The 72089-nt window shown below is 38.5% G+C and overlaps 3 protein-coding genes across 3 annotated transcripts; 2 read left to right on the top strand and 1 right to left on the bottom strand.

Annotated features, from left to right (window-relative positions):
• Positions 1 to 26907: 26907 nt before the first annotated feature.
• Positions 26908 to 28621, bottom strand: LOC102711555 (alkane hydroxylase MAH1-like). Its single transcript, XM_040527199.1, has one exon. It carries the CDS (start codon positions 28612 to 28614, stop codon positions 27022 to 27024), a length of 1593 nt encoding a protein of 530 aa, XP_040383133.1. The 5' UTR covers positions 28615 to 28621; the 3' UTR covers positions 26908 to 27021.
• Positions 28622 to 53057: 24436 nt separating this feature from the next.
• Positions 53058 to 54257, top strand: LOC102711285 (BTB/POZ and MATH domain-containing protein 2-like). The gene has a single exon (XM_006659889.1). The coding sequence runs from the start codon at positions 53058 to 53060 to the stop codon at positions 54255 to 54257; it is 1200 nt and encodes a 399-aa protein (XP_006659952.1).
• Positions 54258 to 61239: 6982 nt separating this feature from the next.
• On the top strand, positions 61240 to 65732 carry LOC121055145 (disease resistance protein RPP13-like). The gene is made up of 2 exons (XM_040526735.1): positions 61240 to 61343; positions 63083 to 65732. Exons 1-2 carry the CDS (start codon positions 61240 to 61242, stop codon positions 65730 to 65732), a joined length of 2754 nt encoding a protein of 917 aa, XP_040382669.1.
• Positions 65733 to 72089: the final 6357 nt, after the last annotated feature.

Genomic DNA, 72089 nt, shown 5'->3' with positions numbered 1-72089 from the left:
AAATAAGGTGAAAGTACTAATATGACCTTGTATTACTTAGTTTGATTCGCCGACTAAGTTTAGTTGGAACCAAACACAGGCTAATCTAGAGAGGGGATCGGGAGAGTGAGACCGGTATGGGACCAATTCGTACCAGAGCCAATCAAATTGAAATGAGTTGGTATTGGGGCAATATGGTCTTTAAAGAAATAGTCCCTCTCCATTTTTAGTGGATATTATAAATTAATGTCGTTGGTGTCAACAACTAATTATCAATTTTTTCGGTGCCTCCTAGCAAAAATGTGTTCTTATGATGTTCTGCAGTAAAAAGCGTGAACTTTTGATGACTGTAGCAATTTTTTATTTTTATATAACATATGTTTACTTTGATTATTCATCTTACTCAAAAAATTATATAATTATTAATTATTTTATTATAATTTGATTTATTATTATGGGAACTTTAAGTATAACTTATAATTTTGTATATTTGATAAAATTTTTAAATAAGATGAATGTCTAAACGTAAATATAAAATTCTATGACATCATATAAAAAACATGGAGGGAGTATTAAAAATAAATACAAAGAATGTATTATAGTTTTTCTTTTATATTGGGATGTGTGTAATGGATAAAAAAATAAATCATTTTGGAATAAATTGTCTGACAGTATTCTCTGGTAAAAAAAGGTGTGATGGTTGATTTGTTTTTACATTACATTCTTTTGCATGGTGCTAAATATAACGTCGTTTGGAATGATATAATTTTAGGTTTGTTGGTGTTCATTTATTAGTATTGTTTTACAGGATGGTTAATTTGTTACTCCTGCTTTCTAGAATAAATCAACTTCTAACATTTAAAATTGTCTAAAAATTTAATTTCTCCATCTACGTTCTCCACTTAACCGATCATTAACTATCCAATCTCTCCCCCTACTTTTATCTCACAACCAATTACAATCTTACCTCATTAAGTTTGACATATTTCCTTATATCCATTTCCAACTATAAGACCCATTCATTTTCGATGGGGATTTTGATTGTTTTATGCATGCATACTTCTAAAGCTTCTAAATGATGTATTTCATCCAACATATTTCTATATAAAGTTTTTGTTCCAATATTTGTAAAGTAAGGTTTTCACTATAGAGTAGCTAGTTCAATTATTTATACCCACAAATAACTATCACAAAAATTAGACAATCCTTTAATTCTTTAATATCAGTTGGCGCTCAAATAGCACATAAAACTACTTACATTACAAATTTGGCTAGTTGAAGCCCAATATGACAATACATATTTAGAATCTCTTTATGATACAAAACTGTCCAATTAGTTATGTGACATAATTCCCCTCATTATCATACTCCCTTCGTAATTGTACGATACGGTTCGCTCTTTGGCGTGACGCTTGACCATTTTATTTTATTGAAAGTTTATATAAACATCACTTATTTCAATGTCAGTGGTTTTATTATTAAAATTCTTTAAACATAACTTATACTTTTATATATGTGCACTTAAGTTTTAAAAAGACCAACGGTCAATTGTCATACCAAAACTCAACACCATCCTTCATGAAAAACAGTGTTTTTTTTTGCAACTATTGCTCTACTTAAACTCACGTTACACTTTTGACACTTTTAAACATTTATGTATGAATAGACTAAACATTTATTAACATTAAATTTTTAAGCGGAGGGAGCATCAGCCATGTCAAACAATGTTCCAGAAATCCGACCTTCGAAATTAAATTCCCTTACGTTCAAAAATGATAAACATTTCTAGAGCGGAGATTAAGGTGTAGGGAAAAACAATTTAATGCACCTGCGATAAAATAAGGGACTGCTACGGTGAGGTGGTTGGGGGCATACGGCGAAGATGCCAAGACATTTTAATGGTTTACCATATTATCGGTGGTTTGCAATGAGATTTTATTGAATAGAGTTATCACTAAAATGTTAGTAATATTATTTTCTGCATATATCATATTTTAATTATTATATGTACTAGCACAATGACTGTGCTTCGCCACGGAAGAAAAAAATCTTTGTAAAATTCCATTGAAATACATTGCATATATATGTGTTACGTGAAAATAATCTAATTGACCAGCACGAGCTATGTGCAGCTGATCCGAATGAAAGACGCACGTGATGATGACCTTAGTTAACCCGTCTAACTTTAGATTAGTTCTACTTAGACTCGGGTCACAATGTAGTGACAGATAATATACGAAGACATAATCTTGAGCTCGAAGCCCTTTATGGATGTTACAATTAACCAGACACAAATTAATCATGCATGCATGAACGAGCGCATCTTGTTAATCTTTTCTTCATCTACGATAGATTTAACTGAAGCTACTAAGCTAATACAACACATATATTCAGTATTAGTCGACTGTGCAACACTGTGAATTTCAGAAGATAGAATTAGGTACATATTAAAATTAATTATTTACTGAATATAAAGAACGAAATACTACTCCCTCTGTTCATAATGTAAGATTTTTTGGCCTTGCGTAGATTCATATGAATGCTAATGAATATTGACATACGTATAAATTATATATATTTATCAATGGATAAATTAAGACAAGATTAAAAAGTCTTACAATATATAAATATGAAACTGAGGTAGTACTTAAGTTCTGTTAGTTGCAATGGATGGTAGCGTACCAGCTTTGCAAATATTCTGAATTCGAATTTCTCTAAATTCTCTGCATGCACCATGGCCGTGCCCGTGTGTCATGGACCAGTGATGGAGGGCCAAACCACCAAGGAGCGGACCAACGGAAAGGGGCTGTTTAGTTCTAAAAAATTATAAAAAAACATCACATTGAATTTTGGACATCTAAATAGAGTATTAAACATAGATGAAACGATAAACTAATTGTATAATTATGTGAGAAATCGTGAGACGAATCTTTTAAGCCTAATTAGTACGTGATTAGCTATAAGTGCTACTTAACACATGCGTTAATGACAGATTAATTAGGCTCAAAGAATTCGTCTCGCGGTTTAAGGTCAGCCGTGAAATTCGTATTTTTATTCGTGGCTGAAAACCCCTACCGACATCCGATGAAACGTCTGATTTGACATACAAAAATTTTTATTTCACCACCAAAACACCCCCAAATCATGAGCCACAATCCTGCCAATGTGTGGGCCCACCTGTCACGCGTGACCCATGACGCAACGCACCAGCTGGCCCATGGGCCTCCAGCACGCGAGCAGTGGTGCGCCGAGCTAGGGAACGACGAGCGCACGCACAGATCGTGCGACCCAGGCGGTGCGCAGGCTGACGGCCCGTGCGGAGGCCTATGACGTATTAAGACAGAAATATCCTTTTTTTTTTTCTCAAGTAGTAAAGATTTGTTACTAATACGGTGGGTCAACTGAGTTTTTTAAAAATGGATTAAAATCTAGCCTTGGCTTCAAAGAAAATACATACACACACTTATTATAAAGTTTAAAGATACCAAACAATCCAACTTGGCCCATACATAAATGCAAAAAATCCACTAAGCAAGAGAGAAACAACATGCATTTATTCAATTCTATTGAACCAAAGTGCCCAAACACTTGCATAGCCAAAATCTCCAGGTTCTGACGGGCAATAGAGATAACTTACTTGTTCTCATCATGTTTTTTAAGATCGCCCAAAACCGCAGCCAATACGTTACACTGAAAAGAACCTGTAAATATGATTTTGGATAGCATTTGTCAAACACCATCTCATTCCTACTCAAAGAGCCCAGCAAATTGCAGATGCTCCTATTAATATCAGATTTTTTAATCTTCGTCCTCTTTGCATCTAGCCAGCTTCCTCCTAAATCATCAAAACTATATAGTGCTCTCACCTCCAAAGATTTGAAAACACATCTCCGGGTATAAATTTAGCATAATTACAATAAAAGAACAGATGTTGTAGAGTAGATGGGTGATAAATTCACCGCCTACAATCACAGCTTATTTTCGTATGAGTATAGACAATGATATGTGAAAAAGGTAAGTTATAAATATTTATATTGGAGAATAATTTTTGAAAAATGTCTGTAACTCTGTACTCCGTATAATGGAGGAACCGAAGGATTAAAAAAAAAAGAAAATGGAAATACGGGCCCAAATGCCCTCGCACCACCTCCTCTCTCGGACAGTCGGACTCGGACATGCCTTCCTTGATTCCTTCTCCTGCCTCCCATCACCGCTGCGGCGCCGGCGTCGGGAGCACCGCCGCCGCACCGCCTGCCGGCTGCCGTAGCTTGATACCATGGCCCGCCACCCCTCCCGGCGCCAATCTCCCTTTCCCAGCCGCCACCCTTCGCTGGCCCAGGTCGCTCGCTGGAATCTAGCCGCCGCCGTCTCGAGTAGCGGCTCGCATCGATGTGAATCTATCCGGGATCTAAACCCCAGAGCGCGTCAAGGCCACGGAGGTTGATCAAAGGGCCACCAAATGGGCGTCAACAAGTTCAGGAGCAGACTAGATGCTTGTGCACGTGAGGTAATTTCTTTTTTGTTTCCAGATAAACGAATTACCACCATTAAATTCCGTGAAACTATGGGAATTTTGAAATTTCTCTCGCTATGATTGATATATGATGATTTTCTGAGACCCCAAATATCCTGTTGGAAATCAGGTTAATGTGTGATGCATAATGCGTTTGACTTGAGGGTACGTACTAACAGGAAAAAGAAAACTAATTTGATTGCTAGGAATAAGAGAAGTGTCAATTTAGTTTTTTTTTTGTTGCCGCAACAGATACAGAAACAATGGCAACAAACATGATTTCTTTGATGTTTCTTTATCTCTTTATTATTAATCTTAGACAATTATATCAAGAGTATACAATTACTCTAAAAGAATTACTTAGCGCAATCACAATCAGCCATGAACATCACTACCTTCAACATTCTATAGACACGATACCTTAAGAAGATAATGTTGCGAAAAGCAAAGAAGGCACATGCCCAAAATCCATAGGGTCGATCTAAAGAAGGATGAGGTGTCGATGTAAGCGATACATTGAATCGAAGACAAGCTAACATTGGTGTACAAGCAGATCTAGACATCCCTGTCTTACGATGAAGAAAATGTCATTGCGAGAAGTACCCGCTAGAGAAACAGTGGGATGAGAAGAAGGTCCTTGTCGACAGATGGTTGGAATGAAACCCACCTTACCAGTAGCTCACACCACCAAGGCATCGCCCATCACCGGCTAATTCACCCAGCCTTGGCACCGGCATAGCCCCAAGTAGGAAACTTGGCACTGCCATCACAAGGTCACAGTGAACTAGCCACCGAGATTTAGAGGCTGAAGGCGGTAGAAGAGGCACTAGCTTCTATAAAGATGAGATCGGCTTTGACCATGGGGGCAATATATCGCCTTCCCTGCCACCAGCTGGTGATGAAAGCTCTCCACTTCAACATAGCCGAGGGGGGATGCCTGAGGAAGAAGTCCGGCAAGACTGCCAACCACCAAGATCGGTTGCCACCGGCAAGTGGCCTACACCACCTGAGTCATGCCCGCTCGCCGGTGGCTTTTGGCAGATCACTGATGGTTTCCCGCAAATCACCGATGGCAGTAGGCCAGAGCCACCAGCCTCTTCCCATCTCTGACCGAAGAACGGATATGGCCAAGGTGGAGCCGGATCCAGCATTGCCCCTGTCGCGTCACTGCTCTCCATCATGCCAGACACCATGCCTAGTGACAGTCGATGCTGGTCATGACCTCGTTAGGGAGCTGCCAAAAGAGATGAAAGAGGAGGAAACCCTGCACCGTCATCTTTGCTGCCGCGTGGTTTCCGGCAGCCGACTCCAACGACGGTGAGGGGAGTTGCCTAGCTGTAGCGGTGTTTGCCACCTGAGTCGCCGCTGAGGGTGACCGCGCGTGGGGGTGGGGGGGGGGGATCAACATCAAACATGATATCATTCATGTTTCACTATTTCTTACAGTAACAAGATGTGCCTAGTTTTCTTGTTGTTTCCATGTCGACATTAGGATCGTTAGATTTTTTTTATTTAAGATTGAAAGAGCAAAAAGTACCACATGCCGTTTTCATTGGAAATGAAGCCAATGAATGTTTATAGGCAACCGAGACGAGTCAATGAAACTCAAAAACACTATATGCAGCTCAACAAAATGCAAAGAACACTTCAAGAAAAGGAAACAGAACCCCACCAAAAAGCCTGGCTATTTACCTGTCCTCAGGGTCAAAACATCAACTGACTCTTGAAACCTCAAAAAACACTAGATGGGGTACTGTATTTTGGTACCAGCGGATCATTAGAGAATCAAAGAGCATTATCCTTGTCAGCTAAACCTATTTAACACCATCATCAAGATCAGCACTCTGGAATTCAAGGTTGCTTCTGCCTTTTAATCTCAACGTGCAACATCTGATGGCTAAATGTTGGAGATGGGGCACAGCTTCTTCTGTAAATATCACCGTTTTCAACTTGGGTAGCCCTACAATCTCCAGGGTCCTGAGCTCTCTGAAGGCTTTTGCATAAAAAACCAATGTCTTGCTGATATATGAATTTTCTCGGAGAGCAAGCACGGCCAGGCAGGGTAGTCTCTCAAGGAATGTTATATCACTCTGTTGGAGATTGGTCCTGTAAAATTTAATCACTTCAAGTCTTATTGAGTTAGAGATCCAGTGTGGCATTTTTCCAATATGGCCATCAAGTTTTATTCTTTGGAGGCATGGAAACTCCAGTGACCACTTCCCTTTCTTTTCTGAGATGGGCAGGCAAGAAAGTACCCCATCATTTCGGCATGCTCCAAGATACAAATACTTCAGTGAAGAAGAAAGCTTTTCTAGGGTTCTAGAGACTTTTGTATTGTTCTCCATTGTAATGCCTGTCAATCCCAGGTGCTTTAAACTAGCAAGCTTCCCCAAAGCTTCGATTTTTGAGCCACTGTTGTCCTTGATTTCCATGATATCCAGCCATTCTATGTCCTGCAGGTTGTCTATTCCTTGTGGCAGAGTTACACCTGAATCACAGCAGAATGGGTTCCTTCTATTGTGACAGGAATGTTCTGTTCTTCTGCTAGCACGAAGGAACTGTAGCCTGCTGAGTTGAGTGACCTCACTTGGAAGTTTTGTGACCCAAGTCTTCCTCACATTTAGTAGTTGCAGGAATGGAAGCATGCCAATAGATGAAGGAAGCTCACTAATATTTGATTTGTAAAGATTCAGGTACCTCAAGTGACACAGTTCTCCGACACGCTGTATATCTCTTTGAGTAATTTGAAAGGTGGCACTTGACAAATCCAAAACTCGTAGCGCTCTAAGTTGAGAAGAGCAAATAAGTGCATCAATGGATTCTGATGGTTCACTGAACACTGTTACTGACCTGATGCCAGAAAGTTCCACACATCTAGATAGCTTCCTGTCACTCTGACCATCAAGTGCCAGATGGCGCACCCGCTTTACTAGCAATCTTGAGCTCTTTCTTGGACCAACAGTTATGGAGACTCTCTCCTCTTGTGAAATCATGACAAGGATATCTCGCATCATGGGATGGATCTGAAGTGTCTTACAATATCTGTTGTTGCTCAGTATGGATGGCACAACCATGTTCCGATCAAAGAGCTCCAACAAATATCTTTCCGCAACATCCCTGGGATTCATTCCGGTTCTGTCCCTCACAAGTCCTTCGGCTAACCATCTGCATACAATAGTTTCCAAATTTATGTCGGAGTCCTCCGGGAAAATGCTCAGGTATAAGAAGCATGGCCTGAGATAAGGTGGTAGTCTTCTGTAGCTCTGAATCATTGCTTCCCTAATTTTGTTGAGGCTAGGGTCATTATAGAGCAATGAAGGAAGATCATCACATAGTTTTCCCCATTTGTGAGGAGACTTGGAGGCAAGTAACTTGCCCACAGTTTCTATAGCCAACTCTAGACCACTGCATTTTCTTAGTATTTGGTCAATTGAATTGAAGGGTGGCTCAGGTACCTCAAGGCTGTCTAGGTCCAGTTCTTCAAAGTCCTCTATGTCTTCATAAGTCATTTCTGAGTTTTTTGATGCAAGAATCGAATCCTTTAGACGGTTAAGTGACTCCTGTTTTGATAACAGTGACATCCTATGAACATGACCATTTGATTCAGTGCAGTCTTTCGCAACATGAACAATATCTGTTGTCACAATGACCAGGCTGCCACTTTTGCTAACTTTAGGGAGTGCCCTTTTGATTCTATGCCATTCTTTTGTTGTCCACAGATCGTCAAACACAAGCAAGAACCTTTTTTCTTGTAATATTCCTTGAATATGTTGGGCTAGCTTGTCTTCTTCCCCATTTTGGTTATCTTGGCTTGAAGAAGCACCAGAGAGCTGTGCAATCATATCCATGAACACCTTTGTGACATTCACATCTTGTGAGACCGTGATCCACACACAACATTCATATTTTTCAGCATTTTTCTTATCTTCATATATATCGTTAGCCCAAGTAGTCTTTCCTGAGCCCCGCATGCCAACTATTGCGACCACTTTGGGTGTCCTGGTTTCTTTGTTTGATGTTGATGCTTTGGAAGCTTCACCCCATGGAACCACCCCTTTCTTCCAGACACCATAGGTATCTTTTTCAGTACTGCTTTCTTGATATCCAGGCTCAACTTTGCCAAAGAACACCATTATGTGATTGTAGATGGGTTGGTCGGCAGTGACGAGATGATAACGCATATTTCGATCACTCACCTCAACAATCCTTGATCTGAGATCACATAACTTGGCAGCAAAAGGACGGAGAGTTCTGTAATTGGTTATATATTGAGACCAACTTGAACTTTGAGTACTGAGGGCAGCGATCTGTTCCTCAATGCAATCTTCCATATCATAAGCCAAATCTTTCACTTGCTCTGCCCAAATTCTGGCCATTTGATACTTCGAGTTTGAGGAATCCTCCTTCATATTTTCAACAACACAAAGAAATGCTCCAATTGTTTCAAGCTCATCCTTGACGAACCTGCTAGTTGGAAACAACTAAGGTTCCTCAGTGTCTGCCTTTTTTGCAGTATAAACATAAAAAAAAATTACACTACCTATAATTTCCTTATGAGGAATTTTATCGATTCAATTGTTCTTATTCTAAGTTTGGTTGCATGTAGTTTTCCTAATTTTATTAATTGATGTTTCAGTGAGCACTGGTCCCTGTGATAGAGCAAGCAACTTTGCTTCCTTTCCCTCTATCATCCTGATCCCTAGAAGACGAAGAGACTCATAGCCAGCAAGCTGAATCGAGCCTCATCTCCCTGCTTTGCTATTTTCTCAGTATCACGGACCAGCATGCCTCAATTTTTAGCTTTTTTCATTTATGCCAATGGAGGTAAATAACTATTAAACCATCGTTAGTTTCTATTCAGCCCTTTTTTAAAATATTGAGTCATTGACACGTGGAACCCACTGTTAAGGACAGTTAACAAGTTGGCTCTATTCGACTCAGCTCGCTAACACTTGATAGGATAACAAGCCTATAACCAAACTGAAAGTAGAGACCAGTTCTGCTCGCTTAAAAGCTCAAGCCAACTTGTTATTATGATACCATTAATGTTTACTGACAAACTTAAATCTGTTTCCAGTTATTATTCAGTCCTGTGTAATGTAACATATTCAAATCTAGAAAACTGATGACTTATTCTTCTACTAGCACAATACCCGTGCTAACGCAATTGCTCAATTTAATAATGTAAATAAGATATTATAAATTCTTTTAAATGCAATCATATATAAACAAAACATTTGTTAATCTGATTATTTAACAAACTTTGACAATATAGCAGCGAACTACAAGTTAATAGTGAGTATTGTAGATTTGCATAATTATTTCTATGTCGGACTACAAGTTTGAACGCTAATAGCAAAACTTGCAAAGCCAAGTTTATATGCTAATTTTAGAAATATTACAACTACAAATTGATACACTAATTTCAGAATCACTACAATATCAAGTTCACATATTGCAAGGATATTTTTTATTAAATAATTTATTTATATTATCTAATATTAACATAAAAGTCAAAATCTATAAAGCTAAATTTAATGAAAACCATTTTATACAAACATGAGTTACATCACATACAACTTTCTAACTTATAATATATGAAATTTTGTTGATGTTTGTGTACATCAAAGTCTAGATTTATTATGAGTTGAAAATGAATTTAATCATGTCTTCTTATATTACATAAAATGATATTTAAATCAAATATTAAGTGATCATATAATACCTAGCAACTATTTATCGCACGAGTTATCTGTAGTTTAAAAAGTATGTATCAAAGTATTAACAAAGTGAAATTAATAATGATATTTTTCATTAGTTGTGTTTCTATTTCGTTATTATCAGGAGATGCCAATATCTTTCAATGATTTAAAAAATATTGTACAGTGATGCTTCATTTGACAAATCAAGATATTTATTTATTTAACATAAAAACATGGTGCTAACAGAACATTTCTAGAACCCTAGATACTCATTCCTATTTACTAGAGATTTATCTCTGATATTATTGTTAGTGATTTGATTATTTGGACGTCCAACAATAGTGATCTAGAGCTTTGATCGAGATTTTATGATTAGCACAACTATGACATGGTGTTGAACACGAACTTCATTGCCTTGGTATCAATGGCCGTGTTCTAAAGGTGTGATTAAAAAATTGTGATTAAATATTGATAGGTATACATGGTATATTTTTAGAAACTTTATGATTAAAAATATATATGTTTATCTTTATATAAAGTCTAATATATAGAAAATGTTTGTTTTATTTCTAATTGGGAAGGCAATTTCTAACATATTAAACTCTATAATTGGGAAGACAATTTATAATTTAGAAAATCTGATATATGGAAAGTGTACATATTTGTCTTGTTTCGTATTTGAAGAATGATGAATAAATGACGTAGGATGAGTAAAACACATTTGTGTACTATAGGGTAGATAAATTGAAGTGTTTACATCACTAATCGGTGCATGCCCTTATTGCTCACAATAAACAAGCTAATAGGTCAAAATATCCAATTTTAGAGTTTAAGGATTGTTTAAGAACCATCTGCATATTCTGTTCTATTTAATACATCTGTCTACTTTGAGCCTAACGTTAATCTTAGCTCATGTAGTTACTGAGCCTGGCCAAGCTGAGCCAGCTCATATATCTCAAGCTTTCTTCAAGACCCACCTATTTTTTACACAAAAAAAATCTATGTAAACACCATCCACATTAGACCTGACCCTACCTATCAAGACTCCGGAAAAAGAAAAAAAAGGATTTTCTTAAAAAAAGATAGGTAGAAAATAAATTAAAGATTATGCACAGTAAATAAGATTATCCCTTGTGTTTTAGGATATAACCTCTTGGCAAAACTTAAATTGCTCCATGAGACTCCAATTAGGTTGACTTTCATGTACTAAATTCATTTAAGTCTGTGATCTACCATAATATGCAGGAATATTTGGAGTTGTCTGTGGTTTAATGTGCTTAGAAATTAGAGCTTTCTAGTGTAGTTCTGTAGGTTCTAGGAACTTTTGGAGACGATCCAACAGAGTAGTGGTTTGTGAACAACACACTCCTTGAATATCTTGTCTATGTTTTACCAATGTATTTTATTTTCTATTTCAAATGTGCTATTTCCATAGAAATGTTAGTTAATAGAACATTCCCCATTTCTGCATTGTACATGCCTTAATATTTGGCCAATCTTTATCCTTTTATCCCTAGTGACGATTGATGACTATACAAATTTCCTGAAGTGGCTAGTTTAGGGATATAATAGAACAGAACATAATAAAGGAAAATATGTAAATTTGCAATTAGCACATGATCTAGTAATCAAACTATCATGGAAAGAGCTAATTGTTCTCATGCCAGTAGGAATGCAGAAAGGAAGAAACGCCATCAAATGTTTTGTCCGGTCAACTGAGGTATAGTGTATACTGTATACATTGAACCATGCCAAGATGCCCTTCCACTATTTCTTTTCTTTTCTTTCTCTATCCTGTGTATTTACATGGCCATCTCATATCTTGAAACTGGTTAAACTCTGTCTACCCAATGTCGTAGTGACTTTTATTTTTTTGACTGCAAAGTAAGACTAGTGACATGAGAGCAAATTGACAAAAAATCTGAGTACCAGACTGACATCAGGCCCCCAAACGCTGTAGTCATACATGTGACATTCCCTAAGACTTATGGGAATCCAGCGCCTAAGTAGCATGCATCTACATGTGTACACACCACCATTGCAATGTGTAGATTTTGCTGGAACAGGAGAATGTCTAATGTGCGTTGCCTTCTCCACTTACGAGTTCTATTGGCACATTTCAGGACCCAAGTGAGTTCATGACTTCATCAAGAACACGATCGAGGAGCTCCATTCGAAAGTGATAAAGATTTTGAATTGTTGGAATATCTAATCTTTATGATTGCTATTTGTGGATATAAACAACTGAATTAATCAATTACAAGTAAAAAACTTGTTTTAGAAAGATCAGACGAGGAAATTTTATATAGAAATGTTTTGCAGGAAACGCTGGATGAGGTGATGATGGAGAACGGCGCATGCGTTAAATTACCTGGTATTCTCAGGCACGCTTCGCATCAAGGTTGCCTCCTTCTCCACTACCGACGAGATGGTTTCGACCAAACGCCCCACCAAACTCACCGCGATTTCTGCCATCTCTCGGCTTCAGCTTTTATCCAAGAAGATGATGATGGAGAGGAGAATTAAGGTAAAACTGCAACCCAAACCCCCTAATATAGGTTGATGAGGTTCATATATAGTTGGCAATGAAGCTTAAGTTCCCTACACTGTCAGGATGTGTGTGTATATATATGCAAGTATGCGACTGTTGTTGCAGGACCAGAAAAGCCAGGACCTGCACGCTCTGCCCTTGTTGGGCATGTACATATTTCGGTCCTAGCAACATTTTCTTGCAAACGAACGTTTCATGTATATTACATTATCAATGCCAGCCTTTCCTATAATGATCTTGAGTGCTTTGGTTATGACTGACAGCACATCTCTTGGATGAAATTGAACATGATAACGCATTTTGTTTATAGTGTCAACGGGCATCGAGAGAATAATAATGATCATGAAAGATGCCTAATATTTCTTTTGTTTGTAATGCGTGATTCTAGAATTGTACCTTACTCTCTTCTCTTCATTGTACGGTTGTACCTGATGCCATCACATGGTCCAACAAGGCACATAATGCATCAGCGACCACAGGTCGCATCTTTTCTCCTTTGCTTTCTTTGCTTTTTTTATATGCCAGATTTTAAATTTTCAATCTTAAATTTAAATTTAAAGTTGATTTTCTGGTTTTTTCCTCAAGTTATTTTTTAACCGATTTTTATATCACTAATAACAAGTACTACCTCTGTCTTATATTATGTCTCATATTAAGTTTATTTTTCAGATTTTAGATACAATGTTTTGACTCTTTGTCTTATTTAAAATTTTTTATGATTAATATCTTTATTGTTACTAGATGTAAAACATGAATAATACTTTATACGTGGCTATTTTTTTAAGTTTTTATATAAATTTTTTAAATAAAACAAATGATCAAATATTGGAGTACAAAAATCGATTAATGAAGTTATTATGGAACAGAGTTAGTATATAAAAGTTTTATTTATAAATTATTTTTTAATTGTAAACGTGGAAAAGCCCAGCGGTGAGGGTGCTTACATCATGCCTCGTACAGTCGTACAATATGCAAATATGCAAATGTTTATAAAAAAGGATGATGAAATAATTCGGAGTGAATAATTTGACAAAATTGACTTGAAAAATAGATATTAACCACTCACGATATGGCTTGGCGCACGGCGAAAATAAGCCGTACAACCCTGAGACGTCCTCAGCTAATTACCACGTAGGAACAGGCAGAAATCGGAGGAAAGCAAAGGTAGAGAAAAACTGGAAAACTGAGAAAGAAAAAACTAAGTATAATTTTTCAAAACATCTAGATAAATGTGTTATGCTGCGTGTTAAACTAGAAACTGAGCCAAGTATAATATATTTATAGAAAATAAAATAATACATATATAATTAAATAAGAAAGTAAATGAATGGATCAAACTTTGTAACCTGAGAGTGGTGAATAGTCAGTACGGTCGCTGAAGTTTCACTACGGGTTAATTTGGTCCCCGATGTTGTAATTACTTCTTGAAAATTCATATACCGTGGGGGACTCCCTGGTCAAAAAAAAAAGGTCCCCGATGTTTAAAATTGGCTAAACAAGCCCTTGCAATTTATTGTTAGGCTTAGCATAGTAATTAGACCCACCAAAAGTGTCACATGCGCGTGCCATGCCATCCTCTCGAACAAGGGTGCTAATTAATAACCAATTAACCATTATACCTCTATGGTATATATATACCATAATATTATTTTGGTCCTAAAATATGGTCATTTTTAGACATCCTAGTTTGTCACAAAATAAATTTACCTTTATGTAATCATTGCATTAGAGTTTGTGAAAGCAAGTAATAAATATATTGGGAATAGATAAAATATGGATAATTGTATTAGGGTTTGATAAATGGGGGATATTTTAGTATTTTAGTTTTTTATTGGTAGGTGTATGATAGATTGAAAAACAAAGTTATTTTTAATTGGAGAGAGTAAAAGAGAAAAAAAATAAACAAAAGAAAATTGCCGCATTAGAAAGATGAGACACATGTCGCTAGTTGATTAGGTAAAAGGGTCGCTAATTCTTCCAACTTACTGGATTTAGTCTATAACTTGATAATTTTGTGTGTTTAAGAAGGTTTGTAGCTGAACTGTTATAGTGTTATGTTTTTGTTTGCATGCACCTTTAGCTGAAGAAAAGGGATTATATATACATATATGTAACACTAGATGGATATCTCACGCGTTGTCGCGGGAAAACTGTGTGATAATATAGCAGATATGAATTGTAAAAAAAATTCTTACCTACTATATGATTTTTTTCATGTGTTTATATTTTTTGTGCCTTTATTAATTATCCATAGGTTATAAATGGTTAGGTTGTAGGGTGTGTCTTTTGAGGAAAGAGATGCAATTTATACTCTTGATGAATCATCCAAATGCTAAAAACAATTAAGTTGATGTGAATAGATGCAATTTATATCATTGATGTATTATTCTAAGGCTAAAAACAATTAAGATGACGTGACTTAATTTACACTTTTGATGTATCATCCTAATGTTAAAAACAACTTAGGTGATGTGGTTTTATGAGAGAAGAGAATGGCATTAGCTTCATAGAAAGTAGGGATTAGATAGAGTACATGCAAGATATGAAAAAATGTATGTTTCCATATATCCTTGATCTTTTTGGAATTAATCAATTATGATTTCTTTCTTTTACTATGGTTATAAGAGTATAATAGTAATTTAGTTATTGCCCTCGCTTGAGAGGACGATGTAGCATGCTCACATGGTGTTTTTTGATTGTTTTAAGAACAATATTTATCCTCATCTTTCACCTTTGATCATGCTTATATGCCAAAATTTAAATTTTAACCTGAAATTTAGAATTGATTTTGGGTTTTTTCCCAAGGTTATTTTTTAACATTGACTTTTACATCGCAAAAAATACGTATATAAATAGTTGGATTTTTTTAAGGTGCACCCAAACTGTTTTGAACCATACATCAAGGATGGATCCAATGGTCCATATTACTCTTACCTCCTAGGAGGTAAGTTCATTTATTACCATTAAAACTTTCTTAATACCGTCATTGTATTATAAAAAGAAAAGAAGTAAAGTTTCCTTTTAACAATATGCACAAAGTCATATTGGCATAACAAATTTTGATGGTAAAATTCAAATTTTGAATGAAGTACCACAGTCAAATTAAAATTCTTTTTTTGGGTTTCTTCCATTTTTAGTGGAAGATTTGAAACAGTTTCAAAATATTGAGTCATATTTATTTTTTATTAATATATAGTAGTTTGGAAGACGAAGATACCAGCCAATTTTTCTGTAGATTGTTGAATTTACGGTAAAGTACATGGCCGGCCGCCGGTTGTTAAACTTATGGCGTAGTATCACTTGGGTCCATAAACTTAGAAAGTGCACTTTTAGGTGCATGATTGTTTTAACATACCATCCAGGTTCACAAACTTATTTTAATATACCATCCAGGTCCATGAACTCGTTTTAATGTACAATCCAGGTCTAGTTTTTAGATGTTAAAACGAGTTCATGGACCTAAACGTATATTTTCTAAGTTTATGGATCTAAGTGGTACCGCGCCACAAGTTTAAGGACCGGCCATGTACTTTACTCTTGAATTTATGTTAAATTTCATTAAATATACTATAAAAGTTGTGGCAAAATGTTGACGTCGAAAATGCGATCTGACGTATCACACACGAAGGCCTGGGAGTCAATCTCAGACAGCTCCAGTGCAGGACCTAAATTCTTAGAATGATGCGCGGACGTGCCAGTCAGTTTAATCCTGCAACTGACAAGATAAACGGTAAAACAGGCCGATCGGCTATCGAGCCGATAGGTAACTAAAAATCCAACCGATCGGATGTTGATGCTGTAATAGTTAGCCGATACGATGAACGATCGGCTGTAAAAAGCTTAGATTGGCTAGAAACTTGATAGAAATAGAGTTAAAATAAATATTAGACCAACATAACCCGCCAAGTCACTTACTAATCTTAGCCGACCGGACAAGACCCTATAACTAGGTCGAACTAGACATACAGAGATTGGACTTAACCAAGACAGTATGCAGTCGAGCACGATATGATTATAGGAAACATAAAGATCGATAAGACTAATAAATAAACCGACGAATTACTTGGAATAAACAATGAATCACATATTACGATCGGCTAAAACCAATATGCATGTAATTCTCATATGCCGATGCAACATAAACAACTACCGATCTAACTAAATCAAGCCGATTGGTATAGAAATAATGCAGTAAAGCAATCGGCTACTCTATTGATGTAAATATGATAACCATGTAGATCGGTAAAAATCATCTGCTATAGACGGCGGATAAACAACCAAGATCTATAAACTATCTAGCCCAGATTGCTAAGAATAATCATACAAGATCAGACCCAACCGAGACAGTTCAAGATTAAACCTAGCAATGTCAGGATAGATACTAAACAGATCGAGGGTCTGTTTGGGGGAGCTTCTCCCAGCTACAGCTTTTCCCAGAAGCTGCTTTTGCTAGAAGCTGCCCCAAGCGGTCCACAGCTTCTGAGAATCTATAGTTACCGATTCTGGAAAATGAACTAAGAATACAGAATCTGGAGAAGCTAGATTTAGGAGCTTTTGCAGATTCTCAGAAGCTGGCTACCAAGCAGCAGCTTCTCAGAATCTAAAGCTCCCCAAATAGGCCCTTAGATTGCTATCAAGCCAATGAGCCGATGACTGGTAACTTATCGGCTGGTACTCCAATAAAACAATGAGTAAAATACATCAATCTGATATAAACCATCTGACAAACGCAATCTACTAGATCGGACCTAACCGAGATAGTACTAGATTGAATATGTTAAATAGCGAATATCAAACCAACATAGATCGCCCAAAGTGGTTGACCAGATCAACTCAAAACACGAAAGTGATCTAAGTTGAAATTGATACGATAATTAGCAATCACGCAACTAGATTAGAAGATCAGACCGAACCGAGACAGTTCTAATTAATCTAGCCGAACAATTACCATGGCCCGGCGGAACGATGCACTTACTCCTCCGCTGGAGATCGAAGCGATGTAGCCTCGCGTTAGGTGCCAAGTTCTGCCGGAGTTGAGAACCTCGGACAAGAGGGTGGCGATGCGCCGAAAGAAGTTGATCTAATTGATGTGTAGATGAAAAACAATAACCCCGGGCATACATATTTATACCCTCGGGTTGAGGCTAGGCCGTGTTAGACACGACATACAACTCCTAATAGATAAAAAGAAATAACAAACTCCTACTTAGATTATATCTCTAACACACAAGTCTCGATTGGACTCTAACTTTCTTAGAGATAAAATAGAAATCCTAACTAACTCTAATTAATAGATAAATTTGCGCCGCCAAGCCCTGTTGCTTCACGATTCCTTCTCGAATTCGGCTTCTTGTGGATAATATTTTCTATCGGCGATTGTACCTTTCCTTATCCGAATCCAATACGGAAATTTACCAAATTTTGGTGTTAACACAAAATCATTTATATTTAGGTCCTAATATTTGAATAGGTTTGCATTGTAGGGAAAGTATTCGGCGTGATCTCATATTTGGAAGGATAACTTTGTGGTCCACTACATTTCCTTTTATAGTCCTTTATTCCTAAAAATATCAATGAATTTTTACCTAGCAAAATGGATCATTTATAATCAATGGTTAAGATCTTCCTAGTTTTCTTCCCTCTAGGAAAAGGGCTCATAATAGTTTATTGACAAATTATTTTTTACAAATATGTTGTTTGATTCTTTTTCATAAAAAACCCAAACAATTGCCCCCGTTAAGTTAAATGGTAAATTTTAAGGATTTGTTGGACCGATTTGAAACATTTTGGACTAAATTGACCCTAGCAAAACTTCAGGGACCTTATTGACTATTCACACTCTTGAGAACTAGTATTTTTTTAAGAACATGTATTTTCTGCTAACGCTGAAAAATTAAGGAATAAATATGCACACTTTTTAGGTTTGATAAAATCGCACAAATGTCAGAGAGACATGACTTTTGCTGTTTTCCTAATAATACCAGCAGTAATTTCTCAAAGCTAAATAGTGCACCCTCAACCCAACAAATCATTGATAATGTCAATTTTACTCCCTTGATTTCACTAGACCACTTAACCCCCTAAACTATTTCACCAACTTATTTGATTCTCAAACTATTGATTTGATTCTAAACGTATTTCTCTTTTTTGTTTCTCCCGTTATAAGCTGCATTTTGCACTGAAATTGATAGAGTGATGATAGATGCATTAATATGTACGTTTGGACAATTTTTTAGAATGTTCAACACAGTTTACTTGCTAACTCTGTCCCAAATAAATCAGGATTAAAACGTTGACCTAAAATAAATCAATTCATACCTTCATGACTAAGCCCGGTCCACAAGTCGAGAAATTATATCCCTTAATACTCCTTAGCTATGCATCCATTAATACTACATTATCATCAATAAGAGGCATCGAAGTCCTTTTTTCTTCACCACTTGGATTATCTCATTATGTGAGGGTTGGTGTTTTTGGACAAATGGAAAAGGTGGGAAGCAGCTAGGTCTGATTTAAACACCATAATTTCAAACTTCAAGTAAATAGTCATAAGAAATTTATAAATACCTTTTGAAACAAGTTAAAACACAACCTTCATAAAAGAGAAACAAAAAAGACTGAAAAATCTTCTTAGGGTAAAGTGATCCATTTTCTACTAATAAGCGGAGGGAAAAGTTCGAATTACACCCTTAAACTATTGAGCGAGTATGAATGAACAAAGAAAACCAAACATTTTTCATCCTGAACCAGCAATACCAGATGGAAAACCCATCAAGCGGCTTTAAGGCCAGTTTTGGCCTAGATTAATACATGTGGCCGTTTTTTGGATAGCCATATGTATAAATATTTGTACTGATCTAAGCTAAAACCAGCATCAAAATTGCTCGAATGGTTCTTCATGTGCATTGCAATTGAAGGTAACAGTGTCCAGATTTTAGGTTCAGAGGATATTTTGTACTCACCCAAACGGTCCATATGTGTAATTCGTTTTTTTTTTCCTTTAAGGAGCTGAGGATTAAACATCTCTGTGAAAAAAAACTCATGTCGTCGAAATGCTTGAAAATTGAGCAAGCAAAGCTCCTAAATTGTAGCTCACGTTTTGACACCGAGGACCATGGAAGTTGAGATTAAAAATTTAGTTTAGAAAAATATACATCTATTTTTTTTTCTAATTTTCATGTTTTTCAATTTTTTATAAATCCTACTAATTTTGTGGTACTTTATCATATTCAAAATAAAAGTATTTATAGGTTTTTTTAGTAAATATATTGAAATGTTAGGTCAAAAGATTTCATTTTAGTCACTTTCTAAGATCCCTAGCTTAGTAACCACCGGAATGATGAAAATCATGCGAATCAAAATATGAATGCCTGTAGTGCTTACAAATTTTCAATCTTACAAAAGCTCTGCCCCTAACTTTTTTCGCTTATAAGCCAAAATTTGAATATTGGAACTTAAATTTGGAGTTAATTTGTGGGTTTTTCATCATAGATTGTTTTTCATTATTTGATTTTGGATCGTTGAGAAGATGTACGTAAAAGTTTTAACTATAAATTATCTTTAATTATTAATCAACCATTTCGCTTATGCTTGAGAAATTATTGGGTCATCTTTGTTCCAACAAAAGTTCTAAATTATCTCCCACTGTATATGTCTGCTTTCAAATATAGATTTTTAAAAATGACATAAATAAACTAATTCATGTACAAAAAACATGCAAATGTAAAAACATCCAATATTAAATTACATATATTTAGGAGCACTAAAAACACATACATGGTTCTGTTCACTATATAATTAAATTAGCATATCTACATGCGGTTTTAATATGGGTGAATAGCCATATTGGTCCCTGAAGTTTTGTGATAGGGTCAATTTAGTCCCTGGCGTTGCAAATTGGTCAAATAAATCCTTAAAATTTACCATTTGACTCAATACAGTCTTTAAACCCACCGAAAGCGCCATGTGGGTGTGCCACATCATGTGAGGATGATGTGGTACACCCACGTGGCATTTTCGGTGATCTAAAAATTACGTTAAGCCAAATAGTAAATTTAAAGGACTTTTTAGCCAATTTAAAATATTGAGGACTAAATTGAACCCCATAGTGACGGACCGGCTATTCACCCTTTTAATATTTACAACACTGACAATCAGTCATAATCCTCTAATTAGATTGACATTCGCCAAATAAATGGGCCAACCCATGAAGCACCCCACCAACGCGTTTGATGGGCCAAAACAAGCTTGACCCTAGCCTATGTTGCGGTTATTTGCAACACAATCTTTATATTCGTACCAAAATACGAAATAATATTGCAAATATTATTATTGACTACTCTTTCAATTTTAGTACCTCCATTCCGCACATTTCAATAAATTACTAAATAATTGACACTGATTTTCATTAGGTGTATTATTTATTAGATTCGTAGTATTTATTTTTGCACCAAATAGTTGCAATCATACACTCTAAAACACACCAATCTTAACTTTAAATATTTTTCTAATAGATAATTCATAACAACATTATTAATTAATGAGTGAAATGCACCAGCGGTCCCTAAACTTGTGTGCATTTGTCATCTAGGTCCCTAAACTCTCAAAATGCTTTTTTTGTCCTCGAACTTGTCCAGGGGTGTCATATAAGCCCAAAAGGGCTCCGATCCGCTCCATCCGCTGGCGTGGCATGCCACGGTGGCGCCTACGTGTTGGTGCGGCACGTGGGTCTCACATGACAGTATCTCTCTCCTTATTCTTTTCTCTTCCTTCTCATAGGCACTACCGTGGCATGCCACGTCAGCGGATGGAGCGGGTCGGAGTCCGTTTGGACCTATATGGCACCACCGGACAAGTTCGGGGACCCAAAAATACATTTTGAGAGTTCAGGGGTATAGATGACACATGCACACAAGTTTAGGAACCGCTGGTGCACTTCACTCTTAATTAATTATGATTACAATAAGGATGCGTTTGGTTCGTGGACAAAGTGGGTTGGGTTGGCTCCATCCCTGAACTGTAGTATGGATTGGTTCCATTTTTCTGTTTGGTTGGATGGATGGATTGGACTCTGTTTTTTGTTTGGTGGAAGGGATGAGTTGGATCTATTTTTTATTTGGTTGAAATGATGAGATGGGATAAAGGTTATCTCTTATATCCAAAATAAAATATTAAATACTAGAATTAATATATGAATAACCTAAAGTAATTAAATTCTAAAGTAATTGAGTGTATATTTATACCAGTAATATATTTTAAATAAATTTAATAAATAAAATAAACATCCCTCTACGTGTCGTGGTCGTCCTGGGACGAATTCGTCCTACCGTTTTGGTGGGATGGGTTGGACCTGGATCTGGCAGGAATATTCCTCTCCTGGGTCCAACCCATCACATCTATCCACCAATCAAGTATGGTCAGGGATGGGTTGGCTCTGTCCCAATCTATCTTATCCCTGGAACCAAACACATCCTAACTAAAAAAACCAGCTGTCCATATGTAACTATTAGCTGCAAAGCGGCGCGGCCGTTCACGTTAATAATACGTATTTGTGTGTGGACATTGATTTGGTATTTAAACCAAAATCTAGTGTAGAGAGGAAGGCAGGAGTAAATCACAAATTTGCAGTGAAGGATTTTCGAGTACTGACCATACCATATCAAACGGTGTTAGAGAATTCATTTTTTGGAAAAAAGTATAATATGAAGGAAAAATATAATATGAAGGAAATAGGTAAGTAAATAGGGTCATGGCTGTTATTTTAGTTGAACACTAATTTACTTAAAATTGACTAAACTATTCACTTATTTTATAACAGAGAAAATAAATTTTATTTTTTTAATAATGAATGAGAATATCGGACTTTACTGCAAAAGAAGATACAATCAATCATCACAAAGTTTGCGCCTAACACGTAGCCCTATCACAAAGTTTTGAATGATACGGACTAAATCATTTAATCGAGATATAGCAGTGTCTACAGCAAGCTTTAAAGTTGCAATAGTTGTAGCCACTTTCTTGGACCCAATTTAGGTCGGCAAAGGATCGCTGTGATTCGACGTGCATCTCCAAAAACAGCTTGGTTATCTTACCCCAAGCTAAAATATAGCAAAAAAAAAATACTGAGGTATAAGATTCTCCATTTAGATGGCTAAACCATCTCACTGGGCAAATGAGTAGCTAGAGTGACCAAAGTTGGCCTGCCAAACTAGAGTTGTCATCTGTGGCACCACGCATGGGGCCCACCATGCACCTATCCCACGTCGTCAAGCTCTGCGGCACGTCCCAGTCGAGTAACCGTTCCAGCTCAGCGTCGTCGGGGCCAGCAGCTTTGGGTGTTTTTGGTTGGTGGGATATACCTAGATAAGAGATGATCGTGCAAGTTTTGATGTATTTGGTTCGTGGACGAAACTGAATATGGTGGGCTGAAAAGGGAATATTCCACGAAGATGTTGGATGGGTGTATCCGGTCAAATTGACTGGATGAGCTCATCCACCCTCACTAACCTTGATCATGAGTGATTCTTTATTGATAATTAGCTTGTTTTGTCATTAATCAGTAATTAATAAGTTTAAATTATTATTAATTAATGATGATAGATATATTTTATTGATAATTTATACTAATTACGATAAGATCTATGATGATTAATTTATATTATTAGTAATTCAATATATCCATCCCATCCATCCTCATCCATCCAACCAAATAAAAAATTAGATCATCTCATTCATTCAATTAAATATAAAACTGTAAAAATATACTATATCCCATCCCATCTTAACCCCTAACTAAACGTACCCTTACACGTAGGAGGCCATCGGCGGCCATGCAGGCAGCACCGCGAAACTTTCGTTGGAGAACAGCAACAACGTCTGGACCAGGCCGGCCTCCCGCAAGGGTGGCGATTGTTCGTTCTTTTCCATAAAAATATGACCAAACAAAAATTAATTTATAAATAAAATTAAATATTCGTATTCTTAGTGATCTAAAAGCTAATGCTATAAAATAAACTTTAGTAAAAAAACCTAAAAATCAACAGTTTAACATTAAATATTTTGGTTATAATCATAGTATAAATGAAAAGAAGGGTATTGCAAGAATACGGGTCGAAATTAAGAGTTCAAGTTAGTTGGAAGTTGCAAGTTTGCACGATAGTTGACTTAAAAGAAATTTTCCGAGGCATTCATTAGTTGGCTGCTTTCTCTAGTAAAAATGTGACGATTTAATTTTTTTTCTTTACATGGCATTCCTACTGCATGGTGCTAAATATAACGTTCTGAGGTTTTTTTTTTATCATTCTTTAGGGTGGGAGGTACCAAATCCTATCCGTTCATTGAGCCACGTCCAAGGGGTGAGAAGATTAGGTACCTAGGCTGCGTTTGGTATCGGAGGATAAGGTAACTTATTCTAGGCACGAAAAACATGATAGTAGGTTAGTACATGATTAATTAATTATTAATTATTAAAAAATATAAAATAGATTAATATGATTTTTTAAAACAACTTTCCTATAGAAAAATTTTGCAAAAAATACACTGTTTAGTAGTTCGGGATGCGTGTGCGTGGAAAACGAGAGATAAGGTAACTAAGGGCATTCCCAACCCAATGAGTAGGATTGTGTCCATAACATTAATTAAGTTGCCACCTAGGATGAAAGATGATGTGACAAGTGAATGAATGAGGAAAGAGAATGAGACCATATCTTGCATGAGACATGGTTTCTTCACAACATTCCAGATATAATATGAGATAAGTAGCAATAAGTTGAAGCATGGAATAATGGTGTTTGCGTTGAAAGAATAGTATCTAGTACTAGTTTCTTGATGATGTGGAGTTTATGGAAATTACATCTAGTGTTGTGTTATGGGTTGGGAATGCCCTAATAGAGCTACTGAACGCAGCCCTGGAGCTACATGTTTTCTATGTGCATGGTACCTCGTCTCCGCCCGCGTGCGATACATTAGTGGAAGAGCAAAAACGTATTTTCGTGTTCACTTCCAGTGTTCCAGTGGATAGGATCTTCTCTAGCAGCCTAGGCCAAACATCTCCAATGGATTTGATGGCAAGCAGCCATGCATGTGAATCCCAACCTCGTCGGTAGCGGCGAGCGGCGCGCTTCATTGGCATGTGAATCCCAACCTCGTCGGTAGCGACGAGCGGCGCGCTTCATTGGCCTCCTTCCTGTGCGATGGTTGCGCCTCAACCTTGTGAATCCCGACCTCGTCGGTAGCAGCGAGCGGCGTGTCGTCAGCAGCGGCGGGCGGCGCCTCGTCGGCCTCCTCCCTGTTCGACATTTGTTCCTCAGCCTCGTGAATCTAGACCTCGTCGGCAGCGGCGAGCGGCGCCTCGGTGGCACCTCGCCAAAGCGGCGGGCTGCGCCTCGTCGGCCTCCTACCTGTGCAGCAGGTCGAGCGCAAATCAGATTGGTGTTGGTGTCGATTATATTCGTGCTAGGGAGCAAGATTACTGCCAATCCGGATTCTCAGCCGTTTTTAACAAAGGCCACCAAAATCTACGGTAAAATGAGTCTTGCGCTATAGCACTCTAACTTTAAATACTGTAGCTATAGTAAAAACATTAAACCGACTGTAGCATATACACTGTTCATCGGTGCTATAGCGATTAATATGACGTGTTGGTGGCAGATCAAACGGCTAAGAGTAGATCTAAAGTCAGTTCTCCTGGAAAGTTAGAGAATCCGGATAATCCTGCCACGACGCCTTCCGCATCTCAATGGTACAATATTCGACCAGAGCAAGGAAGGGGAGAGATTAGTGGCAGCTATAGCACATCTAGACCTGAGCTGCTTGCCTGGTGGCAACGTGAGGGGAGGAGAAGAGACACGGATCTTCTTTGCTGCACAGATTTGTTTCTCTGTTATTTTTTCATCTACTCCATCGTGACCCTTGTAAACGGCTGGATTTGATTTGGTACTTACAGTAGCAGTATCTCGAGGTATTATTTTAACAGTAAAAAAACTATAACGTTCTTTGGAATGATATATTTTTGTGTAGAAAAGGCCTTGGTGGTGTTCATTTATTAGTATTGTTTTATTGAATATGGCTAACTTATATTAGCGGCGATTGTTGAGCTTAGCGTACTGTTGAGCATTAATTAGAATACTGTGCTAGACACAAAATATTGTGCTAACAAGACTTCTATGTGGTACCGCAGAGGATCCAAGTCCTAGGAACGTCTAATCAACTTTGGGTGTGCTACTGGTACTCACTTTATCGTATTATTAGAATAATTAACTATATGTTACTCTTATACGTGGTATTTAATCGACGTGTCTGATCTAGTCCTCACATGTTATATATCCGTTATATATCCATAAGAAGACAAATATATAAAGTTGTTACTGTAGCAGTGGCAACAAATTAAATGCCACGTGGGCTTCTCTTTCACTACCCATGTATATATCCTCTTTTATAATTCATCTATGATATGCTCTCGTAAAATTTATATGTTTGTATTTTGAAGAATCGGCACCTTTTCATCTATTATGACAACTTAAAACGATAAATTCTGTTATATATGTAAATTAAAATTGATATGTACCTGACCTATATATATTGAATTAACATTATGATTTCTGTTTTGTAAATGAAAAGGCCACGTAACATTGAATTAACAGACGCTCTCTATGTTTTATGGAATTAACATAGACCAACAAATAATACTATCTCCATATTTTTTTTATTTGACGTCGTTAACTTTTAGATCTAGTTTAACCTTTCATATTATTTAAAAAATAATATAATTATTAATTTTTTTATTATGATTTACTTATTTCTATAAGAACTTTAAGCATTACCTATAATTTTACATATTTAGATAATATTTTTGAATAAAATAGACAGTCAAATATATATCTAAAAATTAACACCGTCACAAAAAAGTATATATCTAAAAGTTAACACCGTCACAAAAATAAACCAGAGGGAGTAGTACAATAAGTTGTAACTTGTACTCCCTTCATTACGTATTTCCTTTTATTTTAGACAATATTAAACTTTTAAGCATGTCTCGTAATTTTGCATATTTAGATAAACATTTTGAATAAGATAAATCATTAAATATACATATAAATATCAATGACTTTAAATAAAAAACCGAAGGGAGTAACAACTTGTACTCTTTACACAATTCCTTTTATTCTAGGCAATATTGAATTTTTAAAACTTTTGGAGTATTTAGTTTGAAGACACCAGCACATAATGTGTATAATACTATAATGAGTCTAACATGTTGCACCTTTATGTGTATAATACTATACTGGTGCATCCACGTACGTACGCTTCTTGACCTTGAGCATCAGCCCATTCTTCATCCGCAACGTCGCCGACATCGTCGGCTCCACGGCCTGCCCTTCCACCGCCACCTCCACGTCGAAGTTCCACACCACGGCCGCCGCCACGGTCTTCATCTCCGTCATGGCGATGCTCTTGCCGGGACACATCCTCGGCCCGGCGTTGAAGGCCGGGAAATTGTGGGACGGCACGTGCCGCAGCTTCTGCTGGCCGCCGTCGCCGGTGAGCCACCTGTCCGGCCGGTACTCCCGGCAGTCCTCCCCCCACACGCTCTCCATCCTGCCCATGGAGTAGAGGTGGACGAGGATGGCGTCGCCGGCCCACACCCTGTGCCCGCTCGGCAGCACGTCGGCGGCGGCCACCGTCTTGCGTTCCATGGCCACCGGCGGGTACAGCCTGAGCGCCTCCAGCAGCGCGGCCTGCAGGTAGACGAGGGGCTTGGTGTCGTCCGGCTCGAACATCACCGCCGCTCCGGCGTCATTGCCGCGTGAGCGTGAAGCGGCGGCGGCGGCGGCGGCAATGGGTGCCAGTTCTTGGCGGATGCCGGCAACGACGTGCTGGTTCGTGGCGAGGCTGTAGAAGAACCACGGCAAGACCGTGCCGATCGTGTCGCGCCCGGCGATCATGAAGTTGACGAGCATCGCGCGCAGCAGGTTTTGGTCGGCGTTGTAGTGGTCAGGGTCACTGAGGTAGTACGAGGTGATGTCCATGGCGTCGCTGTGGGTCGTCGTCGTGGTTGCCTTCTTCTTCCTCGTCTCCATCATCTCCGAGGCGAAGCCAAGGAGCACCGCGTGTGCCGCGGCGAGCCTCCGCTCCGGGCCGACGTTGAGCCTCCTCATGGCCTTCCACCAAGACGCCGGCACGACGTGACGGAACACGGCCACCTCCATGACCGTGTCTATCGCCGCCGCGGCGTGCGCGGGCGGCATCTCCGGCGGGCCGCCGGACACCGGCAGGTAGCCAGGGTCGACGCCGAACACCCCCATGGCCGTCACGTCGAACATGAGCCTGCTGGCCACGTCCCGCATCTCCACCGGCCTCCCCGCGCCCGCCGCGCTCGCCAGCAGGGGCAGGAGGCAGTCCCTCACCTTGTCGCGGCAGCTCGACGCCATGGACGCGACCAGCCGCGGCTCCCTTATGAAGCCGTCGATCTTCGCACGCTCCCGCCGCCACCGCTCGCCGTCGACGGTGAAGAAGCCGCCGCCGAAGACGTCGAAGATCTCGGCGAACTCGGGGCCCTTGGGGTAGTTGCCATGGCTGGACGAGGCGAGGATGTGGCGGACATTCGCCGGGTCGCACGTGATGACGAGCCGCATGCCGCTCGACGCCGGGCCGCGCGCCGTGAGGGTGTTCCCGAGCTCGGAGAGCAGCAGCGCGGCGGCGTAGTCGTGCATTTTGCTCAGATTGGCGACGACGGAAGGGAGCATGCGGATGATCGGCCACTCTATCGGCGGCACCGGCCGGTTCTTCGATATTCTGTACGCCACGTAGAAGTAGAACACGAGGAGGAGCAAGATCGTCGAGGAGATCATGGCTGCTTCTGCCAACGCCATTGATTTCTAGTTTTAGGTTTAGCTGATGATCGATCATGGGGAGCAGCTAATATTGCATGTCTTAATTTATAGAGATGGGCGAGCTTAATTCGATCAGTTTGTAAGATAGTGTGGGTACTGGTGTAGCAACGTCACATGTGGTCAAGTGCGTGTGAGAAATAACTTTTCACATGCCGGATGGCTCGCCGCACGTGGTTTGAGAACATTATATATTGTAGATGTGTGTATCTTTCTAAACGAGAAAACCTAAAAAAATATGTCACTGACATATATCTAAGTGTAACAAATATCATTGAAGAGTGTGAGTTCTAGAAAATATCATCGTATAAACGAATTTATCTGAGAAATATCATCGCCGTTAGGATTCCGTCCATTTTTGCCGCTAAATAAACTGTTCACACAATAGAATTTAACGGAGAAATGATGATGCAACTCTAACGGCGATAACATTTCTTAGCCAAATTCATTTGTACGATGTCATTTCCTAGAACTTGCACGCGTCGATGCTATTTTTTTAGAATTAACTATTTATCAATGACATTTGTTAGATTTTCTTTTCTAAGTATTTTGGTGGTTGTGTATTTGTTATTTGCCTCTCTTGATAGGTTTGTTTACGGGGCAATCATGTCTACGAAGAAAAAGAAAAGGAGGGCCCGAAACAATACACACCATATTTGTCATATTAATGATACCTTGAGATTTTTTAAAAAGTAGGCGCTCCCCCTGCTTCAAATTACCTATCGTTTTAGAATTACAAATCAAACATTTTAATCTTTGACCATCAAAGTCTATGATAACATCGTAAAATTTATATTTTTACATATTCACCATGAGAAATATTTTTACAATATATAATTCACATCTTTGATAATCAAATTCTATGAAATCATTCAGCTTAATATCGTAAGATTTATATTTTCACATTCACCACGAGAAATATTTTTATAGTATATAATTTACATGTTCTATGCAGCAAAAAATGCCTAAGCAAGCGGTGAAAATGGGTTTACATATGCGGTTTTCTAGCCCACCTTTCCACAAAAGTACAAGGAAGATGGGCTTCTTCTCAGGCGGGCCCACTTTACGCACACTCAATGACATATATTAGGAGCCACACTATTTTTTAATATAATATCCACGTAACTTATTCATGAGATTTGAACCAGAGAACTCATAAGAACCCACACTCGCCGGCCATATTATCAAGCACTTGTTGTTTCAAAGAAGGGTGCTATTCTCTTAACTTCACATTTGGAAATCTATCATTCTAATTTGGTTCTCTAAATAATCTTAAATAAAGAAGTCATCAATTACAAAAGTGGTAGACCTAATCGATCTTTATAACTTTTGTATAGAGCATATCTTCAAATGTCGTCTAAAATATAGATATGAGATTTTGTAAAATTAATTCTAAGATATTATAATAAATATTTTGGTCTTTAAATAATCTCAAATAAAAATATCAACAATAAAGTTTTGGATAATCAAAATTTATCTTTATCCAACCTTATTTGCCAAAGATTGGCGTAGATATTTTTTTAAAAAAATATCATTGCAATGATTTAGATAATCAATTTTATATGAAAAGGTTAAGTATATATAATCAATCTTTACAGGCATACCTCCTAAGGGCCCACATGCATTGCTGTCCCTTGTTTAGTTCCCAAAAATTTTCCATCAAAAACATCACATCGAATCTTTAAACATCTAAATATAGCATTAAACATAGATGAAACAGAAAAGTAATTGCACGGTTATGTGAGAAATCGTGACACGAATCTTTTAAGCCAAAATAGTCCATGATTATCCATAAGTGCTACAGTAACCCCATGCGTTAATGATGGATTAATTAGGCTAAAAAAATCATCTCACGGTTTCTAGGCAAGCCGTGAAATTAGTTTTTTTGTTCGTATCCAAAAACCCCTTCCGACATCCGGTCAAACATCTGATATAACACTTAAAAATTTTCATTTCCCCAACTAAACACCCCCTTAGCCATTTTTCCTGAATGCTAACTCAAGACCAGCCTAGCTAGGATAATCGGTTGTCGCAAGTAAGCTCTGAAGCCCTTCTGGACTGGGATCTACTAGGGAGGTCACACATGAAAATCATATTTGTAGTAGTGGTGGCTAAATTACATGATTTTTAAAATTAATGGCCACACATGTTTAACTTAGGACAAAATTAGGAGAGGTAATTTGAAAGGGAAGGACCACCAACCGTGCATATCACAAGGTTTTCTAAACATGTTGTGAGTACTTATCAAACAACTTTTTATGACTAAGTGAAATAATTTTGGAAAGTTTGGTTACCTTTCACAAGCATAAAAATTAGAAGCATATATTTTTCTACAACAAACCTTGAGGTGAAAGGTTTTTCCCATGCACGGTGTAATTGGAAGGGCAACCTTGTTTTGGGAGGAAGTATTGGCAAATACTTAATTTCAAACTCATAAAGGGAAAATTAGAAGAGATGACCCATTATCTCCTGTTTTGTTTACTTGTATTTAGCCTTTTTATGGAATAAGTCTACATAGCCCCCTAACATTTTACCACTTGATCACTTAACGCCTCACCTAACAAACCAAAGTATTTAACCCCCTAATTATCTAATACCGTTTAGATTATCTCCTCACGGTGGTTTCGCTCCTTGTTTTGCCATGTTGGCAGATTTTTTTGAACATGATTTTTTGATACCTTGTATATTGCACTAATTTGGATGACATGATTGTATATGGACTAATTCAGATAGTTTGTATATTGCATTAAATTTTTTGATGCCATCCTGAACATGATTGTATATGGACTAGAAAACTGAAAGTTAACAATTCCATTTGCACTAGAAAACTAAAAACTAACCGTACCATTTAACCATTTTTTCCTTTATCAATATTACCATTAAAGCTTGAATTGCATACTTGTGCAAGAAATAAGTCACATCTCAATTTTTTTTGAATTTTTGAATTTATTTATTGAATAATTTCCAAATTTAATTTTCCATTTCAAAAAATCACAGATCTAACGTCTTGCCGCCCTCTAGGAGGGCGGAAAGCCTACATGGCAAACGGCCAACCGGCCACGAGGGACAGCCGCAAACAGCGGCCCGGGTGGACGGAAAGGGGGAAAATGAAAAAAAAAACGCAGTACAACCAAGAGGTGAGGGAGAGGGTGGCCATTTTGTGAAAACCCCCTTTCTACCCTTACAGAGGGCGGAAAGGGGCTAAACACAAAATCGCTCGGGCTGCCGTTTGCGCCCGTTCCTCACGGCTAGACAGCTGTTTGCCACGTAGGCTTTCCACCCTCCTAGGGGGCGGTAGGATGTTAGATCTGTGATTTTTTTGAAATGCAAAATCAAATTTGTAAATTATTTAATTCAAAAATTCAAAAAATTCATCACATGTCTAATACTTCAGCAGCACTAAGAACATAAATTTGGAGAAAACTCATTTAAACATGACACAAATAGGATGCTCCACAATTATTCATGAAACAGATTAGCAAAAAATAAGTACGGTATGCAACATTCAGGTCTAACAAATCATAGAGTAGCTAGCAACTCTCATATTCAACTCTCAGTATGCTATGTACAAACTATCCGAATTAGTTCATGTATAATCATGTTCACCCGAATTAATGCAATATACGAGGTATAAAAAAATCATGTTCAAAATAAATCTGCCAACATGCATGGCAAAACAAGGAACAAAACCATCAAAACCACCGTGAGGGAGTAATCTAAACGGTATTAGATAGATTATGGAGTTAAATAGCTGGTTTGTTAGGTGAGGACCTGAGGGGGTTAAGTGATCAGGTGGTAAAACGCTGAGAGGTTACGTAGACTTATTTCTTTAATATATAGAGCAAGGGACGTGGGCAAATCAATGGGACACAGTACCTCAACTTGTAATTGGGAAAAAATTTATTTCTAAAGTAATTTAGATGCCTTATTATTTACGAAATGTTTTAGACAAAAACAGTCAAAATAGTAAATGTGTGAATGCTAATTACTAGCATGGCTTCATAAGAAAGATGGTAAAGATCAGCTTATTTAGATGATCAGGTTCTGCATGCTGGGTTCCATTTGATTTTTAGTAAATGTCCGTAAAATATAAAAATTAGTCTTGTGGGTCTTCCTAGCTTTTGCCTTTTGGAGGTTCGAATCTAGAATCCCATGATAAACAAACCGGCCATGATACTATTATTAGTGTTGATTGTGTAACTTAGGAAGGTTGTGTTCGGTAGTTCATATTTGGGAGAAAACCCTCCTTGTTTTTTTCCTGAGCGTGCTTTCCGAAGTGTTAAATGACGCTCCCTCCGTCGCTAAGTATTTGACGTCGGTGACTTTTTTATACACGTTTGACCATTCATTTTATTCAAAAAATTTACATAATTATTAATTATTTTTATATTATTTTATTTATGGTTAAATATACTTTTATGCATATATATAACTTTACATATTTTTTTAAAAAAATTGAATAGGACGAATGGCTCAACGGTGTCAAACATTAGGGACGGAGGTAGTATATTTTTATAAAAATAATTTTCTAAATAAAAATTATTTAAAATTCATATTAATCTATTTATCAAATTCACACCAGCTAATACTCAATTACTCATTTACTAATGAGCTTTCTTGTTTTGCGTTCTTAATTGGGTTGAGTAACTGGCGCGAAAAACGTAGCAATAGATTAATACATGATTAATTAATTAATTATTAGCTATAAACAAACTTAAAAAGCATTTTGATATGATTTTTTATATCAACTTCCCTATATAAAATTTTCGTCCTCTTCTTCATCCATCACCTTCTAAACCAGCAACGCTCGATAGTGTTTAATTTCACGCGCGGATAGTGCTTTATCTCCTTTGTTGTTGACCTAAGTATAGCATGTTTAGGTTGATGTTCTTGTCATGACTACTTTATTCTAAAATATGTCCTCATCGTTGCATGGCCCACTTGCATGTAATTTTCGAATAACCTTTATCGTAGAGTAAGGTGTTTCTGCTGAAATTAATCTAGGGGTGATTAATTATTTGTCCAATGGCATATTTACAAACAAAACGTAATTTATGAATCAGACTTTTATATACATATTCTTAGCGATCTAAAGGTTAAAGCATAAAAAGAAACTTTGGTAAAAAGAACCTAAAATCAATTTCAAATTTAAAGTTTAAAATTTAAATTTGACTTATAAGCATAAGCAAAAGGGAAAGAACAAAGGTGACAGTAGTACCAAAAGCAATCAAGAAGAACCCTTTCAATGGGGCTTGGAGTACTCCATCTAAGCAGATGGTAATGATGTGTGAACAGTTGATAAATATGTTTTGCATTTTAGATGACGACAGCTAGGGAGGAAAATGACTCGGATAGGAAGGATGGAGAAACTCTACTATATTTTTGTTTCCATATTTTCTCCGTATTTCGAAAGGAAAACCTATACTCCTTATACGATAACAAAAATTGAATACGTAGTATTATACAATACAGATATTGATAGTGAATACACTACAACATATATTGGTTTCTCATCAATCTATGAAGATATTATTTTAAAAAAAAGATGTCGTAAAAATCGTTTCTCGGCTGATTCTGCTGACGATTTAACTTGGGGGTTACAAAAAATATATTAGCACATGGTCTGACGAGGCATAATTCGTTATGAGTTGGACTAGCACACAATAATAAAGTATTTTCATCATAGAACTAGTTGGCCATATAATTACTAGCAATATACCCGTGTTAATGCTACGGTTTAATTTATAATTTAATAATGTATATAAGATAATATAAATTCATTTAATGCAATCATATATAAACCAAACATTCGAATTTTGTTATCTATCAAGCATCTGTTAATTTGATTATTTAAACGAGCTCTGAAAAAATAGCAGCAAACCACCTGCTTACATAATCAATTATAGGTTGGACCATATCGTAATAAATTAAGAGTTTTCAACTTTAAATAGTAATTACAGAATCTGTAATTACTAATTTCATAATCACTACCATATCATCAAATTGCAAGGTTAATTTTAATATATTGTCAGGATAATTTATACCATAATTTCATGATCGCTATAGTACGAAGTTCATATATTGCAAGGATAATTTTAATTAAATAATTTATTCACATTATCTGATATTAACATAAAATTTAAACTCTATAAAACTAAATATAATGTACAAACATGAGTTGCATCACATATAACTTTTCGTCTTCCTTTAAGAAATGAAATTTTGCTGACGTTGTCTATATCAAAAGTATAAAACAACTGTGCAACTCTCGAGTTTAAATTTATTATGATTTTAAAAATAATTTTCTTCATGTCTTTATATATTATTTAAATTAAATATTAAGTGATCATCTAATTCCTATCAAATATTTATGGGCACGAGTTCTTTGTAGTTAAAAAAATATATTGATAGTTTCAAAATTCAGATTTAATGCATTAGATTTAATATGGAGAAGATAGACGGAATGTGTGCGCAATTCTGGGAGCCGATAAACGGAAAGAGGGTTGATGAAACGTGGACTGTCTGATTTAATGTAGATGATTTGAGACATTAGATTTATTCAATGAGTAAAACAAGTTTGTGCACTATCGTATAGAACACAATGTCACACATGTAAGTATGAGAAAATAGGAGACCATTTGCCGGCGCTCACATGGATTGTGGGAATCTATCCATCGTTTGTTTTTCCACAACACCATCCAGTGACTACCCCGCCGTATAATTAGTAGATGCTACCGTAGATAGTTAGATCTCTTTAAAACATTTCTTATTTGTCCAGGTTATATCTAGGACAGATGGATGAACTTGCATGCTTTGTCTTTGGAGTGTTGGTTTTCTGAGCTAGCCTCAGGTTATGGCCCTGAAAAGGGGAGGAAATTTGAAATCTTGCAAAATAGATGAATATTTTCTTTCTTTCTTTTAAGTTCCTACCCATTTTCATGAAATCAACAATTATAATTTTCTACCCTTTCAAGGTCATAACTTTTGCTTCCAAAGAGCATGCAAGTTCACATATATATCTCTCCCCTTTTCACTCTTCTCCTGTCCTAGCCCCTCATTCAACCAACTATCTCCCCAACCCCCTTCTTATCTCTTGGACCAACATGATTAGGCCCTGTTTCTTTCAGCTTAAGATTATTATGATCTACATTATTGAGTCAGATTATTATAAGCTAGATTGTTATAATCTGTAATAGAATAAGTTGTGGGTTGTTTCTTTCCTAGATTATTGGATTTGCAAGTCTAAAGAGAGAGTGGGGTGGCATGGTGGGTAATTTTTCACCCAATAAGCTAGAAAAAGCTCACCTAAATGAGCTTATCAGATTATAATAAGCTGGGCTCCAGATTATAATAAGCTACTTTCATAAGTTGTCTGTTTCTTTTCGCTTACTCCCAATAATCTGGATTATAATAATCTCAAACTGAAAGAAACATGGCCCTAGCACAGCCGCCTCCTCGCCTCCTTCTTCCCTTGGCCTACCCACGCCGCCTTCTATCTTCATTCCCTTAGCATAGCCTAGGTGACTTGGCTTGTTTCATTGTCTTGGCTTACAGGCCCGACCAATTGGACTCTATGCCTCATCAGTCTACTTTCCCTCCCATCGAGGTAGGCCAAATAGTGAAGCTCCTCAGCCCAGTTGAAATTAGCAGCCTGAGGTAGTATGTTATAATCGCCTGCTTACACTTGTTTGCAAGCACTCTGCTAGATCAAACCCTTGTCTTGTCCCACCTGATAGCTGCTAGCTAAGGGGGGCACATGATCTAAAGATTGAGTATTCAAAATGTTACAAAATAAAAAATATTTTCTATCCGAAATCTTAATACTTGGCTTATATGCCGTTCAATTATGGAATGATGGATTGAAATCTGAATTGGCCGTGGATTTTCCATCATATTTAGGGGAAACATCGGCTTGGTTTCTTTTTTAACAAAATAGAAACATAATCGTGTGTTATTGTAATTTATAAAAATATTTTTTATTTATAGTTATGTCATTTGGTTTTTTAAATAAGCGAAACAATTGCTCCAAACTTGTTGCGGTGGAGTATCTATACCATTCTTAAAAGAACCTAGTGGTGGTGGCATGAATCTGCCACCACCACTAGAGTGAATGATGCATGGCCCCACGTGGGCCCGGAAAAGGCTTGGAGGGAGGTTGGAGAGGAAGCGGCGAGGACGCCGTGGCCGCGCGGGTCGCCGTCGTGCCGCGCCACCCTGCCGCCGCATGGGCTAACCGTTGCCAACCGGTGTCAAGAGGGAGAAGGAGGAAAGGGCGAATGGGGGCCTCTCCACCCCGCCGCCGACGCCCCCTGTCTAGCCGGCTTCGTCCCCGGCCACCATCCCTCCTCTTGGCACTATCCCGCCGTCATCGCCTTGGCCCGGCGCCGCCCTCGGCCGCCTCCTCCCTTCGTTGGCGCCTCCCTTCCCCCCGGTTGCGCCATCACCTTCCTCCTGCTGGCACCCCCTTCTGGCCGGCTATGCCCCATCTCACCCTACCGGCAACCCTGTGAGGAAGAGAAAAGAGAGAGACAGAGAGGAAGAAGAAAGAGAAGAGAAAGAGAGAGACATGCAGCTACGGGAGAGAAAAAGAAAAGAGAGAAGAGAGAGAAAAAAGAAGAAAAATAGTGGACCCACCAGTAGGACCTACCCATGTGTCCCACTGTTCTTTCAGCCATCCACCAAGAAGTCTACATTACATCCTTGGGCTAAAGCCCATTGATCATGCCATTCTCCTCCAAATAGTCCATAATACCCCCCTCGGACCAGACACGTGAACCAACCCCATTAGTTGGCTCATCCATCCAGAAGTCTGGTTTAGATCCCCTCCATAATTATTATCATTCAATAATTCTTTTATTGGTTCAGATGTTCCATATATATATATATATATATATATATATATATCTTCTCAACCGTCTTGTGTGTTGTTTCTACTTTGCTATTAGCAATCCCCGCCAAGTTTTGCCGTGTCGGTCTTCGCCGCGATCGTGGGAGTTCGAGAGCAACCTCTCATCAACCTCGAGACCCGTAACCCTCGTCAACCAAAGAACTAGGCAAGCTACCCTTTGATCGTATTGCTTCTATATTTATAAGTATTTTTATTGCAAAGTTACATGTTTGGCGAACACATTATTTTTAATCGGCCATCGGTCTAACTGCACATAATTAACAGACCTACCTATTAGACACATTGTATCTTGTATGACTCCGTTGAACCTATCACTGTGGCTCCACCATATTGTTAGCATGATACTTACGTCTTCTTCTGAGCGTAGGTCTCCATCAGTACTACCTATTTTACTTGTTCACTTTTATTCATACATGATTTGGAAGTTTATAATGCCTCCTTTTTTTTAATCTGTATTTTGTTTTTTAAGAAAAAATAATTAAGGATTACATATGTCAGCTACTCTCACTTAATTATATTTTTAAAGTATAAAATCCGATTACATCGCACCGACAATTCGCTAGTTAAAAAAAAACGTAGCTACACCATGGCCACAGTAAAAAAAGTCCATGTGCCCGGTCATGTCGACGTTATTTGAGCGGTTGGACTGGCCGTATGGCCATGGTCAGACTAGCGTTAATGCAGCTAGTAAGATCACCGGTAGATCATCAATTATTTCCATGCAGATGTCATTGCTATGGCTGTTTGCTCTAAATTTTTCTCATATTTTTAACTTGTACATGCTTTTTAAACTGTTACGGTAAATTTTTAATTCTATAGTAACTAATTTCATCATTTACGTTGTTAAATAACTATTAAAATATCAAATAACCTTTCGTCTACCATCTAATTGTTGAAAAACAACATACTAAAGAGTTGAATCCACAGCGTTCCACGTTATCAGAAATCACAGCCATTGGATTAGTAGTCAAACCATCTTATTAGCATGGCCGAATTGCCCTATGCTTTCCGTTTCAGCCCAATTAGTGCAGTAAGGTCCATTCAGCCCAAGCCCACCACTCCAGAGAGCTTTGGCGGCGAGCACGTCCATTCATCCATAACTGTTGTATCTAATATAGGACCTGTTTGGTTGGGAAGCTTTTCTTAGCTGCAGTTTTTCTCAAAAGTTATTTCTGTCAGAAGCTGTCTCAAACGGTCCATGGCATATGACAATCTGTTGTGGCTACCAAGCAGCTGTTTTTCATAATCTAAAACTCCCCAAACACGCTCATATACTATTTCGTAACTGACATTTAATTATTAAATCACTATTGTTGATCTGAACCCTGAAGGCTATTTGTCCACTGTCTTTTCCTCCCACTAATTTGGTTTTGTTTCCTTTTTCTTGCCAAGATTCAGCATGTATCTTTTTCTGCGGAATCACACTTTACTTTTTTTCCCCCTCCAGCTGATTCTTGATCAGTGCTTCGGGAGAGGTTAGTGACAACCGGCCATTCAAATGTTGAGTCCAAACTTTTATTGGCATCGGATTGTGGGCCTTAACCCATAGGAGAAATAATTCTTGAAAAAATCTCAAAAGTTCATCTTATGAAAGGTATACATGTGAATTTTAGTTACACCCTGTTTATTTTAGAAAATAGGAACCCCTTTTAAGAGAGATTGATATCCTAACCATTTGAGTAATATTTGCTCGCGTCGCTGGGCCATATGTACTTAGCTAGTGCAAGGCCTAACATCTCTTCTGCTATGAGTAAATTGAGCCGGTTTACCTCTAATCCGAGATATGATGCATTTGAGTGAGTTATGCATTACTTTAAGGGTACAATGAACTTCACTATACAATATATATACAAGATATCCAATAGTATTAGAAACATATATTGATTTTAACTGGATCTCTAATGCGGATGAGATCAAAGCCACAAGTGAATGTCTTTCACACTAGATGATGCTACTTTTTTATGGAAGTCTTACCAATAAATCATATTGACAAGACCAACTATTGGAACATAGCTTACGACACTAGATAATGCTACTGTTTAGGTGAAATGAATAATTAATCTTTAATCAAACACTTGTCGTAACAAAAAATATATCATATATTTTAAGATGGATAAAGTAATGAATTACCCGAAAGTATAAGGATGTCTCATTTCTGTAGATTTTAATAACTGCAAACCTAAGCATTCGGGTTAAGCATAGGTGCAAAATACTCCAATATGGCCGATGATTCTAGTTGCGAGTGTCTGCCACAAGTTTTTTAAAATTTTATCCATCTTACTAACCCGACGACCATGATCTTTACTCATTGTATATTTTGTCATCTTCTAGATCGGATGGTTAACATTGGTTCGATGATGTGGCACATCCTAGGAGTATTTTTGGGAAGAAGTTACACCAGAGAGAGAGCCACTCTGCTATGCTTGCCTTGTGATGGTGGTCGTATAGTACGCATTTGTCCTAATGTGATACTCCATGTGTACGTACTACGCTGCTGTCGGGTCTGCACACAGGTTAATTAATTGGCAATTGGCAATGTACTTTTTCCGGCTGGAAAGCCGCTATGGCACACGGATTAATTAATTGGCAAAAATGCTACTCCCTCCGTTTCGCAATGTAAGTCTTTCTAACATTGGCTAGATTTATATAGATGCTAATGGATCTAGACACATATATAAAGTATATATATTCATCAATTAATAAATTTAGACAAAGCCAAAAAGACTTACAATATAAAACGGAGGTAGTAACCGGTATGTCCTTTATTGAATGAGTGTTGGTCATGACAAGAAAATCCAAATGTAAGGTATGATGAAGATAATTTTGAATGAAAAAATAGATGCAACCAATATTACAAAATAAGTTACGTATAAGGATAAGATAAATCCTTAGGCCATTCACATTGCTCCAACTTAGCTAGGGTCTCAACTCGTCACTCTTAGGAGATTCTACTCCAACTTAGCTAGGGTTGTGGCCTAGCCAAGCCACTCACATCTTGCAGAGGATATACGAGCCTCGTCAATCTAGGGCACGGGGAGGATGATGCTACGAGCATACACTGTGTTGGGAGGCCATCGCCGTACAAGTGGCTAGGAAGCATTAGAGAGAAGGAGGAGGAGGGTGGCAACAGAGCTCACCGCTCGTGACCTTTATTGTCGCTGCCTGCCCATCGCTACCGGAGCCACGTCAGCCTGCCACGGTGTCGATCTACGCCACCATAACCATACCTGCCTCCGCCCACTGCACCTGCCTCTATCGCTCGAGCTCCGCCGATTGCCGCCGCCTCGAACTTCGCCCGCAGCACCTGCCTCCATCGGCCGCCTCCGATTGAGAAGGAGAGAGGGGAACAGAGGGGGCAAATTAAGTAATATCGCAGATAACGAGAGAGGGGAACGAATGGTAGTTTTAATATAGGTTTATGATATGTAGGGTGTTTGTTGCAAAGTTTTGGACATGTGTAAATAGTAAACAGATAAGAAGTAAAAGACAAAAAGTTAAGAGTTGACTTGAAAAATTATAGCACAAGTTGGAGCTGCTTGCACCGTGAGAATAGGACAAAGTTGGATGAGTAACTCCATCCTAGGTGGCATCTCAGACGACTTATTTAGAGTGGTTTCCATTGCAATGCCAGCATCAGGGCGCGGGACATATGATGCGAGGCTCACGCAATGACCGGTAGAAATGGCTCTATTCCGAATTGGGGGATGTGCGAGCACTAGTCGCTTAGGGCCTTCATAGTGCAAGTGGCTTCAGCTGAGTGGTCTCGACTGCCATGTAAGCTGAGGCCACTTGTCAAAAAGGAATTTCTCCTACGGTACAAGTGTCTTCATACCTGTCTTCATACTACCGTTCCCAGTACTTTCTATTTTAGTCCTTATTTTTTTATTTTATTAAGAAGTTTAAAATTTTACCAATTAGATCTTATAATTTGAAATTTCTATATAATTTAGTCCAAATTCAATCCAACCCCTCAAACCACTCCTCCCCACCGACAACTCTCTCATCCCCCCTCACTTCTCCACCGCTGCCCCTCCCCTCTCCCTCCTCCACCACCGTCCCTCCCCTTCCCCGTCTTGTCGCCCTCAACTCTTCCCCCCTCACAATGCAAGGACATCAGCAATGGTGGATTCGAGGGTTAGTGGAGGTTTCGATCTTAGAGCTAGGTGGCCTCAGAGCTTTGTGGTTGCGACAACCTCAGCCATAGCTTCCTAGCGGCGGCGACCTCAGCATAGGTTTGAGCGGATCAGAGACGGGGGCGACGACCTCGGCATGAATTTGGTATTTTGTTTGCATTTTTGAAATGCACATACATGCTAAGGGGAGGGCTAGGCACAAAAAATTATATTTTTCGGTGAGGATCCGCGTGCCTCCTGCAAGATACACGTTCCGTACACAAGACCTGCCTTCTTACTCCTCTCTTGTCCGCGAATGCAGCCATCCAACATGACAGAACCACTCGCCACGTCCATGCACCGTGAAACTGTAATTTGTGAAGACCTTATAAGTTTGGAAGTATACGGTAGGGTGAATTTTTTGAGAATTAATATTATTTTAATGGAAAATCGCAAAAGTAGAGGCCATCCGAGGAGAAATCGTGAATTTAGGGGTCTATCGAATGGTGGGCATTTGACTGGGGCCTATCGAATAGAGGGAGTTCAATTAGGGTCTATCGAACAGAGAAAGTTTGACAAGTCCCACCACCCATTTGACTACGGAGCCAGACGGGTCTATCGAACTGCCCCTGTTCAACGGGGAGGCTTATGAAACTGTCGTAGTTAGACATGACAGTTCGACAGTGCAGCGCTAGCATATAGTCCGATCTCCTCCCTAGTCGTCTGCTGACCGTTCGATAGGGCTCGTACCGCAGTTGGACAGAACCCAAATTTATGATTTTTTAATATTAATTCTGAAAAAAATTCCGGTAGGGTGGCCCCCCTGCTACCCTTAGATCTGGACCCATCACGACCGAGACTAGTCACTGCCAAGGTCAGATATGGTTCCGGACGCCCAGCCGCAAACCACTGCAGCGTCTCAGCTCAGCTGCTGAATGCAGCAGCGGCCACATGGCTATGCACTGCAGTATCAGCTCTAGCCTCAGAGAGGACCAGGCTAGGTAGCATCCCTTTCCTTTTTCTTTTTTTTTTCCGCCTCTTCGACCCTGTTTAGTGCCAAAAATTTGAGTTCATTCATCAATATATATATATAATAACTAATTATGTAGTTTGGAAGCAATTTGCAAGACGGATTTTTTTAAGTCTAATTAGCTAATGATTAGCCATAATTATTACATTAACTGACCTGTGCTAATGATGAATTAATTAGACTAAAAATATATCTCCTAATTTCTTGACATCCCATATAATTAGTTTTTTAATTAGTCACTGAAATAATCTTCCGATATTCAGTCAATATTTGATGTGACACCAACCTAACCTAAAAATTTTCGCGAACTAAACCACCCTTAATTGGATGGACGGTGGAAAGTTGAGCTCAAGATAATCTACGGTACTGCGCACTGACGTATGGGTCCTATGGGCAACACGGTGCTGCATATGATCTCATTTATCGATCTTAGTATAGTGTAAAGCTGGCTGCATACATTGGCACGGTTGTATTATTTTCTTACATAAAAATGAAAGATAATTATTTTTTACGACAGCTATTTTATAAAATAAATAATAAAATTAACAACTACAAAGTTAAAAAAAATCTACTTTAGAAATATGACATGATCAATTTATATATAAAAATTTATTTACAAGAGGTACCCCATTTAACATACGGGAAAGCATAAATGCAAAAACGGATGAATAAACTATCTCAAAAGAAGCAGCCTACCATCATCACATCGTGACGCTGATTAATGGATATGAGATTACTCCACCACCCACCCATTACTCTCTTCCTCGAAAAATAATGCAACGGTTACTATCCAAAATATAAGTTCATGGGAGGACAAAAACCAAAATAGTTCCCATTAATTAATAAGAAAATATCGTTGGTTGTGAGTTTATAAGAGGTAATATTAATGCCATTTCTACCTTTCTCTTTGAAAAATATAACCATTTGAATTCTATCTAAGAATACAAGCATTTATACACTACCACTTGTTCAATTAATCGTGTGAACGCTCAATTTTTTTCTCATCTTACTCCCGGCCACGCTCATTTATTTAACGAGAGATATAGAAGTATGTTTTCCCTTAATCTAAAAAATTTGGACATGCTTATATTTGTGAATAGAGGAAATGGATTATTTAGTAGAGATAAAGGTTGAGAAAAAAGATTGGGTACTCATCAAATGAGGGATGCTCCAGATATGTATGAACAAATTTGAATGTTAAGTGATTAATAAAACATGTACTATTTTGAAATGGTGCTGGATGTGCTTATATTTTTGTTACCGATTTGAAATGGCATGTGTTTTTATATGTTAGCATGTAGGGAATACTATTCAAAGGGATATTGTAGACAAAACTGAGTTTTTTTTTCTTTTTCATTAAGAAGAAAAAGATTGAAAAATTATTTTTTTTCATTGCAAGGTTTTTGTCAAACTAATTATTATCAGGACAACAAATTAAGGCTCGGTGGGTCGTCTATCATAGTCTTTGAGCTCGTATTGAAAATAAGGAAACAAGACAAGGAAATTTTGCCATCTTACATTGGCGGAAAAGGAAAAGTTGACGTGCTCAATATCTCATATATTTTCACACCAATTGGGATCACGAGCTAATTAAGATACAGATCGTGTCATATGAAATTATTTAAAGATATCAACGTTAATGAACCGTCATGGTTTAATTAAACTGACTGATTGACAGAGAAGTCCGCGGTTGCTTGTAGAGAGAATTCAGAGAAGTAGACTTAATTTCCTGCCAAAATAGTTGAAACTTATCCGTATCTTGTATATGATAAGGACCTTCTGATAACACGTGAGTACTCACACGATAGGCCTTATCTTTTCGCCTTTGCTTATACTTATAAACCAAAATTTGGATTTTTAACCTATTTGAAGTTAATTTTAGCGTTTTATTATTATAGTTTATTTCTTCGGATTTGTTTTTAGATTAATAAGAATATGCATATAAAATTTTTATCCATAAATTATTTTTTTGTTTATAAATATATCATCTATCCACCAAAAAGCCAAATGATGGGCCTGAATATTCTAGCACAAAGCTGGATGATACCTAAGTGTAAAAAGGGCAAGTGTTCGTCTAGTCGTAAGGAGAGTTGAATGTGATTTTTCAACTGCCAAAATGAAGGATTTAAATCATTTACTTAATTGGATACAATACGTGTATTCTATGTGGAAAAAGGAAGCTAATTAATACTCCTGCTCTTAAAAAGATCCTATTTCTAGCTATGAAATTAGAGACCGATCGAGAAGTAGTATACCTTCCATACATAATTAATCCTACCTTAACTTTAAAATGTGCAATATGCAAATATATATACTTCATATAACTTAATGTAATAATGTAGCAGTGCTCCTTAATGGTAGCACATTGCATTTGTGAGGATAAATGGTATGGTTGCTAGCTGGTCAACCAACATAATGTGTCTGTTTAAGTAAAGAGATTCACTTGACCCAAATGGCTAAACAAGCGCATTCCTACAATGTACACTCCTCCTGTCGCATCTCAAAATGGAATCACCAGCAATATAATATGGACCCATCCGTTTTTGGATATATATCATCCACCTGGAGTCCAGTCATTGCACCAAACCAAATCAAACTAACTAATACAAAGGTTTAATTTGGAGGAGCTCAAAGCAGCTACATGCACACACACCACACATCTTCAACTAAAAAAACCTCAGTTCCTCGCATGACACATGTCGGAGTTAGTTTGAGTTTTACAACTCACAGGTGCATGAGCAGGCGTAGGTTGTGTGCTTTTTGGTTTTTTTTTTTTAAAAGCTAAAATATTATCTGATTTATTTTATAGTTATTTAATAGTATAATCGATAAATCTACTCTAAAAATACAGGATGATATGCTTTTATATATGTAGAAACTTTTTTAAAAATAATAATAATGCGTGTAGTAATTCAGAAAATATGCACGTGAAAACCGATGGATAATCTGGCACGAAAATAAAGGTCCTTGCCTTCTACTTATATCCCTACACTACACAGACACACCACCATGAACTGCACAGCGCGCATTTCTCACGCTTGCTTGTTCTTAATTGGTTGGCTCTCTCTCATCATCTGAGCTTTGCTAATCGAGCTGTGCAAATTCAGTTGAGGACTTGAGGTACGTAGAGGCCGGGCGAGAGGGAGCTAGGCGGGCGGCATCAATGGAGGCGGCGGCGAGGAGGGCGATGGGGTGGTGCGGGGCGGAGGAGGAGAGGGAGCTGACGGGGTCGCCGCAGAAGGCGCCGGGGTCGTGCCCGCGGTGCGGCGGCGCGGTGGTGGCGACGGAGGTGGAGAGCGCGCGCCGGATCCTGTGCCTGCCGCTCTGCCTCCGCAACAAGAAGCGCTTCTCCTGCACCCGCTGCCATCGTCTTCTCCGCCCCCCGCCTCCGCCTCCTCCCACACATCACCTCACCTATTACCTTAACTAATTACCTAGCTAGCTCCTGCGTCATTCATGCATGGTCGAGCTTAATCATTAGTGATGAACTGATTAGTTTGAGTATGAGCCAGCTAGCCGGCTGTTCTTGCTTACATCGAGTTTTATTTATTAGCTAGCTAGTTACGTACTAGCAAGCTAGATGGGATGATATGATCAAGCTGCGTTGATATTCTTCAGTCGTGATTGGTGGAGTTTAATTAATTTGCTGCTGGAATGTTCGTTAATTTTCTTCCTCCTGCGTCTGATTGCTTCTCTGTGATTTTTTTCTTCGTGTTATCTTAATTCATCCTTCCCGTACGTCTGTTTCGAGCACGTAATGCCATATACTCACTCCTATATATCATCATGTCTACTAAAACGAACTCTAGTATATATAAGTTTTGTCTAACGTCTATATATCAGGCTTAAGTAAGTTTTCCTGATCCGCCACTTTTTTTGGTAACCAGATAGCTGCAAATCAAATGGCAATGTTTTATAGTCTCAATGGCCCATTTGTTATTCTTTTTTTTGAAGACGTACGGCCAGTGCATATTTCTAGCTTCACTAATTAATTATTCTTTGATTTAAAATTTTTTTTTTGAGAGACGACGGTGATAGCATTTGGTCCCTAGCCTTTCCAAACGGTACCGTGGAATTGAAATGCTATCCCACCAGGATTTTCTCCCATTTAGACTGTAGTTTGACCGGATTCCATAATACGTTGATTGACAAGTGAGCCTCATAGCAGTACTGTAGAGGATCTCATCTGTAACATGTTTCCATGTGACTACTGTGCTTCTAGGAGTATTATATAAATATATATGCAAATCTGCAAATCCTACTTCATCTAGTAAAACTAAGGACCTATTTAGACTTAGGCTCTATCTAGATCCTTCAAATTTATCATTTTGAAGCACTTTTTGATAAAATGGATCTAAACACTACGGTAAGAAAATGACAACTTTGCATTTGGCATTTGGCAGTCTAGAGTAGCAAATTTCACCAAAAAGTATATAAGGACGAGGACCACCTCTCACTTTTGCTAAAAAATGGCAACTTTTAATTATATGCCTCTAAACACCAACTTGCAAAAATACAATGCCAAAACTTTTGCCATTTGTCATTTGTCATTTCAAATGCCTCTAAACATGGCCTTAGCTAATTAAAAAAATGCCTATCCTTTGTTCGGATTGGAGCCAGTTTATTTGCAATGCCTATGCTAGATTTGCCATCAATGTAAAACAACATTTCCTCGCTGTAATTTTACAATATGCTAGCTTTATATTGGTATTGATAGTAAACCAAATATGACCAAATACAATCTTATCCTACTAATTCTTTGGTAGTTTTTCGGTAGGAATCCAGATGGGCCACACAGAAAATTTCTTTTCATAAGAGGAGGGCAATGCGATTCTCTACGGAAAAGAGGGCCCAGATGCTAATATATGCAGGCCATAAAAAAAAATTTTGGAAGTGAGATGGGCCGAGCGAGTGCTTTTCCCAGTCCATTTTCATGGTTTTCAGCTAGTGGAACTTATAGACCCTTGCGATTTCTGGCCGACAAGCTACTTTCTCCGCTCCAAAATATAAGTATTTATATAATTTTAATTATGTTTTATAATATAATTATTTATGCACTGATTACCATGATTTTAACTATTCTAATGATTCACATAGCTAATCAGATGGTTCGAAAGATAATTTAATCAATTTAAAATTCAAAAGTTAACCAATGAAGTTATTAACATATATGAAATCTTTTGACATCTCCATAAGGGCATTCACAATGCAATGACTAGAGTGGTATCTATAGAATTAGGTGATTTGTTATGTATGATAGAAGATGATCTAGCAAATGCAAAAGAAGGAAACATGTCTTTATAAGACATGTTTCTACGCAAGGTCCAAAACCTAATGAGAGGTTAGTAGTATTAAATTTAAATATAAATTATTAGTATTAACATGGTAAGAGTATGTCTGTGAAAATCTGGCACATGGAGTTAGTATATTTGAGCTTGGTGGTTGTCCCTGAATATCTGGCTTACTTGCTTGTTCTGGCAGTTTTTTTTTTGGGGGGGGGGGGGGGTGTGGGGGAGGGGGTGAAGGGGTCACCAGGGTGAGAAAGCCCCACCTGAATTATATTAAGAACCTTAAGAGTGGCATTACAAAGTTGATGAAAAAAAAAGAGAAGGAGAAAGTAACATTTCCCAGTGTAGAGAGAGATTAAGCTGTCCAAAAGAGATCTATCCGATCATCGATTACATATCTTTGTTAGCTTCATGGGGACAATATGATAAAATACGTTGATGAGACGGCATCACGGATTTGAAAATGACTTTGTTTATGTGGTTCCATAGTCTACATAGGCATAACAAATAGCAGCACTCGTAGTGTTTTGTTGGGATAAAAGTGGGTGGAGGGAGTTGATTCAGGGCAAGATCTTACGAACTTAGGCCGCGTTCAGCAGTAGGGCGTAAGTTAACTTATGCCCTATCAAGAAAATGTAGTAATAGATTAGTACGTGATTAATTGATTATTAATTACTAAAAAATATAAAAGAGATAAATATGATTTTTTAAAACAACTTTCCTATAGAAAATTTTTGCAAAAAATACACCGTTTAGCAGTTCGGAAAGCGTGTGCGCGAAAAACGAGGAGGTAAGTTAACTAACGGGGGCTGCTGAATGCGGCCTTATACTATCTCCGTCCCTAAATGTTTGACACCATTGACTTTTTATATACATTTGATATTCGTCTTATTCAATTTTTTTTGTCAAATATGTAAAACTATATATACATAAAAGTATATTTAACAATAAATAAAATGATATAAAAATAATTAATAATTATGTAAATTTTTTGAATAAGACAAGTAGTCAAACGTGTATAAAAAAGTCAATGGCGTTGTGAGTATTAATTTATCGTGAGTTTCACCTGTAAATCTTTCACAAATTGTCTTGAAACATGAATAGAAGCAGCTGTATTATTTTTGCTGGAGTTGTGAACCCAATTCCAGTACTGCCTAGGAGATATCATGTGCCTGTTTGCTTCAACAATTTATACCTGGATCTCAGTTACAGCTGAGGCATCCACCAGAAGTGATGAAGATCTACCGACCCTTCCAAGCTGCATTAATAAAGCATCTATTTTGTGATGAAATTTGGTTTGCCTGGGATAAATAATGATGCATCGTTTTCATGTGCGAGACTCATCTGAGGGTTTGTGCTGTTCTGAATATTTTTGTTATGATGCTGCCTCTACATGGAACAAAAAGGTATATATATTAAGAATAGTGTTTATTATCAAATAGTAGAAAGGCAGTGATCACATCAAACAGTATTTGGTAAGCAATCATATACAACCTTAACACATGTTAGGTTAAATCATGAAATGAACAATGCTTCGACTTTACCGAGACTAATTATTGTCATTTGTCAAAACAGGGAAACATTAAATTTCTAGGCAAAAAAGAGAGTATAAGACTACCACTACTGTTATCACTAAAACAGAGCAAACAGAGAGGAGTCCCTATGTGAAGTTTTCTCCCTCAAAATTCAATCGTACACTCTTTTTTTTAATCAAAACTTCCATACTGTTGGACAATATTTAAATCAAAACTTCAATATGATTCCATACCTAAATTAAAATTGCTAGGCAATATCTAAATCAAAACTTCCATTTTGCTAATTTCAGCATGATATTTATAGTTAAACACATGAACATACAAACTTGCAAAGTGAACCAATTTAGGCATACAGAAGTAGCAAATAGAACGAAAAGAAAAAAAAATGGTACTAATATTTATTTCAGGCAAATTTCTCTACTTTTATCTCAGGCATACTTAATCTAATTAGTAATTATTTGAATGTCATTTTATTAATTGATGTTTTTCATCTGCAAAAAGTTGATATGTTTCCAATCAGTTCAGTTGTCATTCAGCATTATTTTAACTGCCTTGCAGATTGTAATATTTGGGGATAAAGTTATTCTCGAGGATCCGATTGCGATGTATGTAATGACAACTCAGGTTAGTGATAACTTAAATCATTATTCTTTTCAAGTATAAGTTTATCCATATTACTTCTGTAGTATCTTTTATGGCATAAATATATGGCATGCTTGGTTGTAAGTTTAGGAGTATTGTCTCACTTATCTGTATTTTATTTTCAGCTGGCCAAAATGCTATTGCTTGATTATCTTCTATTCGTTTGATTTCCCTCTTAAAAAAGTTGGATGTTTTCTTCTACAGTTGTTTATATTGGAATATTTTCTATTATGATTTAACCGGTAGACCTCTGTAGAACACTTCTCAATTTTTTATTATAGTTTTTCATATATTTTTTCCTCCAAATCTAGTAGATAACTGTGCAGACTTCACCGAAGTACTGTTTATCTCTCTGTAATATTATCTTCTTAAGTCTTACTTTATGGAGCAGTACGAAGTACCATGCGCTGCACAAGTTTTCATATAAATGCCATATGTTCTGATTCAAAAAATGCTACTAATTATCTTGAAATCTAAAACTTGACTATATTCATAAGGATCAGCCATCCATGTATACATATGTACATGATGCAATTATTTTCGGAAAACCCCTCTAGGCTCATACTTGCCTGCAAGGATCCATGCACAGAAAACATCTTTCAAATAAGCTTTAAATATGCATCTAGATATCCTCGGTTAAAATCCACATGAAACATTACTATTGATATGTAGTACACCAGATATCTCATTGGATATGAGTTATTCAAGATAGCAAGATAGCATGGTGGGTTGTTTTTGGGCTGGGGGATGATGGGCTTTTGGACTAAAGAGATGAAATCTATGGATATGTGACAAAAATCTAGAGTTCATCGGATCGATCGGACGCCTATGATTTAATGATGACGTGGCCTCCTAAAAATCAAGGTTTGTGTATGAAGTATACATTATACAGTAAGAGAGGACGCAGTCCTGCACAGCTGCACCGCGTAGTCCCTTCAAAACAAAATCACATATATACTCATCTGCAGCAGCATGGCGCATGAAATGAAAGATTAAATGAGTCTGGCGATTAAAGGACAATGGATGCGGCGGCGACAACGCGCAGAAGAGAGAGGCCCCGGCGCCGATGAAATTTCCACGTCCGCGTGTGAGAGAAAGACTGTCGTATTTTTTATGCCAACTGAAACTTCGGCTCTTAAATTTAAATATATATGAAAACGAGGAGATATCGGATATTGCTAAATTTGAAAAAGTTGGATGGCAAACTCACCGAGCCATTTACTTTTCGGTATATCTAACCTATATTCTCTCATTTTTCACGTGCACACTTTTCGAACAGTTAAACGGTGTATTTTTTGCGAAAACTTTATATATGAAAGTTAATTTAAAATTTTGTATTAATCCATTTTTTTAATGTTTATAACTAATAATTAATTAATCATATATTAATTTATGACTATGTTTTCCGTATAGGTTATCTAACCAACCGCGGAACGCAACTGTAGTTTTAATACTACTCATCTATTATCATGTCTTGGATATTGTGTTGAAACTATGTCTCATACAAACATGTTTTTTCTTTCTTTATTTAATTAATTATTGCATCACCTTTTATCTTTTGCATCACCTTTTATCTTTTGCGAATGCTCAAACGATGCAGTGCAATGTCCAATGTGATGTCCTATACATATAATATATATAAGTTGAAATAAATAACATATGACTTTAAGTAGAGGAAGAAGAAAAGAAAATCAAGGTTGATACGTAGGTGTAGCATGTTTTTCCCCCTCATTTTGTTATTGTTTATTTACTATCAATTGGTATTTAATTTGATGCTATCAATGTTTACGCAGAATTTATCTCAAAATACCGACACCTCACGGTATTAAATCGTTCCTCATTATCAGATCTAGTTGAGCAGGATGAGCATTACTAGAGATCTAATGATTAGAAACAATTTGGTACCGTAAGGTACTGGCATCTTAATGTATTTTTTGTCGGATCGAAACAAATCTTGTAAATTAAAACACAAAGGAAACAATGGTTGCCAACGGTTTCATGAGTGATACTGAATTCTGTCCGTGATTCCATCCAATTCCGCTACCGTTGTTGCTAATTGACGCGCGAGCATCATCAATCCACACCTACGATTGACGCTACGGCAACGCACGACTCCAGCAGTCCAGCTCACGACATATTTCATTTGAGCACATCAGGTTGTGCGCGTTCGCAAATGGTCAATTCCATTTAGTTAATTAACACACATAAAATGAAAAATGCAATTACCGTATGATTACTTAATTAAGTACTCCGCTGGTTTCTTTAACTGACGTTGTTGACTGTTATACGTACGTTTGGTTCTAAATTTTGCACAGATATGCAAAAATAATAAATCAGGTTTAGAGTTATTTTAGTAATAAATTAAATCATAGTAAAATAATTAGTAATTATATTATTTTGAATAAGAATAATAAAGCCCATGCATGTACGGTGGGTGTCATATATGTATCCGGATACCATACTACAAAATGTAAAACTTTGTATTGGAGATAAAAAGGAAAAAAATAAATGAATAAAAATATAAAAGAGGAAAAAAGAAATAAATCAAAGTATAAAAGAGAAGAGGAAAAAAGAAATAAATCAAAGTATAAAAGAGAAGAGAAGAAAAGAAATAAATCAAAGTATAAAAGAGAAGAGAAGAAAAGAAATAAATCAAAGTATAAAAGGAGGTAAGATGCCAAAATCGGATTCGAACGCAGGATCGATCGTCCTATAATTAACAAGCTTGTTATCCACTCCGCTACCGAGATTTTGTCTGTTGACCGAGTTAAATTCGTATTCAACGTTTCGGACACAATTTTTTAACGCCTTCTCCGATTCCGAGTTGTCTGTCTCGCGGTCGCCTCCGTATATATACACTCCAGCCGGCCGCGTGCTTTAGAGAACTCACGAGGCCGGCGACTGAGTGAGATGGATTCGTCGTCGTCCCCTCCGAGGCCGGCGACGAGGACGGCGTCAAGGTGCATCCAGGAGACGGTGCGGGGCACGCACATGTTCACGGTAGATGGGTTCAGCCTGCACAGTGGCCTCGGCGCCGGCAAGTACGTTGAGTCTGGCGTCTTCGTCGTCGGCCGCTATGAATGGTGCCTCCGCTACTACCCTGACCAGGACAACGACGTCGGCACCGACGACGGTGACAACGACGACGACGGCGAGCGCTGCATCTCCTTCGTCCTCCAGCTCCTCAGCAAGGGCGTTGAGGTGCACGCGTTCTTCAGCTTTCGACTGTTCAACCACGAGACAGGCAAGTCGCAGCTGGTATACACCACCAGCGAACGCCATGTGTTCGACAACACGGGTCGCAAGATTGGCTATGGAGACAACGCTTACCACGACACCGGTGGCCTCATCACCAGGGGAGAGCTAGAGGAGTCCGCGTTTCTCCACGACGACCGGCTCGTGATCGAGTGCGACGTCACCGTCATCAAGAGACTTCGGGTGATCGACAGGGACCACCAGCGGCGCCGGCGACCTTCCCCACCATCATCCGACCTATCCATGGACATCGTCCAGATGCTCAAGGACAAAGTAGGCACCGACGTGCTCATCAATGTTGCCGGCGAGGTCATCGCTGCCCACGGGGTGGTGCTGGCGGCACGGTCGCCGGTGTTCAAGGCGGAGCTTTACGGCCTGATGAGGCCCGCCGCGAGAGGGCGGCAGCAGATAGATGTCCATGACATGCAGCCTGTCGTCCTCAAGGAGCTGCTGCATTTCATGTACACCGACTCCCTCTCCCTCTACACCGATGGCCTCGACAGAGGCGACAAGACGGAGATGATCAAGAATCTGCTCGCGGCCGCCGACCGGTATGCCGTCGATAAGCTGAAAACGATCTGTGAGGACAGCCTCTGCGAGTGCCTCAGCGTGGAGAATGTGGTGAGCATGTTCGCCATGGCTGATCAGCACAGCTGCTTCAAGTTGAAGGATGCATGCGCTGAATTCATGGCTTCGTGGGATAGATTGGCCCGTGTGGTGGACAGCAGAGAGTATGGCCGGCTCAAACGATCTAGCCCTGTTCTCTTGTTAGATGTCGTTGAGAGAGCGATCAAATCTCAGAAGATTAGAGAGGAGATATGCTCCCATGTAGAGCCCGGTCAGAAAATGTTTTGAGAGATGGAATTATTGGAGGAGTAATACTGTATGTGTATTCATAATTATGTGGCCTTTAATTAATTAATATGTAGCTTTTGATTTGTTCGACAACTTCAGTTATCGTTTGATGAATTTTATCGATTTACAGGGTCTTCTTTTGGCATATTAAAAGAAAAGGTCAAATGTCATATTTAAAAATAGAAAATAATTTACGAATAGCAAATCTCTATATGTGCTCGTAGCGATCTAAAAGCCAAAGTTAAAAAATAAACTATAATGAAATAACTTCAAAATTGACTTTAAATTTAAGGTTAAAATTTAAAATTTTGGCATATAAGCATAAATAAAAGCCAAAAAGATGAGTGTGTTATAGTGCTAGATCTATTTTAAACCTTGTGTTGAATATGATGCCTTTGTGCTCCATTTAGCTTTGAACACTATATACACAAACCATACACAAATCCCATGTATGAGCGTACACCACACTCATGCACCGCTAACACACACCAAAGAGCCAGAGGCAAAGGACAAATTCCTATTGAAAGGGCATCCGCTTGTACGTGACATATACAACCATATCCGTGACATATACATATATATGAATGGGCGTGACCTCACAATGTCAGGCATCCCGAGGTATCACGGTATACTTTACAAAACCTCTTTGTGGCCCAGTGGATAGGCTGCGAAGAAGCCCAACTAATTATTAAAATTTAGAGTTTAGTTTTAAATTTATAGTGTTAATTCTTATAACTTTGTATTGTCAAATAAACAAACAATATATTATAAATTTTAACACCAAAACTTTATCAAGTAAATAAATTGTCCAAATAGATCATTATTAGTGTGATTTTAGGGTAGATGATTTTGATTGTGGTATAAAGTTGACGAGAAAATAATTTTCCATATATAAATATTTTATTTATGTATAAAGTTTATAAATAAAAATGTTGTATTTGTGCTTAAAGTTTATGAATACATATGCATAAAGTTTACGACTACAGATATTTTATCAACTGACCCACCGACATGGCGCACAACAAAAATGGCATCATTAAAGTGGAATGTAATTTATCTTTAATTTTTCAAAAAATACAAGCAAAAATATAACTAAAATAAAGATAGAATCATAATATTGCTATAATTGTGTTTCTATTTTTTTTAAAAAAAAGAAACCAAATAGGCATTTCGCGTGAATATATGTTCTAGGGCAAATGATGGGACCTACTCACTCTAACCTTTAATAGATTATTAATTGATAATACCATTGATTTTTTTTGGTGCATTGGTTTATTTGCTATAGAAAGTATGAAATTGGAGCCAATATCACGTAAAACCTCTACTCAAATGTAAGAGATAAGGATATCATGACTAGGGATGATAATTTTATCTATTTACCCGTGGGTGAAAAACCTAATAGGATCAGGTATGTTCTCTATTTAGTACCTGCGGGTATTTTATTAGATCAAAATTAGTACTCAATGGGTAAACATGTATGGGTAGGCACTACCCATACCCGCTTCACCCGTTTATTCGTTTATAAGACTAACAGGTGGGCCCAAGTATCCACATATATATATATATATATATGTATATGTATATGTATATATATATATGTATATGTATATGTATATATATATATATATATGTATATGTATATGTATATGTATATATATATATATATATATATATATGTATATCTATAGAGTTTCCAGGCTCCCAGGATCCTAACCGAATCCTGATCTGGCGCCCAACCTCCACCCTCGCACGTCGATCCCCTCGTCGCCGGCACCGATCCTCTCGGCCCTCTCGCCACCGAGCAGACGGCGCCCCCATCCCCTCAACGATGCCGCCGCCCGACGGCAGCCGCTGCCCACATCCCCATCCCTGCTGACACCGGCCGAAGCCGCCGCCCCTGTCCCCGTCTCCGCCGAAGCCGCCGTCCCCATCCCCACCGACGACGCCGCAGTCCCGTCCACACCGAGGCTGCCGCCGTCCCATCCGCGCCGACATTGCTGTCGCTGTCCCCGTCCCCGTTGACGCCGCTCGAGGCCGCCGCCCCCGTCCCCGCTGACGCCTCCCGAGGCCGCCACCCCCGTCCCCGCTGACGCCGCCCGAGGCCGCCGCCCCCGTCAGCGCCGACGCCGGCCGAGGCTGGTGTATATGCTAGCTGATCTTTTTTTGCATATGTGTTTGGTTCTACTTCCTTTATCTGAATCTTTTTTGCTATGATTATTTGTAGGCTATCAAACTATGGATACTATGTGTAGCGGTGCCGAACGTGAAGAATAACGCTGTCATGTGTATTGAACTATGCCTCTTTTGAATTTATGTTGGATTGTTGAACTGTATGAAATTGCCTTAAGGTTGTCATTGTAGTTGCATTGTATATGTTTAGGGCGCCACGGGTTTCGTTTGACCGTGTAGAGTCGGGTAAATGGGTATGCCTGCGAGTAACAGGTCTAGGCAAATTCTGTACCCATGATATAGTAACGGGTATACCCGCACACATATATTCGTCCGACAGGTACAGATATGAGTAGTTACTACACGTACCCGTCATGCCCGATTGTCATCCCTAATCATGACTAATTATATATAATTAAATTTATCTCCACCCGTTCCAATGTACGGACAATTTTATAGTGTATATATATATAGAGAGAGACTTTCTGTCCAACCCAAAACTAATATTTGTAAAATTTGGCAGACTTCTCCAAAACCTTGAGAAAGAGCAAAGGGCGAGAACTACGAAGCTGAGTATACCCTTGGCTCACCGCCACCTCGTTCATCCTTCCGGACGTCGCCATGAACACGATGCAAGCCTCCTTCAGGGTCGGTCTCGCAGTGTTGCCTATCGCGACCATGGCGAGCAAGTCGGCGACGTTGCCACCATCGAGCCTCTTGCACTGTTGCCCAGCACGCGCTCGCAGATCAGCTTTCTCCATGCTGTACCGGTCGGCGGCCATGAGGAGGTCGCACGTCATGTTGTCGTCGCCGTTGCCAGTGCCGTTCTAGTGGTGCTCGTCGACCTCGTCGTCGCCATCGCCGTCATCTGCGCCATGTCCAAAGTGAAGCATCTAGGCCCCGTTGTCAATTTTGGTAATTAATGACAAACGTTAATTGTGGACTAACCCATTCTCTTTGAGTTGAAAATTTGGTGTTAGTACCACGTCATTTGTGCGCATGGATCATTATCGATGGAATAAAGGTTGAAGGCACGGAGCGAAGAAAAGAAGACGGTAAAACTAGTGCTTTAGTTTTTAATTTGATCGAGGTGAAGGGAGATCAAACTTGCTAGTTTATTTTAGCCTTGTTGTACTATTAAGAGGGGTAATGACCTAGCAAAGAGATGAATTCAACAGCCTCATTAGGTCATTTGCATAAACACTTGAAACACATTTTTTCTCTTGCACAGTTCACTGAGCTTGGCCAGACCTAGGTCCGGCAGACCGAGTGGGCTTCGTCGGTCTGACCACAGGTAAAAGGTCGGTTTGACCGGCCTCCAAATGGCGGTCTGACTGGCTTGTCTGACTGGTCTGACCGACGACACATAACTGGTCTAACCGGTCCCCCTGGAGACCAATTTAATGCTCTTCAGGATGTGCGATACAGAGCCGACGGAGCCATAATCGGTCAAACTAAGCTAATGGTAGTCTGACCGAGCTGGGGTTGGTATGACCAGCTATATATCGCCGGTCAGACTGGCAAGGCCGATGAGGTCATCTGACAGAGCTCCAACGGCTAGTTCTCTAGCCGTTGCACAGTAGCACGGTTTGACCGGCCACATAACTCCAGTCTGACCGACAGTTCACAGATTTTGGGTATTTCGACCCCAACGGCTAGTTTGTGATGGTGGGAGTATAAATACTCCCCCACCTACAACAAGGGACACTTCTTGGCTGCCATTTCAATTGCTCACATCCCTTGCATCTCTATTACACTCATTTGAGCTTAGGGTTCATCTATTTAGTGTGTTAGAGGGAGTTCTAGCCAAGAGTCAAGTGCATTGCTTCATTGTAGAGTTAGTGTGGCACTTGATCATCTCCACACCGGGTCATCACTTGTTACTCTTGGATGTTGCTGCCTCCTAGACGGCTTGTGGAGGAGTTGCCCGATGATCTCTCCAAAAAGATTGTGGAAGAGGCACGGCTCCGCTTTGTGAGTGGCTTGGTGTTCGCCATCTCCGGAGTGGAGGAAGAACAACTCTAATGATCGAGGCTTGGGTAGTCCTCTCCTTGGGCTGGCTCCCACATTGTCCACCCCTTGACGAAGGGGGCGTGCGGTGGCTTCATGGTTGAGCGGTGGAGTTGGGCTCGCCTCGACGGGGATTAGGAAACTGGCAAGTTCCCGAACCTCGATGAAAAATTCCTTGTCTCTTGTCTTCTTTACTTGTTGCATTTACATTTGTGCAATTTACATTTCTAGAGACATACTTGTGATTATTTCACCTTAGGCTTGCTAAACTAGACTTAAGAAGTGTAATTTACTTTCCTAGTGATACTTGAGTCTCTATCACCCTAGAATTGCAAAACTTAACTTAGTTGCTTACTTAGTTTCGTCTTTCACCAAGCCTAGCAACTTAGGTTAGTTTTGATTAGAAAATTTTAATTCTAAATTGCCTATTCACCCCCTCTAGTCGATATCTTGATCCTACACAAAGGCAGCACGTCAGCCAGCTGAGCAACGGCGGAAGCGCTCCCCCTGTCCTCCGGTGAGCTTCATCTCGAACACGGCGGTGAGGTCATGGTCGGTGACCATTTGCTCAATCTCGCTAAGCCAGCCCGTGGTCTGATACACAACTTGGATGTCCGCGTCAGAGTAGTCGAAATAAACCGGCGGCAACGTCCGTACCAACACACGCGCCCACGTCACAACGGGACGTGGCCCACGCGCGAAAAGGGTGCGCGTCGGATTAGACAGACATTAAATGATCCTAGACTATGTATTTTCTTCCTTCCCTGAGAAGCTAGGTCTAGGCGCATGTGAAAGCCCCTTGCAGTATAAAATGAGGTACTTGCCAAGGGGAAGAGGGAGCTCTCTCCGAAGAACAACCAAAGAGGACTTAGTGTGCTTCGTCACTAAGCCCAAACAACTATCCTCATCGCATCTGAGGGGCTCGGCCCCTTCCGTTTCACAGACGCTCACGCTCTCACCCGCACCCCCAGTCTGAACCAACAAAAGGGAGACTGTGGCTTCCTGCTAGAGGAGGTTTACTCTCCGACAAATTCGACTTTAAGTTGAGAAACTTTTCCTTTTTCTTTTACCTTGGGGCCGAAATCCTTCCGATGCAAAATTTGCTCATTTGATTTGGCCCATGATTAAATAATCGCCTGTGAGGTGGCATACGGTAGATGATTGGCTGTGTTCTTCTATGGAAGAAATACAAATGTTGCGTTTAGGGTACGTCCAATTTACACCACCCCCGACAGCCCAACTATCACTAAAGTACAAAATAACCTTTTGCTTTTGTTCACTTGACTCTTGGAGCCATTTACTTTTCGGAACATGTAATCTATATTCTCTCGATTTTCATGCGCACTCTTTTCAAACGGCTAAACGGTATATTTTTTTCAGAAATTTTCTATATGAAAGTTGCTTAAAAAATCATATTAATCATTTTTTTAATTTTTAACTAATAATTAATTAATCATATATTAATTTATTACTATATTTTTCGTGTTGGTTATCTAACCAACCGCGGAACGCAAGCATAGTTTTAATACTACTCATCCCTCATCATGTCTTTGGATGTTGTATAGAAACTAGGTCTAGTATAAAACATGGTTTCTTTTTCTTTCTTTATTTAATTAATTGGGGCATCATCTTTTATCTCGTGTGAATGTGAATGCTCTGATGACATAGTGCAATGTCCAATGTGATGTCCTATTTATATAATTTGAAATAAATAACATATGACATTAAGCAGAGGAACAAGAAAAGAAAAATCAAGGTTGATATGTAGGGGTAGCGTGTTTATTTTATTTTATTTTTCCTCATTTTTTGTTATTGTTTATTTACTATTGATTGGTATTTTGATGCTATCAATGTTCAGGCATGTCAGCATGTGGACTCCATGTTAGCCCCATGTCATCAAAAACCACCTCGGTTTAACTATGGGAACCAAAAGTAAACTTTGTTCGGAATTAATGGAACAAAAACGAATTATTTTATAGATGGACTAAAAGTTGAACCGAGGCCATAGCTGAGAGAGCAATAGTTGACTTTTCTTTCCTTCTCTCGACTTGACTTGCATTAGCCAGATCGAGAGAGTAGATATATCTAATTGGTTAACTCAGCACTGTCAAAGTGTTTCATCGATCATCATCCATTCTATCGGGGCGGATCTACTATCGGGACTAGGGGGCTTCAGTCCTCTCTACCCAATCTGCGTTATTAAAGCCTCCTCTTAGTCTCCGTAACAAAATTTTTGATACTATTGAAGAAAAGGAAATGATAAAAGCAGTTCTCTTTCATTCCGCCCCTCTTAATATTTTTTTCCTTGACCCGCCGCTGTTTATATAAACACTTGCGTGGAGTAATTGAGGGGATGCAAGGAAACTTAGCCGCTAATGCATGTGCCTTGGACCAAGTCATGGCATCGTGTACAAAACCGTACAGAGAAAACCGAGGCAGTATACTTCTGGAATCATGCATGGCAAACAAAAGAAATATATATTTGCACCATTCGTGTTCATTGTTATTCTCTCGATGCTGTTGACTCTATACAGAAAATGCGTGATCCATCGAGAGATGTGCTGCCACTGATAACCAAGAGTTGAAGACAATTATGGTAGGCTTGGATTTGATATAATAATACTAACATACATGAATGTCCAGTAGGACAGTAGCATATATATGTACTCCTAACAGCGTAGGAAATCAAGCTTGATTGCCCAACACATACTGTATATATCTACCAGGGGGTTAGTTTGGGTTGCAGTTTTACCTTAAAATCCTCCGAAAAAATCAATCTTGTTTAGCTCGATCAGGGAGGGAGATGGCAGAGATCGCCGTGGGTTTGGTGGCACGTTTGATCCAGACCATCTCGACGCAGGTGGAGAAGGAGGTGGCCTTGCAGCAGAGCGAGTCGGAGAACACCAGGTACGCAACGCAACACACGCCATTCTATCCGATCCGGCCATGGTTCCTCGATTGCTTTCTTGATGAACGTCATGAGCTCCATCGGTTCCTGGAATGTGCCAACACAAGTGAGACCAATTAGCATCATTTTTTTTTCATCAATGAACGGTTTGGCTACTAGAGCATGTCACAATGGCATATAGGAGAGTAGTGATCCAGAAGTGACTCTGGAACATTTTTGAGCCATCTCCAGCTAGAGATAATAAAGGATAAAATTTGACAATATTTGAGGCATGTACAATGCAGAAATAGGAAGACAAGGTCTACTAACTAAGGTCTTGTAGAAATAGCACATTTGGAGTAGAAAAGAAACTACGACTTTGGATTTTTCTCCAAAAGATCCCAGAATGTCCACTGTTAGTACAGAGAACCAAATAGTGCTAGCAGCTTCACGTTTCACAAACTTAATGCATTTCGTAAGAGGAAATCGAAATAACCAGAGTTTAGTGGAGAAAACCTAAAAAGAGAAGGGAAAACACTACACATGACCTTCAATGTCTTTTCTATTTATCTTTCTAAAAGAAATCCTATTTTGTATGTTTTTAAAGGTTGCAGGACCAGCTCTACAGTGGAATGTTTACATAGAATTTTATTGTGCAGTGGGCAGGTCTCTAAAAAATTCGACCACTATACGAACTGGCTCAGCTTGACCAGACTAAGTCACTAATGAAGATGAGCTAAGCTGAGCCTTCATCCCATCTTGGTCCCTTAAAAAGCCCTGCTTACGAGGCACTAAAAGGACACATATTATGACCAAACCAGACAAATATATTAAATAAAGTAAAGCACCAGTGGTTTAAACTTATCATTGGGTGTCATCTATGTCCATAAACTCTAAAAATTATTTTTTTACGAAAGGCTAAAAATAAATACGGAGTAGGTTTAGTGTAATAACTAATAACTCATTGCGTCCATCACATGCAAGTTTAGATAAATTTGAATATACAATATGAATCGAGTCATACCGAACATAATTTCAGATTAAATTTTCATTTATTTCAATTGGACTTAGTCATCTGAATGGCCATTTTTCAAATATATAATAATAACTACATATATAAGTACACAAGATAACCTATAGGACTAAAACATGTTACATCACACAATAGTAATAATGTGTTATTAATTATTAATGGTATCATAACAACAAGTTAGCTCGAGCCTTTTAACAAGCTGAGGTGAACTTCACTTTCAGCTCAGCTATCTTAAAGAGACCAAGCAAGTTTGTTACCAAGTTTTAGCAAGCTGAGCTGGGTAGAGGCTGAGCTAATTTGTATTCATCCCTAGTAGTAGTGGGTGTGTCAGTGACTCAAGATTTAAACAAGAGACTTAATAGAAACTAATGATGCTCTAATACTAGTTATTTAGCAATAGAGAGAGAAAAAAGGAAAAGAATAGCAATGTGGCTCGATTCAGCTTGCTGGCGGTGAGCTTTAACTGGGGCTTAGGATGACTAGAGGGAAGGGAAGTGAAGCTACTCACCCTATCACGGGGACCAATGCTTACTGAAACAAGTCAATACATAAAACTAGGCAAACTAAATGAAAGAAACCTTAGAATAAGAACAATTGAATCGATAAAATTTATGGTAAATTAGAGAAATTATACAATTTTTATGTAGTGTAAACTTTTTTATTGATGCTTGTGAAATCTACAAAAGAGTTGGACACTGAGAGACATCAGTTGTTTTCACCTGGCAGGTTCGTCATGGATGAGCTTGAAACAATTGGAGCATTTCTTGGTGTTGTTGAAAACATGAAGGAGGATTCCCCAAAGTATCAGATGGCCAGGGTTTGGGCAGAGCAAGTGAAGGATTTGGCTTATGATATGGAGGATTGCCTTGAGACAAGATTTACAGCCCTCACTACTCAAAGTTCAAGTTGGTCACAATATATAACGAATTATAGAGTTCTTCGTCCTTTCGCTGTCAAGTTAAATGATCTCAAATCAAGGATTGTTGAGGTGAGCGAGCGAAATAGGCGTTACAATCTGGTCACTGCTGACCAACCCATCAACAATCATTTGAATTTAATGGTGGTCTTGGGCGGTGTGTGGTCTCGCTCTCTGAAAGTTTCTACTGAAATAGATACCTATGATGATTGGAAGAAAGAGGTGGTCCCATGGGATGAACCTTCCAAAGTACCTACATCAAACGAGGAAACCAGGAATCTCAAAGTGGCTGCAATGGTTGGCATGTGTGGCTCCGGCAAGACAACTCGTGCTCGCGAGATATACGAGGATAAGAGAACTATTAAAAATTTTGAATACCGTGTGTGGATCAAGGTGTCGCAAGCTGAGAGTATCACGAAGGTGTTCATGGATATGATTGCACAACTCTCTGATGCTTCTGCACGCAAAGGTAAACATATTGGTGATGAAGACGAGTTAGCCCGCCAAATTCAAGGAAAACTAGAAGGAAAGCAGTTTTTGCTTGTTTTTGATGATTTGTGGACGACAAGAGCATGGTATAGCATCAAAAGGGCACTCCCTCAAGTTGGCAAAAGTGGCAGCAGGATCATTGTGACAACAGAGATTTTTCATGTTGCAGAGGACTGCACGGGGTCATTTAATCGTGTTCATCGTCTCCCCCTGTTATCAGATCAGAAATCATTTCAGCTTTTGAAGGATTCGATTCTTCAATCCGAAAATTCAAAAATGAGTCCTGAAGATAAAAAAGACTTTGAAGAGCTGGACCTAGACAGCCTCAAGTTACCTGAGCCACTCTTCAACACAATTGCACAAATACTGAGAAAATGCAGTGGCCTAGAATTGGCTATAGAAACTGTGGCGAAGTTACTTGCCTCAAATTCTCCTCGCAAATGGGGAAAACTATGTGATGATCTTCCTTCGTTGCTCTACAATGACCCCAGCCTCAATGAAATTAGGAAAGTAATGATCCGGAGCTACAGAAATCTACCACCTTATCTCAGGCCATGCTTCTTATACCTGAGCATTTTCCCAGAGGATTCTCACATCAATGTGGAAACTGTTGTAGAGCGATGGTTAGCTGAAGGGCTTGTGAGGGAAAGAACCGGTATGAGTCTCAGGGCTGTTGCACAAGGATATTTTTCTGAGCTCCTTGATCGAAGCATGATTGTTGCTGTCCAAACTAAGAACAGATCATGTAAGACATGCAGGATCCATCCCATGATGCGAGATATTCTAGTCATGATTGCACAAGAGGAGAAAGTCTCAGTCACCATTGGTGCAAGACAGAGTTCCAGTTTGCTAGTAAAGCGGATGCGCCATCTGACACTTGATGGTCAGAGTGACAGGAAGTTAGCTAGATGTGTGGAATTTTCTGGCATCAGGTCACTAACAGTGTTCAGTGAACCATCAGAATCCATTGCTGAAATTATTTGCTCTTCTCAACTAAGAGCTCTACGAGTTTTGGATTTGTCAAATGCCAGCTTTCAAATTACTCAAAGAGACATACGGCGTGTTGGAGAACTGTGTCACTTGAGGTACCTAAATCTTTACAAATCAAATATTTGTGAGCTTCCTTCATCGATCGGCATGCTCCCATTCCTAGAACTACTAAATGTGAGGAAGACATGCATCACAAAACTTACTAGTGAGGTTGTTCGACTTGGCAGGCTATACTCCCTTCGTGCTAGCAGAAGAGCAGAAGATTGTTGTCACAACAAATGGAAACAATGCTGCTGTGATTCAGCAGTAACTGTGCCTAAAGGAATAGAGAACCTGCAGGACATAGAATGGCTGGATATTGTGGATATCAAGGACAGCTGTGGCTCAAAAATCAAAGCTTTGGGGAAGCTTCCTAGACTGAAGCACCTTGGATTGACAGGCATTACAGTTAGGAACAGCAAAGAAATCTCCAAAACCCTCAAAAATATTTCTTCTTCGCTGATCTATTTGTATCTTGGAGCATGCCGAAATGATGGAACACTTGCTTGTCTGCCCATCTCTGAAAAGAAAAAGAAGAGGCCACTGCAGTTTCCATGCCTCCAAAGCATAAAGCTTGATGGTCATATCGGAAAAATGCCATACTGGATTTCTAACTCATTGACACTTGAAGTGGTTAAACTTTGTAGGACTAATCTCCAGCAGAGTGATATAATGTCCCTTGAGAAACTACCTTGCTTGGTCATGCTTGCTCTCCTAGACAATTCATATGTTAGCGATACATTGGTTTTTTATGCAAAATCCTTCAGAGCGCTCAACACCCTGGAGATTTCTAAGCTACCCAAGCTGAAAACAGTGATATTTACAGAAGGAGCAGTGTCCCACCTTCGAAGATTAGACATCAGATGTTGCACATTGAGATTAAAAGGCAGAAAACACCTTAAACTCCGGTATGATCCTCAAGATGGTGTCGAGGTGGTATAACAGAAGGAGAATGTGCTATGTTTATTCTCTAGTGGTCCACTGGTCTCGAAATACAGTACCACATGTATGAACAGTATATTTGGTTCTGTATGTTCTGGGGATTTTTCCGGAGATTGGCTGACGTTGTGTTCTTGATGACAGGTGAGTGGGTGTGCTTTTATTCAGGGTTATGTTTCTTTTTCTTGAAGTGTTCTTAGCAGTTGTTGAGCTGCATATGTAGCTTTTGAGTGATTTTCATGGATTTGTCTGGTCTGTAAACATTACTTTGCTTCATTTTCAATGAAAATGAGCATGTGGTACTTTTTCGCTCTTCGAATCTTTAAATAAGTAAATCCATCGATCCCAATGTCAGCATGAAAACAACAGGAGCGATCATGCTTGAAGAGTTGGGAGCAATACACTGGGGTTGATTCGTGACCAAAGGCAATGTTGTGCAACCTAAGGAGAAAAGGTAAAATCGGTACTAGGTACAGCTTGTTAATGATTTTTCTTGTCACTGTGTGTGAAGTAATGAAAACATCAAAGAAATCATGCTTGTTGCCATTGTTTCTGCATCTGTTGCAACAACAAAAACCTAAAGTGACACTTCTCTCATTCCTAGTAATCAAATTAGTTTTTTTTTCCCTGTTAGTACATACCGTCAAGTCAAACGCACTGTGCATCACACATTAACCTAATTTCCAACCGGATAATTGGGGTCACAGAAAATCATCACGTATCATAGCGAGAGAAATTTCAAAATTCCCATAGTTTTACGAAATTCAATGGTGGTAATTCGTTTATCTGGAATTAAAAAAAATTACCTCATGTGCACAAGCATGCAGTCTATTCCTGAACTTGTTGACGCACATTTGGTGGCCCTTCGATCAACCGCCGTGGCCTTGACGCGCTCTGCGGTTTAGATCCTGGATAGATTCACATCGATGCGTGTGGCTACTCGAGACGGCGGCGGCTAGATTCCAGCGAGCGATGATTTGGGCCATTGAAGGTTCCCGGCCGGCGAAGATTTGGGCCAGTGAAGGGTGGCGGCTGGGAAAGGGAGGTTGGCGCCGGGAGGGGTGGCGGACCATGGATCAAGCTACGGCAGCCGGCCGGTGGTGGGGCGGCGGGCAGTGGCCGGCGCCGCAGGAGTCCGCGGCCAGCGCGGCCGGGCGAAGCATCGGAGGAGGTGATAGTGCATTTGGAGCCATTTTTCTATTTTATTTCAGTATTTTCTATTTTCCCTTCTAATCCTCCGGTTCCAAACTATAAATATTTTCGAAATCTAAAATGTTTGTGATATTATGATATAAGTATCCATAAAAGTTTTTTTTGCAGAATTATATTTCCTATCAATTATTTTCTATGGGGATATCTCCTTATGTTATATTCAAGAACCCAACGCCACCGTCTCACCGTAACATTTTCTTATTTATTTGAACGTATCATACATGTTTGTCATCGAACCTTAATCTTTTATCTCTTAATCTCTTATCTAGAAATAGATATATACAGAGAGAATGGTGGGAGTATTTTTTGCAAAAAACCGAACTCTCCGGCACCTTTTAATATGTGCGATGCTTTCCTCCGGTTAGATATTAAAAACATTGTCTCTATTCATAATGACTAAACGTCCAGAGCCTTTTTGGAAGGCAAGATTGTCAAAACAAAGGAACAGGAAAATACACAGGACAAAGTTTCATAACCATTAAATATCTACAAGAATAAAAACAAAGGTATACCTCTAAACTACCGTTGTGAACTTGGTATATCACGTAGGGAGTGCATAGAAATTTTATGTAATAGGAGAAGAAAATATGAGGTAGAATCTCGTGATATTTTTCATATAATTTTTTTATGAGTTGGACCGTTCCATGAGAATTTCAAAAGGAACTTATTCCTTTGTTCCAAAGGGCCGCATACGATTTATTTTCTTCAATTGGAATCCAACTCTCCAAATTCCTCTGGTTTTTCTTTGTTCCTAACAAGCCCTTAAAAGTATCGGGAGTTTGATGTGGTATTTTCAAAACATCAAGAGTTTGTGATACAATAATTAGACCAATAGTTGCAAATATGATTATTAGGGGAGATGACAGCAGATTACTAATTGGACAACTTCGTAGAATATATTTTCTAAATAGGTGTTGTGATATTGGCTTCAATGAACAAATTACTAATTGGACAACTTCCTAGAATATAGTTTCTAAATAGGTGTTGTGATATTGGCTTCAATGAGCAAATTTTGTAAATATCCCCAAGCAAGATATGAGATATCGATCACATGTGCTTATATATTGAAACAAAATAACAAATTCAATGCGAGTTTAACGTAGCCACTCTCGGTTTATTAGGTTTCTTCTAGTGGAACAGAGCACCCAGATTCAAATTCTAGATTTAACACTAATGCTCATATTTAGAACTTTTAAAATTATATATATTTTGTCATGTTTTACATGCATATAGATGTTTCATTAAAAATATAAATGTGTTGCGGGATGGATTCGCAGCACCACATGTTATCAAACTACCACCCCTACCCAGCGACAGCTCCCATGCAGCCGCCCGTCAAATTTTGTTTTTTAGTTATTACGCTAGTTTATCCACTTAATTCTCTTAACTAGTTAATTGGTTTACAAAATCACTATTTTCATTGTAAAGGTTATTAAAAAATACAATTATACTAATTTATACGGTTTGCAACGGGGCGGGTCAGGGTCAGTTGGGCAAGAATGTCCCGACTCCGGTGGATCCCTGGCCCCTAACGGATCCCGACACCCCCGAAAAGCAGTACACAAGGCCACAGAGAGGGGAGTAGACTGTGACTCAATAGAGATGAGGGCGACGACACTAGCCGCCGCGCCGCCTTGCCGGGCCACCTCGTCGTGCCACCGTGCTGCCCCACCAGCCTAGGTCGTCACTCTGCCGCACCCGCTGCATCGCCGCCACCGCCTGCTCTCTAGAGTAGAGAGCATGTGAGAGAGAGTGAGTGAGAGAGAGAGTAAATGTAGGTTTGTTTTAGATTTAAATGGCCTTTTAGTTTTATTGGGCCTCCAACTTACTAGTTTTTGAAGTCTATTATACATCCTCAGGTCTCAGCAGGTAAACCCTCTCTCGACCCTGGCCCCAACTAAAACCGCGGCTCCGGCTCCAAATCCCCACAGGGCCAAAACACCCCCCCGCCCCCGCCCTTGCCTCCTAGGGTTGTAAATGACCCTATAAATTGATTCATCTTATTATATGTGATATACATGATGTATGATAAGGAAACCATAAACGATAATGAGCCTTTATATAGGCAACCTCAACTTTATGGCTATGGCCACAAGCAATTATAATACTATACGTCTTCGTCGTAAAAGATGTCTTTTCACAATGTGATTAGTGTTTGGAGTCTAGATGCTTGAAAGTTACTCTTTGTTATATTTTATTCAATTTGGTAAGTTATACAAGTACATATTACTGGCCAAAGTATATATGAGACAATATATGTACCAAACTTTAGAGAGCAGCGGCAAAATAAATGAGCCTAAAATTATTTACACTAGCAAGGCCATATTTCTTACGACACATTTATGCATAAAGTATTTATTTTCTGAAGTAGTCTGGAAAAGAGATAGTTGTATACTCCCTGTATCCCATAATACTACTGTTTTAGCCTTTCTTTGAGGGGATTAAGCCATTAGGGTTGAGACAATAGGGAATGATCGTTTGATTTTTTCAGGGAAGAAGTCAAATGATGTATTTATAAATAAAAAATAATTTATAAATAAAACTTTTATAGACGTACTTTTAGTGATCTAACATCAAGGTTAAAAAATAAACTATGACAAAAAAAACTCTTAAAATCAATTTTAACTTTAAGATTAGAAATATAAATTTTAGCTTACCAGCATAAGAAACTAATAAATTGGTTTGAATGAGTACGTAGGTGACTATCACCATACTATATAACTTGCTCTAATCAGCAATTAGCCGGTAGCTAGCAGTGAAGCAAGCAACAACAACAGCTAGCCATGGCCCATGGTGATGGCCTTAAAGGGGTCCAATAGCATATTTGTAGACGATAAATAATTTATAAATAAAAATTATATATACGTATTCTTAGTTATCTAATAACCAAGACTAAAACTTCGGTGAAAAACAAAAAATCGAAGCTGAAAATAAACTTTGGTGGTAAAACATAAAATTTAATTTCAAAAGTAAGGTTAAAAATTTAAATTTTTTCTTATAAACATAAGCATAAATAAAAAGGCGAAGTGAAGATGCTGGCCAAAGCTCAACAAAATCGGATTATCTGCTCGGTCAGTACCAAACAATCTGAATTTGCCAGAATTTTAAATACTATGTCGGGCAAATTTATGTTCACTTGATATAGAAAAATTTGAACCCATTTTTTCGCTTATGCTTATATTTATAAGTTAAAATTTAAATTTTCAACATTAAATTTGGAGTTGATTTTGGGAGTTTTTCACCGAAGTTTATTTTTCAGTATTGACTTTTAGCTTGCTAAGAATACATATATATATATATATATAATTTATTCATAAATTATTTTTTCTGCAAATATATCGCTTATCTTTTTTTTTTAAATAATTCAAACAACCACCCTCGTTCGGTCGTATTTGGAGGCAGATCAGATCAGGTCGCATGCCATTTCATCGGTTATCATCCCTAATCAGCTACCCTAAAAGGTCCAGTCGGCCACGAGAAGAAAAGTCATCACATAACACCCAAAGTCCTTCCAATAATTTGATCACATTCGTCTAGCGCAGAAAACATAGTAATAGATTAGTATATAATTAATTAATTATTAATTTAAAATATATAATAGATTGATATGATTTTAAAACAACTTTTCTATAGAAAATTTTTACAAAAGTACACCGTTTAGCCGTTCGGAAAACGTGCGCGTGGAAAACGAGAAGGATAAGTTAACTTATAGAGGCTCAACGCGACCTTTGTCATGAAGCTAATTATAATGAAACCATATATCAGGTCCACATGACTAATTGGGAGACATTTTCTTAGTGATGTTATCAAGGGGGACCCAATTAGAGATTGCAAAATGGCATGAACACAACGCAGCGAAATCTGCAAAAGCCAATGGCTGCAAAGGCCAGCAGTCCATATCCAAAGCTAAAAGGTGTGTTACACGTACAAATCAACGACTGTATCCATCTCGCATAGAGTCATCAGAGGTTATTTCAATGATTCAATCCGCATGTTTTATTTGTAAATTAACAAAAAAAAATCTGCACGTTAGCCAATCAGGCTGCGTCCGGCAGGCCGTTGGTTATCTGACGCCAAAAACGCAATAACAGATTAGTATATGATTAATTAATTAATTATTAACTATACGTATAGAAAAAATAGATTAATTTAAATTTTTAAAATAACTTTTATATATAATGTTTTTTAAATATATACCGTTTAACTGTCTGAGAAATGTGTGTGCATGAGAAAAAGGATAGAATATATGTTACATGCATGTTAATTCTTGGCGAAGAGTGAGGTGAAGAGACCAATTTGGCTAGGTAAGCCACTAGCTGTAACATCTGTGTTACAGTGATGTTGCTTGTTGAGCTCACCTGCAAGCCTTGTTGTTATCTGCACAGAGGTGTGAGATGCTGCTAAGCATCATCTGTTTGGGGTACTAGCAGAAATTAAGAAGCTACATGCATTCGATCAGAAAATCTAGGCTATATATATGCAGATAAAAAGGTGATTGTGCTCATATATATCACAGGATAACAAACTTTTGGTGACATCGAAAGTGATCAAACAGTGTTGTTTGGGGGGAGTTCTTACTACTTACATTGTTTAGAAAATGTTGCATGCATAATTTCTAATTGCTCAGGAAATGTGAATGTCTCGGACTTGCAGAAAGTGTCCTGTTTAGTCTTAAAAACTTTTTCCAAAAATATCACATTGAATCTATAAACATATAAATAAAGTATACATGAACATTGAATCTAATTACACAATTATAGGGGAAATCGTGAGACGAATCTCTGGAGTCTAATTAGGACATGATTAGCCATGAGTGCTACAGTAACCAACATGTGCTAATGACGGATTAATTAGACTCAGAAGATTCGTCTCGCGGTTTTCAGTCGAAATATAATTTGTTTTTTCATTCGTATCCGAAAACCCCTTCCGATATCCGGTCAAATATTCGACGTGACCCTTTTGCCAAAAGTTTTTGGCAACTAAACAACGCCTAAGCTCTTGCACGCATGGAATAGGACAGCTTGAGCATATATGTATGAAGGTTGTTTGCATATTTTTAGAAATCTCTTAATATTGTTTGGATTGAGCATATTTTTAGAAATCTCTTGAAAACGCCCAGATTGAAGACAATTTGATGTTCCTGAACAT

This window comes from Oryza brachyantha, chromosome 8 (genome assembly GCF_000231095.2).
Source record: "Oryza brachyantha chromosome 8, ObraRS2, whole genome shotgun sequence".
Taxonomy (NCBI): domain Eukaryota; kingdom Viridiplantae; phylum Streptophyta; class Magnoliopsida; order Poales; family Poaceae; genus Oryza; species Oryza brachyantha.
Note: the sequence above shows the minus strand (reverse complement) of the source record. Positions and strands in the feature narration are given on the sequence as shown.

Coding starts and splice junctions, on each gene's coding strand:
- LOC102711555 (XM_040527199.1), bottom strand. CDS start 28,614: ATGGCGTTGGCAGAAGCAGCCATGATCTCCTCGACGATCTTGCTCCTC.
- LOC102711285 (XM_006659889.1), top strand. CDS start 53,058: ATGGATTCGTCGTCGTCCCCTCCGAGGCCGGCGACGAGGACGGCGTCA.
- LOC121055145 (XM_040526735.1), top strand. CDS start 61,240: ATGGCAGAGATCGCCGTGGGTTTGGTGGCACGTTTGATCCAGACCATC. Junction 61,344..63,082: donor AGCGAGTCGGAGAACACCAG/GTACGCAACGCA, acceptor TTCACCTGGCAG/GTTCGTCATGGATGAGCTTG.